At 41.1% G+C, this 72,089-nt stretch overlaps 1 pseudogene; it reads left to right on the forward strand.

The window, feature by feature from the left end:
• The first annotated feature begins 16,554 nt into the window (after positions 1-16,554).
• LOC133646279 (sodium- and chloride-dependent neutral and basic amino acid transporter B(0+)-like) lies at positions 16,555-38,891 on the forward strand (annotated as a pseudogene).
• The last annotated feature ends 33,198 nt before the right edge of the window (positions 38,892-72,089 follow it).

Genomic DNA, 72,089 nt, shown 5'->3' on the forward strand with positions numbered 1-72,089 from the left:
AGATCTTGCCCCAAGTGGAGGAGTTCAAGTACCTCAGAGTCTTGTTCACGAGTGAGGGAAGAGTGGATCCTGACATCGACAGGCGGATCGGTGCGGCGTCTTCAGTAATGCAGACGCTGTATCGATCCGTTTGTGGTGAAGAAGGAGCTGAGCCAGAAGGCAAAGCTCTCAATTTACCGGTCGATCTACGATCCTATCCTCACCTATGGTCATGAACTTTGGGTTATGACCGAAAGGACAAGATTACGGGTAACAGATGAGGTGGTTCGGGCGGGTGGCGGGGCTCTCCCTTAGAGATAGGGTGAGAATCTCTGTCATCCGGGAGGAGCTCAAAGTAAAGCCGCTGCTTCTACACATCGAGAGGAGCCAGATGAGGTGGTTCAGGCATCTGGTCAGGATGCCACCCGGACGCCTCCCTGGGGAAGTGTTTAGGGCATGTCCGACCGGTAGCAGGCCACGGGGAAGACATTGGACACATTGGGAAGACTATGTCTCCTGGCTGGCCTGGGAACGCCTCGGGATCTCCCAGGAGGAGCTGGACGAAGTGGCTGGGGAGAGGGAAGTCCGGGCTTCTATGCTTAGGCTGCTGCCCCCACGACCCAACCTCGGATAAGCAGAGGAAAATGGATGGATGGATGGATGAACTTGGAAGGGATCACCTTGTTCTACTGCCTGAGCGATGTGCTCGACATGAACTTTAAGTCACGACGTACGGTTCCTTGCCCCATGAAGGGTTCCCAGGTGGAAAAATTAGTAAACATTGTGGACTGTAGTCAGCATGCTTGTGGCATGTCTACCAGGCATGCATTGCTTGAGGCCATTTTCTGGGGGAGTGTCCTTGCAGAGGGTTGTGCACGCTCATCCAGATAAGGATGACAAAATAATAGAGCACCGTAGAGTTTATCTCAAGAACAACCAACCCAGAAGACCAACTGTGATGACAGGCCACATACCAGGAGAATTGCTTCTGCGTTCATTTGAAAGGAAACTCGATTTTTGGTCCCCAAACTGCACAATGTGACTCGAATCTCAAGGAGTAATGAGTAGCAGAACACACACACACACACACACACACACACACACACACACACACACACACACACACACACACACACACACATACTGGTTATCATTTGGAATGGGGACCAAGTTTTTCATCATCACATGTGGAGACAAGGGGAAAAATATATTAGTTTTAACTAAGGATGGATACCATGCAAAATTATAGTACTATTAATGCCAGGATAACACATGTTTCACTCTTCAAGAAAACTAATTTAAACTTTCATTTTTACTTTTTATTTTGAACAACATTGAACATAAATAACATATAAAAAAAACTGTTCTACTTCACCAGTCTTGCTGATTATCTCGTAATCTACTATTTTAGCTGCAATCTCCTTTTGTAGGCCGTAATGCGGTTGTACACATAAAACTTCGATGCTTGCCATTCCCGGTTTTGGAGAGCTTCCGGTTCGTCCCTCAAACATTTTAAACAGTCACTCTTTCCTGGTACAATACCAGAAGGTATGAATCGCTTCATGTGCTTTTCGATAGCCTTCACCTCTTTCTGTGTCCAGGGTCGCCTTTTCTGGGCAGCTTTACCTGCAAGTGACCATAGAAAATATTTCCAGTTCAATTTATCATCAATCATTATACCTAGAAATTTGGTTTCATTTACTCTTTCAATATCTTAAGCTTATAATTGAGTTCAAACCAAACACAATGATGGAAACAAATTATAGACAAAGGAAACAACAAAGAAGACAACATACCATTGGAAGAATGTCTCACTGCACGATGTCATGATGATGCATCCATGTCTTTTAAAAGTGGTGTCAGTCTCTTAGGTGGCGTGATGTGTTCATCATCAGGGGTTGGTAAGGCCACCTCTGTTGTGGTTTAAATGTAATAAACATTCAGTGTCATGTTTACCATAGGGCACCTTTAATAAACCATAAAAATTAGTATTAATTTACCATTGTCAGGACATGAATAGTGTCCTTCCTCTCTGGTGATATCTTCTTCTTCAGTTTGCACAACACATTATGTGGTACACATAACATGTTAAGCTTATAATTGAGTTCAAACCAAACAAACAACAAAGATGACAACTTACCATTTGGACCAATTGTGATTTAATCCAAGTTATTTCCATGGAACTCAGCTAATCGACCTTGCTCGAGTGCCATCAAAACTTTGCTGATTTTTGCCAGCTGCAATGTCATTTCCGGAAGTCTATAGAACTCACGATGGATTCTAATATCAAGGCCAAGAAAGTTGGCCAGCTGGTCCATCTCTGTGTCTGTCATGCTTAGCACAGTTGAAAGGGGGGCAGCATGTTTTCGTAGTTTCGTGGATGTACGTGACACAGGACACTTTGCATGACATGCTTTTGCATAGTCTCGTATGCAGTCAGGACCACGGAAATGTGTTATCGCTGTGGGTCTTGCAAACAGGTAAGTGTTGTCTTTGAGAACCCCACAAGTTTCCCTGTACTTAATGAGAAGTTCTAATGCACGCACCATTTTTGGAGTCAAGAGTATAGGAACAGGTCTGCTTCATTTTTCCCTGATGACAATGCTGACATACCACTTTTGTTCAACAGGTGCTGCCCAACATCTGTGATGACATGGTCATTTTTTATTATTTCTGTGATTGGATCAGGAATCATGACACTTATTACTCCCCACAGTTGTTTGGATACACTTGAAGGCACAGACCCAGTATATATGCAGATGGACTGGACACGGTTCTTTCCTGGTTTTCGGGTGACTGATGAAGGTTTGAGGCGGCAACTTCGCATGGGTCTCCACAGTACCTTTCTGGTAAACAATCCTTGGCAATGTGCACAGTGCATTAAATCATTTCCTTTAGCTTCTTTAGGTGGTCGTTTGAATGGCACTAGTTCACCCTTCCCTGACTCCATAATAGCAGCATTGTGAGCGTAGTTCCCTTTATTACGAATATTCTCCAGCTGTTTCCTTCTCTCAATGGAACTCGTTGGAAAGCTAAGAGCTGTGGCTACTTCCAATTTGTTTTTGTGTGCACTTTTTAGATGTCGTGCCAGCTTGGCATAAGGCCGGGTTAACTTATGAAGTGCAATTTTAAATTTCCCGCTAAACTTCCGGTTGAAAACGCCTTTGGATGATGAAGTATGCGCGTGACGTAGCCAGTGAAACAGAAGTATCGGTACCCCATTGAATCCAATACAAAATAGCTCTGTTTTCATCTCATAATTCCACAGTATTCTGGACATCTGTGTTGGTGAATCTTTTGCAATTTGTTTAATGAACAATGATGACTGCAAAGAAGAAAGTTGTAGGTGGGATCGATGTATTAGCGGCGGACTACAGCAACACAACCAGGAAGACTTTGACTCGGATAGCAGACGCGCTAGCCGATGCTAGCCACCGACCGCACGGATGATCGTGGTGAAGTCCTTCGTCCTTCCGTCGATCGTTGGAACGCAGGTGAGTACGGGTGTTAATGAGCAGATGATGGCTGAGTGGCGTAGGTGGAGCGCTAATGTTTTTATCATAGCTCTGTGAGGTCCCGTTATACTAAGTTAGCTTCAATAGCGTCGTTAGCAACAGCATTTTTAAGCTTCGCCAAGCTAGAAAGCATTAACCGTGTATTTACATGTTCATGGTTTAATAGTATTGTTGATTTTCTGTCTATCCTTCCAGTCAGGGGTTTATGTATTTTGTTTCTATCTGCATTTGAGCCCGATGCTATTACGTTAGCTCCCTAGCTAAGTTAGCTTCAATGGCGTCGTTAGCAACAGCATTGTTAACCTTCGCCAGGCTGGAAAGCATTAACCGTGTATTTACATGTCCATGGTTTAATAGTATTGTTGATCTTCTGTCTATCCTTCCAGTCAGGGATTAATTTATTTGGTTTCTATATGCAGTTAAGCACGATGCTATCACATTAGCTCCGTAGCTAAAGTGTTTCGTCGATGTATTGTCGTGGAGATAAAAGTCACTGTGAATGTCCATTTCGCGTTCTCGACTCTCATTTTCAAGAGGATATAGTATCCGAGGTGGTTTAAAATACAAATCCGTGATCCACAATAGAAAAAGGAGAGAGTGTGGAATCCAATGAGCCAGCTTGTACCTAAGTTACAGTCAGAGCGAAAAAAGATATGTCTTGCACTGCATTGTAGTCCGTCACTCTAACGTTCCTCATCCACAAATCTTTCATCCTCGCTCAAATTAATGGGGTAATCGTCGCTTTCTCGGTCCGAATCGCTCTAGCTGCATTGAAAACAATAGGAAAATATGAGGATGCGATCAACTGACTACGGGCAAGGCTTTTTTTTATCAGAGACCAAAAGTTGCGAACTTTATCGTCTTTGTTCTATACTAAATCCTTTCAGCAAAAATATGGCAATATCGCGAAATGATCAAGTATGACACATAGAATGGATCTGCTATCCCCGATTAAATTTAAAAAAATTAATTTCAGTAGGCCTTTAATCTCCAATGTCCTTCATAACTATACATATAACTTCTTAAAGGTCCTTATAGACAACCAATTAGCATTAAATTAGAGCTACTTTGACTATTAACCTGTCCAAATGCCAAAAAACAACAACACAAAGTGATTCACAAGCTTTTTTTTTAGCAAGGCTCATGTTCTTAATTAAATGCACCCTTTGGAAAAGGTTTGCTTCGCTGCTAATTTTTTGGCTTAACTCGGTCATAAACACATTAATCTTCTACAAATGATAGTCAATAACCTCCATTTATAAGAAACATGTTAAAACGACTTGTTTCCGTGTCTCGATGTCTGAAATGTAGAACACCTTCCTGTACTGCGCTCACGCTGCCTCTGTGTGGCGCGCCAGGTGTTAATTTTTAACGTAATCAATGAAGGACCAACCAGTGCAGTACCAGCTGCAGCCTGATTAAGGGGCTGTTGTGCCATACTTGCCAACCCTCCCGTTTTTAGCGGGAGAATCCCGGTATTCAGCGCCTCTCCCGACAACCTCCCGGCAGAGATTTTCTCCCGTCAAACTCCCGGTATTCAGCCGGAGCTGGAGGCCACGCCCCCTCCAGCTCAATGCGGAAATTACAGACATGGCGACGCCGTCGACGAGCAGATGAAGAAATACGCTTGCAAGTTCCAAAACGAATGGAAACAAGAATTTCAGTTCATCCAGGACAGTTTGAAGGGGAAGGTGTATGTTGCCTGTAAATATGTACAACAGACTTCTCCATTAAACACGGTGGCCGAAATGATATACTCATCATGAACGGAGAAGTTAAACAGGACAATACTGCCATCTAATGGATAGCCACCGGAACACTGAAATTCAAGTATTTCTTTTATGTAAATAAAAAATATATATATATATAGCTAGAATTCACTGAAAGTCAAGTATTTCATACATATATATATATGAAATATATATATATATATATATATATATATATATATATATATATATATTTATATATATATATATATATATATATATGAAATACTCGAGTTGGTGAATTCTATCTGTAAATAACCACGCCCCCAACCACGCCCCCCGGCCCCTACCCCCCACCTCCCGATATTGAAGGTCTCAAGGTTGGTAAGTATGTGTTGTGCACATGTATCACACTCAAACTAACCAGTAAACATGTTTTATGGAAAAAAAGAAAAAAAAAGCTTAACAAAATCACTTGGGCATCTTCAGAATGGATCTGACTATTATTTAAAAAGGTTTCCCTTTAGGGGACCTGTTTTTTTGTCCCCATAATGTCAAAAGTCCCCTAAAGTGACTTTGTAAACAGAGCGACGTCCCCAATAAGTAAGCATTGCCAGAACATACACACACACACACACACACACACACACACACACACACACACACACACACACACACACACACACACACACACACACACACAGGTATTTAGTGGGGGTCAGGTGGGTCCTTACGATTGGTGGAAGAACTTGCCTTCCTCTACCGAGCAGAGCTTTTAAACAAACCTGCCCGAGTATTTTCTACCAAGACGGACTGAAAAGATAAACTTTGGGGACATGAGGAAACACACCTGGAACAAAGTGAAGGATCTGATTGGGTCCAAGCCTGCTGTGGTTGACCAGGTATGACTTCACTCCCACCACACAGTAGATGTATTTATGTGGCAACTCTGCAATAAATGAGAGCTTATTTGTGTTCATGTAATACTGACAGGTGAGCTTTAAGAGCAGAGGTTTAATTTGAATGAAAACTGTCAATGAAAGTGAGATGCAAGACTTCATTCAGTCCATAATCAGTCTCCCGTTCTAATTTTGGTCGCATGAAGATATGGAAATGTGTACGATTTTTCCAATTCTGATTCCACTTTCGATTCTGTTCTTTGTTGATTCTCATTTGGATAAAAGAATAGCCAAAACCAGTTGATTATTATCAACTTTGTTTAGTTCAGAACAATTGAGAGAGTTGAGAGCACTACATTTCTCGGATGATACATAGTTGGATTCATAAATTTCAAAGGCCATATTGAATATTTAATGAATAAATGATCTAAATATGTCGGTCTACTCCCAAAATTGAGGCACTTTCTTCCTCTTAACACTCTCCTAATTCATATTGGACTATATTTGAACCACATATAAACTGTTGCAATATCGTATGGTGTGACACGTATCCCAGTTAACCTCAAAAACTGGAGATTCTTCAGAAGAAAGTCATACGGCAAACTTTAATGCTCCCTCAGACCCTCTTTTTTATGGATACAATCTCCTGAAATTTACTGAGTGCAACAGATTCCACAATGCTTGTATTAGGTAGTAGATGGATTCAATTCTAGACTCTGCCAGTGACCACTCCTTCTCATGGACGTAACACCAGAAGTAAACCTTAATTAAGAGGGAAAAATTGTCTAAAGTCTACAAGTTTTAGTATAGCCTGGAGAGGCCCGATGGTCTGGGATGAAATTGATAGCTTTATAAAAAAAAAATCACACTCTTTAAACATTTAAAAAGCGTTTTAAGCTAAATGTATTGCGACGTTTTGCTTAATATATTTAGCACACCCCTCATGGCTGAGGAATTCAAATTAGTCGCATCATTTTGATCTTGACCTCTGTATGTATCATGAGATCATCGCAGATCTTCAAGATGCAACTTTTAATCACATTTGAATAATAGGATATCAAGACTGATTTAATGGATTTAAAGATTCCTTCTCCATAAATGTCAACCTATTGGTAGGTTGAAATGAAATTGTAAATGTCATACCAGTTTGAAATGAATTGTATTGTACAGTATATTGAATATTATATGATGTATATTTTAACTGGGGGTCCCTATCCATAAACTGTGTATTTCTAGGGATGACCTTTTTGCAGAACAGACTCTGATATTAACAAAAGAAACAATAATGTAATATAAAATGTATTATTAAAAAAATAAGATTAAAAAAAACATGAGAATACAAACACAAGAATGAGGTCTTAAGAGAGCCAAAGCCCGGCTGGGGTATCAGAAAAAAATCATTAGTTTTAAAAATAACTTGAATGTTATGTCTGTCTATCTGTTGGCCCTCAAGAGGAGGCGACATGTCCAGGGTGTACCCCGTTTTCTGGCCGTGTGCAGCTGGGATTGGCTCCAGCACCCCTGCGACCCCGAGAGAGACAAGTGGATGAAAATGGATGGATAGACCACGAACCCTAACCCTTTTTAGGGGCTCTGTGATTGGCAGCCCCGTCAGCGTTCCTGTTCTGCCTCCCCTGACAATGTTTGTCTAATCTTGAACGGAATTGTGCTGAAAAGCTGAATTTCCCAGCGGGGTTTAATAAAGCAGCTATCTCTCATATATTAGTAAAATAGATATTCTACTGTAGTAATAAACAAAATACAACATAAACTAAGAGTAGTTTGTTAAAGTTCGATCCCTGTTTTTGACCGTAAAATAGTCGACGGAAAACAAAGATTGCCGACTTCCTGTTTGTTTTCAGAAATGGGTGCTTAAGACTTTTACGTGTGTCCTGTCACGACTGACGTCTCCTGCGGTTTTTGTGACGATACATTAATCTGGGCCAAAGGGGCTCAATTTTCCAACTTTAAACGGGGCGCCAGAGAGACAATTTTTTAAAGTTTGGGTTCAGGACCTTGAAAATATACGATCAGACCCCTATCAGACATTTTTACAAAGTTTGGTGACTTTTCGTGTATGCTCGGCCCTCAAAAATGCTGCCAAAGTGATAAAATAATAATAATAAACAATTAGCAATTTAAATAGGGCCCTACGGCACTTGTAATGACAATTACACAAAAAATGTTAAGTACTGTATTTTCCGGACCATAGGGCGCACCGGATTATAAAGCGCACTGCCGATGAATGGTCTATTGTTGATCTTTTTTCATACAAAATTCACCGGATTATAGGGCGCATTAAAGGAGTCATATTATTTTTATTTTTTTTTAAATGTAAAACACTTCCTTGTGGTCTACACAACATGTAATGGTGGTTCTTTGGTCAAAATGTTGCATGGATTATGTTTTACAGACCATCTTCAAGCCGCTTTCTGACAGTCGCTTTAGGATGCGCCGTTTTGTGGGTGGTCTTATTTATGTGGCTCACCTTCGACAGCGTCTTCTCCCCGTCATCTTTGTTGTAGCGGTGTAGCGTGCCAGGACGAGAGTGGAAGAAGTGTCAAAATATGGAGCTAACTGTTTTAATGACATTCAGACTTTACTTCAATCAATAACAGAGCAGCATCTCCTTATCCGGAAACAACAACAAGGCTGGAAATGTGTCCCGTGAAAAAACGCCCGACCGGAACTCTAATAACTAAAGTTTCTTGGGTAATTAATGTAAACTCACTACACCTGTATGTTTTAGCGCTTTCATGGCGAGTTTACTGACAAATATAAGTAACAACTTTACACTACTTTATATTAGAAATGGCAACAGCGGAGGATGAATGTCCCATAACAAGAAGATAGAGAAAAAGAAGAAGCTTATCGACTACGGTGTCGGCGCGGGACTACACAGGCGGACTCGCGCAAATTTTCTGGACTTATGCAGATCCCAAATACAGATCAGCAGGTACCAGAAGGTAAGACAAGTTGCTTTTGCATAATATTACAAAACAAAACGCCAGATAATATGTCTTACCTTATACACACACCATAATAATACTCCTATGTTGAAGCACAGTACAATCCATCAAGCGGTGCGGCTTCATAGCATACCAAAGTCCATCCATCCATCCATCCATCTTCTTCCGCTTATCCGAGGTCGGGTCGCGGGGGAAGCCCAGACTTCCCTCTCCCCAGCCACTTCGTCCAGCTCCTCCCGGGGGATCCCGAGGCGTTCCCAGGCCAGCCGGGAGACATAGTCTTCCCAACGTGTCCTGGGTCTTCCCCGTGGCCTCCTACCGGTCGGACGTGCCCTAAACACCTCCCTAGGGAGGCGTTCGGGTGGAATCCTGGCCAGATGCCCGAACCACCTCATCTGGTCCTACTAAAACATTTTGATAGATTTTTGAGCGCCGTGTGTAATGTTCTATATTTTCAATGGAACATTTAAAATGTTGGTGTTGTTTACTTGAGTCATATTGCAGTCTGCACGTATCTCTTTTGTGTGACTGCCATCTACTGGTCACACTTATCATTACACCATGTACCAAATAAAATAGCTTTGAGGTTGGTAAGCTCAACCAAAATAATTCCTTACATAAGGCACACTGTTGAGTTTTGAGGGAAAAAAATGATTTTAAGTGCGCCTCATAGTCCAGAAAATGCGGTACTCTTTTTAAATTTTTTCAAATAGAAATTAAAAGTGTTATTTAAAAAAAATTCAAATACATTATATACGCTGAGCACTCAAAAGTACAACTAGCTCAGTCAAATACAAATTCAAGTCAAGTACAACTGTACTCTGCAATTTTTCAACCATCAACTATGAAAATGAACCATTATTTTGCAGAACATCAAGCATATCTACTTTTTTAGGAAGCATACGTGATATTTCTGACTACCGTATTTCCCAGACTATAGAGCACACCGGTATATAAGGCGCACCCACTAAATGTTTAGAAGAAAATCATTTGTTTCCATATATTAGTCGCACCAGACTATAAGTTGCAGATGTATATGTCGTCACAGAAAGATTCTGTAAATGTTTATTTACATACCTTAATTGTTTTCAAACAGTGTCTGTAACACGGCAGTAAAACGACTGACCAAACAAAACAGAATTCATTGTCATGGACCCACTAGTTGCGCAAGCTAGCTTTCCAATTAGCTAAATATACTCAATAACTCAACGGTGACGTTTTGGTGAATTTACTGAGGATTTTGTGAAACTGAAACAATACAAACAAAATGCCATTGTAAGTTAATAATACTAACACAGACACTTGTAGACGTGTTAGCATATTATCTAATGCTAATGACGTTACAACTGCACGACAGACATCTCACATGGGACAGTTTAGTAAGTAAGAATTGTTTTAGTTATATTGTAAAACTTACAAACGTTGCCTGGAGTGATGAATGAAGAATCCATGCGAGTAGAAACGCTATGGACTTTGTGAGAGCCAACAACGATTACTTTGGGAGTAATTATGATCCAGGATCTTATATTTTCGAGCCCGAACACAAAGAGGATGAGCAATAAGTTTTAAAAGTCGATGCTAAATGGATGTAGCTTTATTGTGACACTATAGCATAAGCAGTCTTTCTAGGTGCTAAACATACAAACTAACCATAATAAAACAAACACTTACTGTAATATGTCCACTCTCGCTGGGATGCCGACCGACAGGACGCTCACGTAGTTCTGTTTGGATGAAGAATCGATCACAACCCTCATGAAGAAGGGTGTTATTTTTGTGTCTTTTTCGCCATCTCATGAAAGTGGACCAGCCTGTCGGTCCATGGCCACATTTGTATACTAGCAATTCAGTTCAGTTCTGTTTCAGTTTATTTGGAACAATGTCATGCACCACATATTTCCAGTTGTTTCAATACAGCACGTCCGAAAAGGAGTAGAAAGAAGCTGAGTTTATTTAATCCTACACCTTTTCATACCATAGCAATTTTATCCCATTTCCTTGTTTTCAGTAACAGAACAGTGAATTAATAAATAATATACCACAATAAGTAAACAAATATTAAATACATAAATAATCTTTATCTAAAAAAAAGGGGTTCAAGATATTCATCATAATTATTGTTCTGTGTACTTTGTGAACACTTGTAGTTTGAAGAGTCTCTTAAACTGAATCTTGTTGGTGCTTTGTTTGATTTATTTACTTAATCCATTCCATACTTTAATTCCACATATGCTAAAGGTTTTAAATGTTGTACGAGCATAAAAATGTTTTAAATTAGATTTTCCTCTAAGGTTATATTTCTCCTCTTTTGTTGAGAAGAATTGTTGTACATTCTTGGCTAGCAGGTTATAGTTTGCTTTGTACATCATTTTAGCTGTTTGCAAATGCACCAAATCGTGAAATTTCAATATTTGTGATTGAATAAATAAAGGGTTTGTATGCTAGTGAGATGCTAGCAGGTGAGAGATGCATGAATTATAATCTACAATTGACTTTTAGCAAGTTTGGGACCAAGAAGAAGCAGCCACCAGCTCAGTGTGTCAACAATAGCTAAGCCAGTAAGCTAGCATTAGCTCACTGCTATCAATGCGCCGCTAAAATAGTCTGTCTTCGTTAGCGCTTATAGTAACAATATCACTCATATTTGGTTCATTTTTAGGTCTCGACATGTAAATGAAGTATTGTTGGCAGTTTCTGGATGTTTTTAGAGAGTGTAATGAGAGGATCCTCCATCTGTTGACTCAATTGTTAGATATGTATTTACCATTTAGAATGCAATAAATAAAGCCAAGCATAGGTGTTCTTGTCTTACATAAGTATTTTGAATGATAAACATATGTTTGCGTATTACCAGTACGACTGATCTAATAATATGGTCAGAGTTCAGAGGCGTTTCTCAGAATCTACGGAAATTGCCAAAGATATTAGGAGCGGAATATTAAAAATGGCTGACTAAATTAATGACATTTTGTGACAATTAAGACGGTATTTTCACCTACTTTGCTGATTGTAAATATGGTTAATGGATACATTATAAGGTCTGTTTTACACTCTACTGCTACTTTAATTTATTGTGTTATATAAAAAAATACATTTATTTACAAACCTTTCTCTTCGAGCAGGAGCCTTTCTTATACCTTATTCCTTCTTTTGATTTCATACCTTTTGACAAGGCTTTTCATGTTAAATCGTAGGTAGGCTAGATAAAAGAGGCAATTCCTAAAGGAATTGCGTGTGAATGCTCCAATGCTGAAGTTGAAGTGAAATGCTGACAGAATGTAGTATGAATGTAAGAATAGTTGGAATGTTGGAATTGTTGGAATATTGAAAAGCTGACCCTGAACTGAAATGCTAATGGAATGTAGGATGAATGTAGAAATGGTTTAAATGTTGAAATTGTTTAAACCCTGAAATTGTTTGAATGTTGAAGTTAGAATTTCCAGGAAAACTGGAATTTGGCTTGGAACTTGGGAAAGTGTTAGTTTGAATGTCCAGGATGAGCGAAATGTGTTGAGGTTGCATTGGTTTGAATAGGTTGACAAATGTGGGAATTGTGCAACTTGGAAAAATGTCCCATTCATTTCAATGGAAACTTCCTGGAAATTTGGGAATTTTGGGAAAAGCTGTATTTTTTTAAAACGATTAGGAGCATGCATGTCCTGAATGAGCTGAACTGGTTGGTGTTGGAATTGTTTAAATCGGGCATGAAATGTTGAAGTATTAAATGGTATTAGGGAATTTCGGAAACATCTGGAATTTTGTTTAAATTTCCAGAATGGTGGAATGTGTTAAAGGTGGAATGTTTTGAATGGGTTGAAGAATGTGGGAATTATGGAAGTTTGAAAAATGACCAATTCATTTTGAATGGGGAAAATGCAAAAAAAAAAAAAAAAATTAAAATGATGGGCAATCCGGGAATTGTTTTAAAATTGTTGAAGTAGACCACACAATTCCTAAACATGCTCAATATTTTGAAGTTGGAACTATTTGAATCAGAAGAAAAATGTGGAAGTTGTGAAACTTAGAAGAATGTCCCATTGATTTCAATGGGAATTTCAGAAAAAACTGGGAAATTTTGGGAAAAGCGGGACTTTTTTTGAAAATGTTAAAAAACTTGAATGGTCTAAATGAGTTGAAATATAATATAATATATATACAGCCCTTTGAGACACTTGTGATTTAGGGCTATATAAATAAACATTGATTGATTGATTGATTGATTGAAATGGTTGGTGTTGAAATGTTTCAAATCGGTGGAGAAATGTTGAAGTAATATATTGAATTGAGAAATGGTATTACGGAATTCCCGGAAAATCTGGAATTTATCCAGTTCAAAAAACCCCTTTGTTTTTTTTTCCTGATTAAGAGGAATGTTTTGACGGTAAAACGGTTTAAATGCGTTGATAAATGTGGAAGGAGTAGTCGCCAGAAAAAAGGGTAGACATAGGGCTTTGGAAAAGCAGGAATTCTGGAAAATCCTGGAATTGTTTTTTTACTTGGAAAAAAAGAAGTTTGAATTTCCCAGATGGTGGAATATGTTGAAGGTGAAATGGTTTGAATAGGTTGGAAAATGTGGAAATGGTGGAAGTTTGAAAAATGGCCAATTCATTTTTAATGGGAAACATGTCCCGAAAAAACTGTAATTCTGGGAAATCTTGGGATTTTTGGACTTTGTCAATGGAAAACCCGCGATTCCCGAATAGGCTGAACAGTTTGAAGTTGGAACGGTTTGAATCGGGTGAAAAATGTGGAAAGTAGAACGTGCCAAAATCTGGAGAAGAAGAAGAATAATAAATAGATACATTTTGGTGTAGAAAACCAATTTGCAGCTGCTTGCTGCCGCTGGAGTGACGCGTGCAGGAGATGAGCGGGTGTGGGCTTGTCCCGAGGTGCACTCCACGGGGCTCATAGATTAATGTGCATTGGCATGCGCCCAGGCCGTGACAGTACCCCCCTCCTTACGGACAGATTCCAGATGTCTTATTAAGAAGAACACAAAGATCAAAAGTCAAGGGAGGTTTGAGGGGTGAACTTGGTGGGTCGCCGGCCCAAGTGTCCCCGAATCCACCGGGGACGAGTCTGGTGGCGGTGACGAGTAGCACACCGCTTCAGCCGGCGAGTCGGACGACCAAGAAACGGCCACCTTCTTGGCCATCGGGGAGGCGGACGCGAGTGGCACTAGAAACACAGCCCCCTACGAGACCCATGTCTCTGTCCTGGGCGCCGCTGCTGTTGGCGCAGAAAGCATCCATGCATTGGCCACAGAGGGCGCCGCGTGCAGGCGCCTGGCGGCCGCTCGAGCTCCATCCTTGTAGCAGGTGCTGGCTCGGGGACCAGCCTTGGAGCGGGTGCTGGCTCGGGAACCAGCCTTGGAGCAGGTGCTGGCTCGGGGACCAGCCCTGGAGCGAGTGCTGGCTCGGGGACCAGTCCTGGAGCTGGTGCTGGTAGTCTGCTTGGTGGATGCGGCCAGGCAAACCGAAAGACCGGTGGTAGTGGTCTTGCTGGCCGCAGCTGTGCAACCCCACCAGCACAGTCGTCCGTACTATCCCCCTCCGATAGCGGATGCCGGTCGCTTCCTGCCGACTGAGGAACAGTCACTAAGGGTGGGATGAGGGCGTCCAGGCGGTCGGTAAATTCTTCCACCCCTTTCTCAAAGTTAAACAGTCCCTTCAAAAGATCTTTGAGATGGATTAAAAAAAAATTCAAAAGCGGAGGGAAAAGCAAAAGACATTGTGAGTGGGGGCAAAGTCACTGGGGGCGGGGCTAGAGTCACTGGGGGCAGGGCTAAGGAAACTGTACCGCCTGGTCCCTAATTAATTGGCCAGAACGTACTGTAGTTTACCGGAGGGAGTAGACGGCACAGACAACAGGGGGCATAGTTTAGCTCAATGTTTTATTATATATATATATATATATATATATATATATATATATATATATATATATATATATATATATATATATATATATATATATATATATATATATATATATATATATATATATATATATATATATATATATATATATATATATATATACACACACATATATATATATATATATATATATATATATATATATATATATATATATATATATATATATATATATATATATATATATATATATATATATATACACTGTATATATATATATATATATATATATATATATATATATATATATATATATATATATATATATATATATATATATATAAAATAACAAAACAATAATCTTAGTAAACTAGAGAATGGAGTGTGACAAAAATCCAAGAGTGTGTATGTGTGTGACTATGTGTAGAAATTAACTGTTGAGTTTTACCGTAAATGTTGAGCGAGAGGCAAGTCCAAAGGGGGGAGGCCAGGCTCATAGAGCCGTCAAACAAGCAGGAAGTCGGGGCCTAAGCGGGGCGTAGAAGGTCTGTGTCCAAGCGGGAGGTTGAGATCCAAGAGGCAGTCAGGGAGGCAGAAGAAACAAAGAAAAAGACGAGACACATAGCTCGTCAACGCGGGAACGAAGGTCGGCAGTAGGATCGACAAGGAGGACACGAGACAATCAATACAACGGGGAAAAAAACACAAAGAGCAAGAGTGAGCATAGAGCATGACATGGCTTATTGTACGCGAAAAGAAGATTACATTCTGGCACGGAACGCAGGTCTGCACTGGCTTAAGAAGCCCAGGAAGCTCATCAATCACAGGTGCGCTGAGTGCAGATTGATTGCAGCTGCTTGCTGCTGCCGGAGTGACGCGTGCAGGAGATGAGCGGCCGTGGGCGTGTCCCGAGGTGCGCTCCGCGGGGCGCATTCGCATGACCCCGGGCCGTGACACAGACAGACTTTTGTGATTTTGGATAACATCGGACGAGGTGTCCAGAGTTCTGCCTACATCTTCCAATCATTTGTGGCAGCTTTGAGGTACCTTGAGCGGCTGCCAGTATCTTTTATTTTGTCGATACATAAGTCAAAGCTTACTACAATCAGCAGATGTCTTGTTACCATGATTCCAGGTCCAACATCTTCGACTGGAGGATCGCCAGGCACACGGCATTCTTTTTCTCCCAAGAGTCCGTCGTGTGTCCAGCATCAAATGTTCCTTCAAGACAGGCAGGTTCCCCTGAACCCGAGATCTTGTCAATGAGAGGCCGGTAGATCAATTCCATTGTTTAGATTTTGGAGAGCAGTGCAAAAAGAGGCAACAAGAAACTTAAACAAGACAGAATGAAACAAAGAGGCAAGCAGGGCAGACACAGAGAGGTGAGGGAGTGTGGCCGCCGTTGCCGAGAGCCAAAAGAGAAAGCAAAACAAACGGAATAAAAAAAAGTCAGAGGCAAAACAAATAGAAGGTAGCGTCACACAAATGTGAAACGTAGCACATGCTGTAATATCACAGTACGTTGGAATTCATGTTGCCTTCAATGGACCGCAGCTCCCCACTGAAAGTAGCACTCATGCACCCCAGACCATGATGCTACCACCATGCTTGAATGTAGGCAAGACACCATCTGATACTCTCGATACTTGCTTGTTTTGTATGTGTGTTGACTTCTTTTCACTGGATATTAAATCTATACAAGTGATTCTCAAACTGTGGTAGTGGTACGCAGGCTCCATCTAGTGGTACATCAAAGAATCACTAGATTTAAGTAGATTCAAACACAGTGTTACTGTTCAAACTGTGTGTAATGTTACAGTTGTCAAAATAATACATATACTTGTGAAATAAAACCTCTGCCTTGTTTTCAAAGAATACTAAGGTGGTACTTGGAGAGTTAAGTGTTTTCTGAACCACAGATCTATACTACTCAACAGTGCTGTACACTGACTCATCTAATGTATGCTTAAGTTGCATTTCTATAGTACAAAACCCAAAACCAGTAAAGTTGGCACGTTTTCTAAATTGTAAATAAAAACAAAAAACAATGATTTGCAAATCCTTTTCAACTTATAGTCAGTTGAATAGACTGCAAAGACAAGATACTTAATGTTCGAACTAAAAACTTAGCTATTTTTTGCATATGTTAGCTCATTTGGAATTTGATGCCTGCAACATGTTTCAAAAAAGCTGGCACAAGTGGCAAAAAAGACTGAGGAAGTTGAGGAATGCTCAAATACTTATGTGGAACATCCCACAGGTGAACAGGCTAATTGGGATCAGGTGGGTGCTATGATTGGGTATAAAAGCAGCTTCCATGAAATGCTCAGTCATTCACAAACAAGGATGGGGCGAGGGTCACAACTTTGTACAAATGCATGCGCAAATTGTCCAACAGTTTAAGAACAACATTTCTCAACCAGCTATTGCAAAGAATTTGGGGGATTTCACCATCTACGGTCCGTAATATCAATAAAAGGTTCAGAGAATCTGGAGAAATCACTGCACGTAAGCGTTAATACCTGTGACCTTGGATCCCTCAGGCGGTACTGCATCACAAAGCGACATCAGTGTGTAAAGGATATAACCACATGGGCTCAAGAACACTTCAGAAAACCACTGTCAGTAACTACAATTGGTCTCCACATCTGTAAGTGCAAGTTAAAACTCTACCGTGCAAAGCGAAAGCCATTTATCAACAACACCCAAAATCGCTGCTGGCTTCGCTGAGCCCGAGCTCATCTAAGATGGACTGATGCAAAGTGGAAAAGTGTTCTGTAGTCTGATGAGTCCACATTTCAAATAGTTTTTGGAAACTGTGGACGTCAAGGCCTCTGGACCAAAAAGGAAAAGAACCATCCGGATTGTTATAGGCACAAAGTTGAAAAGCCAGCATCTGTGATGGTATGGGGGTGTATTAGTGCCCAAGGCATGGGTAACTTACACATCTGTGAAGGCACCATTAATGCTAAAAGGTACATATAGGTTTTGGAGCAACATATGTTGCCATCCAAGCAACGTTATCCTGGACGCCCCTGCTTATTTCAGCAAGACAATGCCAAGCCACGTGTTACAACAGCGTGGCTTCATAGTAAAAGAGGAGACAACTTAAGCTGTACATCAAGCAAGTATGGGAAATAATTGGTCTCCTCAGTTCCCAAACATTTACTGAGTGTTGTTAAAAGGAAAGGCCATGTAACACAGTGGTAAAAATGCTCCTGTGACAACTTTTTTGCAATGTGTTGCTGCCATTAAATTCTAAGTTAATGATTATTTGCACCAAAAAAATGAAGTTTCTCAGTGTGAACATTAAATATCTTGTCTTTGCAGTCCATTCGATTGAATATAAGTTGAAAAGGATTTGCAAATCATTGTATTTTGTTTTTATTTACCATTTACACAACGTGCCAACTTCACTGGTTTTGGGTTTTGTATTATTCTGTAAGAATATACTGTCATTAAAAACAGTTGCTTATGTTGAGAGCTTCCGTGTTAAATAACGGTTGAAACAGTTCAAACTAAACAGAACAAACAGTGAAGCAGTAGACCATAAAAGACAATTTGAACTGAAGCTTATGCCCAAAGTCTGTTCTCTTCCCTCATAAATTATTCATAAACTTTCTAACTCGACTTCAAGGGAATTTTTGGGCTAGACAGGAAATTGTGGTTCAGTGAAAATGTGTCTTCAATTGTCTGCAGGTGTTGGCGTTGCCATGGTGCTGGTGACCCTGATGGTGTCCATCTACTACAATGTGATCATCGCCTACAGCCTCTACTACATGTTTACATCCTTCCAGTCTCCTCTGCCTTGGTCCACTTGCATGGAGTGGGCCGACAGCAACTGCAGCACCTCACCAAAAGGTGTTTTTTATTACTTGGATTCCGTTGTAAGAGTGCTGAAAAGTGCTGACTTATTTTCTCTATCTCTCCAGAGTATTGCAATGGACTTATAGTGACCAACTGGACTCAAGAAAACACAAAATAAGAGTTCCAGTGCAGAGTCCCAGTGAGCAGTACTGGGAGTAAGGGTGTCTCACTCGCATGTCTTCACACATTGGTCTACAGAATGTGGTTCTCAGGCTCTTTTGTTCCACAGTCATGTGACTCTACAGAGATCCGCTAGTATCGTTTGGCACTTGGCTCTCCGTTTGCTGCTCAGCTCTGTCCTCGTTGCTGCAGCGCTTGTCAAAGGCATCAGGAAAAGTATGTTGATAAATCTGCTGCAATTCGAAGCCTACAGAAGCCCAGGGCCCTAAAATACCGGTCACAGAGTTCATTGCAAAACATTTTTTGCAGCAAATTCCTAAAAAACAATAGAGTGCTCCGAGAGAAACTTGGACCAAAGTAAACACTTTGGCAGATCCTTGCTTTGACATTTGAAACTTGCTAGCAAACTGTGGAGGGGGGCGTGGCCTGCGGACCTGCAGTGAAGTGGGGTTTGCCAGGACCGGCTTCGAGATCAGCGACAGGTGCGTAGATGGCCCACCTTGGGCTGCTTATCTAATCACCTGTCGCTCTGTTAAAAGGCAGCAGCCGGGGAGGAGAGAGGTGGTGGAGTTTGAGCGAGAGCGAGAGACATAAACAGCCAGACAAGGACAATTGCTGAAAAGCACCTAAGAAACTGAAATATTGCAGTGTTCTAAACCCTGAAACGGAACTGTCATGTCAGTGCTTGGTGGTCCGAGGAACCCCGAGGGGAGAAACCACCACACAAACATACAACACCGGGGTCCAAACTTGTGAATTACATAACACCCTTCTAAATCCTCTCCTTTTTGACAGTGCCTTTTTTTGTGATTTATCTATCTCTGTTGTTGCTGTGGCTTGTTTACTTCAGATGCAGTCAGTAGTCATTTGTTCAACTTCTTCAGTTATACTAGTGGTGTTCCTCAAGGTTCTATTTTAGGTCCTCTCCCTTTAATTATTTGGGCTTTGAACTGGTGGCCCGCAAGTTCAGTTCAAACAAATTGTGACAGACTCACATTTTTCCATCTATCCATCCATCTTCTTCCGCTTATACAGAGGTCGGGTCGTGGGGGCAGCAGCCTAAGCAAAGAAGCCCAGACTTCTCTCTCCCCAGCTACTTCATACAGCTTCTCTTGCAGGATCCCGAGGCATTCCCAGGCCAGCTGGGAGACGTAGTCCCTCTTCGTGTTCTGGGTCTACCCCGTAACCTCCTACGGGTCGGACAAAAGCATTTTACATGCCACATTTGGCTGCACGTTAACCGGGACCGTATACGTAAACCGAAACAATACTTTGGAGAAAATTTTCATTGAAAATCAAAACGTACAAAAAGTGGGGCATTGGAAAAACTAATATAATTATGTGTTTATTGGTGGTTGGAGGGCATCCTGAACACATGATTGAACTACCTCATCTGGCTCCTCTCGATATGGAGGGGCAGGCACTTTACTCTGAGCCCCTCAACCTATCTCTAAGGGAGAGCCCCGCCATTTGACGGAGGAAACTCATTTGGCCCGCTTGTACCCGAGATCTTGTCCTTTCAGTCATAGCCCAAAGTTCATGACCATAAGTGAGGATAGGAACGTAGATCGACCGGTAAATCGAGAGCTTTGCCTTCCGCCAAAGCTCCTTTTTCACCACGACGGACCGATACAGGGTACGCATCACTGCAGACGCCAAACCGATCCACCTGTCAATCTCACAATCCACCCTTCCCTCACTCGTGAACAAGACTCTGAGGTACTTCAACTCACATTTTTACGGCAGATTTTAGAGTAGTGTCATTGAGATGATCTTTGATTCTTTTTTGGCAGAATGTCCTTAAAAACAGAGTGCGCCAGTAACTCGAAGAAAATAAATAGACCAAAATCAAATGTCTGCTGTAGAGGATGCTGGCTCTCTAAAATATAATAAATATGACTAAGAGTGAAGGGAGAAGTCCGGCACACTGGTCCTTTGATTTATGGAAATGTGGCCTCCAAACGAATTTACCGTATTTTCCGGACTATAAACCACTACTTTTTTCTCAAACTTCGAACCCTGTGGCTTATACAAAGATGCGGCTAATCTATGGATTTTTCTTCGCTAACAGATAGATTATGGAATAGATTAAGAAAATAAATTAAATCAGCCGTTTTACCGTTATTTGGAAACAATTAAGTTCAATCAATCAATCAATGTTTATTTATATAGCCCTAAATCACAAGTGTCTCAAAGGGCTGCACAAGCCACAACGACATCCTTGGTACAGAGCCCACATACGGGCAAGGAAAAACTCACCCCAGTGGGACGTCGATGTGAATGACTATGAGAAACCTTGGAGAGGACCGCATATGTGGGTATAATAAACGTTTACAAAGTCTTTGTAAATAACTCATTCCACAATGTATTTGTATATATCTGCAACTTGTAGTCCGGTGTGCTAGTATATAATAAAATCTTTTTTCTTCTCAAATTTAGTGGGTGCGGCTTATCAGAGGTGGGACCAAGTCATTGCTTTGCAAGTCACAAGTAAGTCTCAAGTCTTTGCCCTCAAGTCTCGAGTCAAGTCCCGAGTCAAGACAGGCAAGTCCCGAGTCAAGTCCAAAGTCAAGACTGGAAAGTCTCAAGTCAAGTCCCTGTCATGTCTGTGTTAATCATGTTTTTGTTTTGCTTGGGTTTTGGGCTCTTTTTAGTTCCTGGTTGCACTTCCTTGTTTGGTTTGGTTTCCATGGTCACCCATTAGTTTTCACCTGTCATGTCACGCACCTGTTCACCTGTCTTGTCACGCACCTGTTTTCACTGATCACGTCACTATTTAAATCTGTCTGTTTCTGTTGTTCGTCCTGGCGTCCTCGCACTTTTTGATCCCTTCACAGTTCTTTGCCAAGTAAGTTTTGTTCATTTATGCCACAGTTAGTGTTTTTGTTTTATTGTTCATAGTTTCTGCCTTTGTGCAAGTTTTGTGTTTCTACCCAAGTTTTGTATTTCCGCCCTCGTGCAAGTCTTTTGTTTTGTATAGCCAAGTTTTCTACCTCCACTGTGAGCGCCTTTTGTTTATTCCTTTTTTATTGTTAAATAAACATGTATTTAAATTCACGCCTCGCACGGGCCAATTTTCCTTTGCCTTCTGGGAGAACAAACCACGCCATAGACCCAGTTATGACAGTAGGACGCCAGCAGAAGAGTTTCTCCGCAAGAAAATTGGACGTTATTGACGAGGCTTCTTGGGAGGTGCTGCGCGCGATGGAGACTGAGACGCTGCGCTTTTCCTCAAGGGAGCGCAGGGGGATGATGTAGGGGAATGGAGGCAAGCTGGTGCCGATCGGCGCGTCGTTCCCGTCCCGGAAGCGTCGCCAAGGGCGAGGGAAGACTTCCGCGAGCCGGCAGGACACGCCGCTCCCACAAGTCCCTCCCCCTCCGGGCGGAAGCAAGCAGCAGCCAGCCCGGCTTCGCCCTGATGACATCACAGACCAGGATTTTTTTTTCAAGACTTTTTCTTTTGATCACTCACCTCCAGCAAAAGACTGTAAAAACATTATAAGACATTATCAGGACATGTTTTTACAAATTAGATCCTGTCAGTCACAGTCACCCAGTTTTCATGCCCCGCCCCCCAGGACTCAAGCCACGCCCAAGTCACACTTTTTTTTTTTCACCCACAAGATCCCAGGTACAAGAAGAAAGACTTTTTGGACAATTTAGAGGGGAGGATTTAGCCCCCCTTCTGACCTCCCTCCACCCACCCCAAAAGACGGTTCCAGACCGCGGGGAGCGCGTCTGGGATCCGCTCCTTGAGGGGGGGGCTAGGGCTGGGAAATGTTCAGGTGGGGTGGCTCAGCATCGTCACGCCAAGCCACAGCCTCCAGCTCGGCCACCACCACCTGTCTTTCGACCTGCCAAACCACAGCCACCAGCACGGCCACCACCACCAGTTTTTCGACCATTCCAAGATCCACCTGCTCCACGCCCAGCTCCACGCCAAGCCCCACCACGCCAAGCGCCACCAGTACCTGCTCCACGCCAAGCGCCACCAGTACCTGCTCCACGCCAAGCGCCGCCAGTACCTGCTCCATGCCAAGCGTCGCCAGTACCTGCTCCACGCCAAGCGCCGCCAGTACCTGCTCCACGCCAAGCGCCGCCAGTCGCAGCTTCACGACGCCAAGCGCCGCCAGTCGCAGCTTCACGACGCCAAGCGCCGCCAGTCGCAGCTTCACGACGCCAAGTGCCGCCAGTCGCAGCTTCACGACGCCCAGTGCCGCCAGGCGCAGCTTCACGACGCCCAGTGCCGCCAGTCGCAGCTTCACGACGCCCAGTGCCGCCAGTCGCAGCTTCACGACGCCCAGTGCCGCCAGTCGCAGCTCCAAGACGCCCAGTGCCGCCAGTCGCAGCTCCACGACGCCCAGTGCCGCCAGTCGCAGCTCCACGACGCCCAGTGCCGCCAGTCGCAGCTCCACGACGCCCAGTGCCGCCAGTCGCAGCTCCACGACAAAACCAAGCACCGCCACACCAAGACCAAGTCCAAGCACCGCCACGCCAAGACCAAGTCCAAGCACCGCCACGCCAAGACCAACCACGCCAAGTCCAAGACCAACCACGCCAAGTCCAAGACCAACCACGCCAAGTCCAAGACCAACCACGCCAAGTCCAAGACCAACCATGCCAACACCAAGACCAAGTCCAAGACCAACCATGCCAAGACCAAGACCCAGACCCTCGCCAAGACCAAGACCAAGACCCCCGCCAAGACCAAGACCAAGACCCCCGCCAAGACCAAGACCCCCGCCAAGACCAAGACCCTCGCCAAGACCAAGACCCTCGCCAAGACCAAGACCCACGCCAAGACCAAGACCCACGCCAAGACCAAGACCCTCGCCAAGACCAAGACCCGCCACGCCAAGCTTCGCCGCCTTACCCGCCACGCCAAGCTTCGCCGCCTTACCCGCCACGCCAAGCTTCGCCGCCTGACGCGCCACGCCAAGCTTCGCCGCCTGCCATGATGACGACGTGCCTGCCTCCTCGTCTGCCACGAAGGTGGCCACTGCCTGGTCGTCCGCCACGCCAAGTGCGCCCACCTCTTCGTCGGCCACGCATGTGGCCCTTCCCGGGTCGCCCACCTCGCCGGTGGTGGCGACGTTCCACTCGCCGCCGCCACATGACTATGCCTCGGTGGATTCGGGGCCACTTTGCCTGGCGACCCACCGCCATGTTCCCCTCCCGCCCCCCCATGACTCTTGTTCATTTTTTTGTGTTGGGACATCTGGTATCTGTCCGTAAGGGGGGGGCTCTGTCATGTAGGTGTTAATCATGTTTTTGTTTTGCTTGGGTATTGGGCTCTTTTTAGTTCCTGGTTGCACTTCCTTGTTTGGTTTGGTTTCCATGGTCACCCATTAGTTTTCACCTGTCATGTCACGCACCTGTTTTCACTGATCACGTCACTATTTAAATCTGTCTGTTTCTGTTGTTCGTCCTGGCGTCCTCACACTTTTTGATCCCTCCACTTCATGTCATGTCACAGTTCTTTGCCAAGTAAGTTTTGTTCATTTATGCCACAGTTAGTGTTTTTGTTTTATTGTTCATAGTTTCTGCCTTTGTGCAAGTTTTGTGTTTCTACCCAAGTTTTGTATTTCCGCCCTCGTGCAAGTCTTTTGTTTTGTATAGCCAAGTTTTCTACCTCCACTGTGAGCGCCTTTTGTTTATTCCTTTTTTATTGTTAAATAAACATGTATTTAAATTCACGCCTCGCACGGGCCAATTTTCCTTTGCCTTCTGGGAGAACAAACCACGCCATAGACCCAGTTATGACAGTCCCAAGTCCTGCATTTTGAATTTCGAGTCCTTTCAAGTCCTTTTAACCACAGACTAATATATTTACACAGATTGGGTATGCTTTTAAAACGCTGTATTTATTCATTAAAACAAGTGCATTTGAAATTGCAGGGAAAAAAATAGTGCTGACATTGCACTTCATAATAGCACTATTATCCAGTCATTTTAAACATTTAACTCATTCCTTTACAGAATAAACACATTTGAAAAAACAATTGCAACTGTACTTATTTGCACAAAAGTGTTAACATTGTATTTCCATGGCATATTGCATTGTAACTAGTTCCACAGTAGTTTATATCCTGTTCTTACCTTATCTCATTGATCTCATCTCATACTGTATGTGTGTTGATGTGTGCGTACATATGAAAAACATAACAAAAACATGAACAAAACAATGAACAGAGTTGTACTTTTTAGATGTCAGGGCCCTATGCAATATGTACACATATTCTTAAGATAGTATACATTTAACTGACCTTTATTTGACTATGTTTGTGTTTTTGTAGGTGGCTAAAATATGCGGTGCTGCTGATCGCCGTCTAACGTTACGTTACTGTGTGTGATACATTGACTAACGGAACGTTATGTATAGGTACCTCATGCAGCCCTGCTTAAAAAAAATCACTTGACAAAAAGTATGAATAAGGTAGCGAGCTGCAGTGGACGCAACATATTGCCGTGTTTGCAATGACGTTATAACCATAGACATCTTATAAGTAGACGCAGCATTGGCTGCTGTGACACGAGCAATTTGGCCGCCATCTTGAAGTGGTGATGAGGAGCCGGCGAGCAGCCTAAACTGACAGTTGACAGGTAGAAAACAAAGATGGTGTTCAGCGTTTTCCTGCTCAAATGAGCGGACTGTTGAAAATAGGAATCGGGTGATTACTTTTCACAAGTAAGATTTAACATTAATGTACTACTGGTTGTATTTTATGAAAATAATATTACCACAGAGTTGAGAAGGAGCAAAGATCTTTAATATTTGTATGTGAAAATCACAAAGAAATCTTCTGGGGGAAGATGACCCCCTTACAGGGGGTTTGGTTTACAAACTTTCAGCCCCACCTAAAACTAAATTCACCAGCCGCCACTGATTATGATGCATTCTCATTTTAGGCAAAATATAAGACAATACTTTCTTAACAGTATAATTGTAACCAGGAATAAGTCTTCAAGTAACAATATTCAAATACTAACATTGTTGGGTAAGACAGAATTTGGTTTTATTCTGAATCCAGTGAAACAGATTGGTGGTTTTAGCTGATATAAAGACTTCCAGGTGTTTATATATGTTTATGTTGAAGTATTTGATAGACGCTTTTATCCAAAGCGACATACACTACCGTTCAAAAGTTTGGGGTCACATTGAAATGTCCTTATTTTTGAGGGAAAAGCACTGTACTTTTCAATGAAGATAACTTTAAACTAGTCTTAACTTTAAAGAAACTCTATAAATTGCTAATGTGGTAAATGACTATTCTAGCTGCAAATGCCTGGTTTTTGGTGCAATATCTACATAGGTGTATAGAGGCCCATTTCTAGAAACTATCACTCCAGTGTTCTAATGGTACAATGTGTTTGCTCATTGGCTCAGAAGGCTAATTGATGATTAGAAAACCCTTGTGCAATCATGTTCACACATCTGAAAACAGTTTAGCTTGTTACAGAAGCTACAAAACTGACCTTCCTTTGAGCAGATTGAGTTTCTGGAGCATCACATTTGTGGGGTCAATTAAACGCTCAAAATGGCCAGAAAAAGAGAACTTTCATCTGAAACTCGACAGTCTATATTTGTTCTTAAAAATGAAGGCTATTCCATAAAATTGTTTGGGTGACCCCAAACTTTTGAACGGTAGTGTACATAAAAAATACATATAAAACAATGACTGTAAACATGATCATTTAAGGGAAGAATGTAATACAAAATATCAATACAAAGTGTCAAGACAGAATAAACTCTCTGCTGCTGCAGCAACAGAGATACAGTCTATAAGATATATAGATATCTAATGTATTCATACATTGTTTATGTAGGATATACGCATGTATATATAACCTAATCATATTGTTTCTTCAATTTAAAAATAGCTGACCGTTTTTTTCCCCTTTCTCTGGGATTATATTCCCAGTTTTGATCTCGGACGTCTGGTCACTTATAGCGTATAAGAATATTATATTACTGTTAAGCAAACTATGAATAATAAAACACGCCAAAACATGTGTCCTTTATCATAGCTACACGTATGACAAAAAAGCGTGTGAAAATCAGTGGTATTCAGTGAGGTAAGATGAATTAAATGCGCTGACAGTTCATTGCTCCTGCCAAATGAATTAGACTAGTGGAGCGGATCACCACTCCAAGATGGCGGCCCCGCGTCTCGTCTGCGCCTGTAGGCAGTAGCGCTCCATGCTGCGTACCCTTATAAGATGTCTATGGTTATAACGTTAGCAGTGAGTTTACAGCCTCACTGATTTAACTACACAGCAAATAAAAGTCACGTTACTTAGCCAATAAACATTAGCTTACATTCAAAACTTACCCTTCTTTGTGCATCTTCAAATGTCGAACGAAGTTGGAAGTTGTTACGTCTCCGTCTATAATATTCGAACTGCATGATTTGCATAGGGCTATTCGTTTTTTTGTTGACCGAGTCGTAGTTTTAATACCCGAACGAAATTAACTTTGGCATAATTGTTTCTCACTGCCGCATTGTTTGACAATTCTTCTTCATTGGTTGTCCTGCAATTTGATTGGATGAGAGCTGTGGGATGAAAACAGCGTAGATCTAATTTGATTGGCTGTTGTACTGAGAGCACACCAGCTGACAGGAACAACACGCTGATAGACACAGACGAAGAAAAGGAAAAATACGGAGCGGCGCGCTCCCAAATAACTTTTTAATCTTTGGGTTTTGGGGAAAGTAGCAAGTCATGTCAAGTCAAAAGGCTCAAGTCCAAGTGAAGTCACAAGTCATTGATGTTAAAGTCTAAGTCGAGTTGCAAGTCTCTTTACATTTTGTCAAGTCGAGTCCAAAGTCATCAAATTCATGACTCGAGTCTGACTCGAGTCCAAGTCATGTGACTCGAGTCCACACCTCTGCGGCTTATACACCAGTGCGGTTTATAGTCTGGAAAGTTGAATATCCCTGCAGAGCATCGAGGTTAACGTCAATGTTAAGAATAATAAGCTCCTACGTGCACATGGTATCGTTACAGCTTTTGTCCATTGCCCCTCCAGGTCGTGTATTTCACCGCCACGTTTCCATATGTGGTGCTTGTGGTCTTGCTGATCAGGGGGGGTGACGCTGGAGGGAGCCAGAGATGGGATGGAGCTCTACGTCAGGTCCCGATCCAACTTGACCAAGCTGACCGAGGCACATGTATGGACTTGATGAATTCAATGCCTATCCCGACTGAAGAACTGTCGGACTGATCATCACTCCGTGTTTTAGGTGTGGAAAGACGCTGCGACTCGGACCTTCTACTCTTTGTCAGTTGGCTGGGGAGGAGTCATGACTCTTGCCTCCTATAGCAAATTTCACAACAACGTGTTGAAGGATGCCTTTGTTGTGACGCTCACTAATGCAGGTAATGGCACAGTGAAGTTTTAACATGGCTGCAAACTACAAGTGCTTCAATCAGGGCAGCTCCTCGCCCCACGCTGATCACGTAGGGGGCTGATTTTGTGTGAATAAGCGCGTGTAAAATGTCAATTATTCAATGACAGGGTGCTTCATATGACATTTTACTGCAAACGTATTACTAGCTACTAGGGCTGTGAGTCTTTGGGCACCACATGATTCGATTCGATTCCTGGGGGTAACGAATCGATTCAGAATCATTCTCGATTCCAGACAATTCTCGATTCAAAATCAATACTTGTTTAATAACATCGGGTGCCAGTTCTATGAATAACTACAGTCCTCCATAGAGTGGATAAACAGTTCTGATACATTTCTATATTTATTAAAAGGAAACTGTTTTTTTTTTTTTTTATTCTACCCAAACATTTAATAAAGTCAAATACAAATAAGACAACAAGAGAAGTATCCAACATTTATTTTTTCTAAAATAAATATGTACAGCAGATATAGATCATCTACATAAAAAATATGATTTGCCTATGTATGTGTGTGTCTATATACAGTATATATATATATATATATATATATATATATATACAGTATATATATATATATATATATATATATATATATATATATATATATAATATATATATATATATATATATATATATATATATATTATATATATATATATATATATATATATATACAGTATGTATATATATATATATATATATATATATATATATATATATATATATATATATATATATATATATATATATATATATATATATACTGTATATATATATATATGTATATATATATATATATATATATATATATATATATATATATATATATACATACTGTATATATATATATATATATATATATATATATATATATATATATATATATATATATATATAGCTGAGGTTACTGTGGTTTATCATTTGGAAAGTGCTCAAGTGATAATCAAACACTCTAGAAGTCTAGAATGAAACAGTATAAAAGACAATTGACAGAGTGTGTACCTTCAGTGCTTAATGATGAGCAGAGGCAGAGTTAATCCTTAAGTGGTGGTGGTGGAAGGAAAGTGGCATCGGAGTCTGTGTCTCTCTTTACTAGCTTCGTCAAAGCATGTTGCTTTTGTAGGTGTTTCAGCAGATTTGAATTGCTGTTTTGGGCAGTAGATGGGATCTTTGATCCAAGACACAACTTACATTTAACTAAAATGTTATTTTCTTTGTGCTCGACAAAAGAAAAGTAGTGAGAATATCTACATATTCGACAAACTCGACGCAGCTCCGCCATAATCAGACACGCTCCCCATCCCCCCCTCCCCACACCCACACCCACACCCAGACACACACAGAGCGCGCGTCTCTCTTCTCCGGCTTGTGACACAAGAAGATTCAGAAGGACGACACTGCAGCGCTCCAATAAAACACACTCAGATCTTCTGTTTCTAGCCGATAACATGTGTTCTTTATCATAGCTACACGTATGACAAAAAAAACGCATGAAAATCAGTGATATTCAGTGAGGTAAGATTAATTAAATGCGCTGACAGTTCATTGTTCCTGTCAAATGAATTGCACTGAGTGAAGCGGATCACCACTCCAAGATGGAGGCCCTGCGTCTTGTCATGCGCCAGTAGGCAGTAGCGCTCGATGCTGCGTCTACTTATAAGATGTCTATGGTTATAACGTTAGCAGTGAGTTTACAGCCTCACTGATTTAACTACACAGCAAATAAAAGTCACGTCACTTAGCCAATAAACGTTATCTTACATTCAAAACTTACCCTTCTTTGTGCATCTTCAAATGTCGAACGAAGTTGGAAGTTGTTGCGTCTCCGTATGTAGCATTCGAACTGCATGTTTTGCATACGGCAATTCATTTTTTGTTGACCAAGTCGTACTTTTTATACCCGTACGGCATATTTTTTTCTCACTAGCGCGTCATTTGACAATTGTTCTTCGTTGGTTTTCCTGCAATTTGATTGGATTAGTGCTTTGGGACGAAAACAAAGTAGAACTAATTTGATTGGCTATTGTACTGAGAGCACACACGCTGACACACACAACACGCTGATAGACAGACAAGAACAAAATGAAAGATACGGAGCGCTTCTGAATAACTTTTTAATCTTTGGGTTTTGGGGAAAGTAGCAAGTCATGTCAAGTCAAAAGGCTCAAGTCCAAGTGAAGTCACAAGTCATTGATGTTAAAGTCTAAGTCGAGTTGCAAGTCTCTTTACATTTTGTCAAGTCGAGTCTAAAGTCATCTATTAGCTGCCATAAAAGACAGAGACAGAAAATACTCTGAATACCAAAAATGTAAAACAGAAGTAGATAAACAACCCAATAATATCAACCTCAAATTACTCCTTTCAACTCTCAAAAAGCAATGCAATAAATTAAGAAATAAGTCAACCAACCTGACTAAATCCTTAAAAAAAAATTACATTAACGACAAAATAGAGGAAAACACAAATAAGCCACGTGAGCTCTGGAAAATTCTCAACAACCAGCTTCCTGGTTGCAGCCAGAAACTTAAAACCAGACTCACCAACATCAGCATCAAGGAGGGTGACTCCCTCATTACAGACAAAATGGAGGTAGCTAGCAGACTTAACATTTTTTTCACCAGTATAGCCGCAACTCTTGTCAACAAGCTGTCCCACCACTCTGGTCGCTTTGGTGTAGAACACATTAAAGCCTTCTACAGAAAGCTAGGAGTATCCAACGATGATTTCAAATTAGAAATGGTCACAGCTGATGAGGTGTTTAAAAAATTGAGCGCGCTCCACCCTAACAAGGCCACCGGCCTTGATAATATTCCCTCCAGATTCCTCAGGGACTCTGCCTCCATCATTGCCCCGATCATCACGCACATAATAAACCTATCAATTACACAAGGCCAAGTACCAAAAGATTTTAAGATAGCAAGAGTAACTCCCCTCTTTAAAAAAGGAAGCAAATTGGAACCTGGCAACTACCGACCTGTTTCTATTCTCAGTTCCGTTTCGAAAGTAATGGAGAAAATAGTTTATGAACAGGTCGATAGTTACCTTGCCACTAATAAACTCATGTACAAATTCCAATCCGGCTTCAGAACTAACCACTCCACTGACACATGCCTTCTCTATCTGACCGACCACATCAAACATGAGGTGGACGCGGGCAAATACTGCGGCATGGTCATGCTGGACCTTCAGAAGGCCTTTGACACCGTTAACCACGCTATACTGTTGGATAAGCTCAGAGCAATCGGATTTAACAAAACCTCATGGAGCTGGATGCATTCTTACTTGGAGGGGAGGGAGCAGGTGGTAGAGGTGAACGGCACCGTGTTCCCCCCCCCCCCCCCCCCCCCCCCCCCCTCTCGGTGAGCTGTGGAGTCCCCCAAGGCAGTATATTGGGACCTTTACTGTTCCTAATATACATAAATGACATGACATCGGCATGCGACTGTGAATTGTTTTTGTTTGCGGATGACTCTGCCCTGCTGGTATCCGGCAAGGACAAGTCACAGGTGGAGAAAATCCTCAGTGCTGAGCTCGGTAGAACTTGCACCTGGCTCGCTGACAACAAGCTATCCATACACTTGGGTAAAACGGAATCCATCCTGTTTGGGTCCCACATCAACCTTAAGAAAGTCAACGACTTCACCATAAAAGTGGGTGACATTGTTATCGCCAGGAAAGATGAGGTCACCTACCTAGGTTCCATTCTAGAGGCTAACCTTTCCTGTGATAAAATGGCAACCAAGGTAATCAGAAAGGTTAACCAACGAGCGATATTTCTCTACAGAATCTCCTCTCTGGTAAACAAAAGCACCTTGAGGATTCTGGCGGGAACTCTCGTTCAACCCTTTTTCGATTACGCATGCACCTCCTGGTACCCTAGCACCTCCAAAACCCTCAAATCTAAACTCCAAACATCTCAGAACAAGCTAGTCAGGTTACTTCTAGACCTCCACCCCAGATCCCACCTCACTCCTACCCACTTCTCTAAAGTGGGCTGGCTCAAGGTGGAGGACAGAGTTAAACAACTTGCACTGAGCCTAGTCTATAAAATCCACTACAGCTCCCTGATACCGAAGTACATGTCAAACTACTTCCTTAACGTAAATGACCGCCATAACCACAACACCAGGGGGAGCTCCACTAACCACGTTAAACCCAGATTCCGAACTAACAAAGGTCTTAACTCATTCCTTTCTATGCCACATCAATGTGGAATGCGCTCCCAACAGGTATAAAAGAAAGGGCATCTGTATCCTCCTTCTAAACCGCAATAAAAGTTCACCTCCAGGCAGCTACAACCCTAAACTAACACCCTCCCCGGATTGCTAATAATCAAATGTAAACAATCCAATGCAGATACTTTTTCTTATGCCTTCTGATCTCTCTCTCTCTCTCTCTCTCTCTCTCTCTCTCTCTCTCTCTCTCTCTCTCTCTCTCTCTCTCTCTCTCTCTCTCTCTCTCTCTCTCTCTATGTCCACTACTTGCTGTCCATATCCTACCCCCCCCCCCCCTCCACACCCCTGATTGTAAATAATGTAAATAATTCAATGTGATTATCTTGTGTGATGACTGTATTATGATGATAGTATATATCAGGGGTGGGCAATTAATTTTTACCGGGGGCCGCATGAGCAACCCGAGCACTGCTGGAGGGCCACACCGACAATATTTCAATTAAATTTTGCTCAAATTATTTTTGATATACCGTAAGATAGATAATAATAATATTTTCATTTAACCTAACTTATCTTTATACAAAAGCAGATGGCTTTTGATGGTTTTATTTTTAACACTTTCTTACACAACAGTTCCTGATGTATATTACAATACAAAAATTTCAATTTCTGTCACTTCATCCTGCATCCTCTTTGTTGTGAACGTAGCACGCCTGTAAGGTGATTGGCGAAGAAGGAAGAAGCGTTGCTGTTGCGGAAATGAGGAGTGAGGATTGGTTTTCCTTTTGGAAAGAACGAGATAAGTTGAGCTATGTTAGTATAGCATGCTCAATAAAAGTTTAAAAAGAGCGTCAGACTTGGTGTGCACTTGTGGACGCTACAATTGATGTCACAAGTGGGATGAAATGCCTCCCAGTTCGCCTTGCCATCAAACCTGGGAGTCTTCATTGAGGCCGGAATTCCCCCGTGGCAAGCAGCGTGGCTGCACCTGTAAACGCTCTCTCTCTCTCTCTCTCTGTCTCTCTCACTCTTTGCGGCGAGCTCCTCACGTGGCACGTACCTCCCGATGACGTAGCACACAAACAGTGCAGTATGAGCAAAGTTTTACTTCTGCCACCAATTGTAGCGTCCAGAAGAAGTGCACACGAAGTCTGACGCTCTTTTGAAACTTTTATTGAGCAACCTATACTAACACAGCTCAACATATCTCGTTCCTTCCACACGCACGTCTCCTCACTTCTCATTTATGCAACTCAAGAAGACAACATCTACTTCAGCAGGTCGTTACACTATATTCTTTAAAGACAGCAACGTGTGTACCACAAATAAGCACACGGCTTTACCTTTACTTGGCAGTCCATGTCTTTTTTAAAACACGCCATTCGTCATCAACTTTTCTCTTTTTAGCGTCTCGGGGATAACCGGGCATCACTTGTCGCTGTGAGCCTTCCCTCACAGGACATACGCACATATAACACTTTTCAAAATAAAAGCAGCACAGTTGTATTGCACGCACGACAAAGATGTTTTTTTTTTATTTATTTTGTATTTGTGATTGCCGCTGCGCGCACGAGCATACGTCCGCACGGAAGTAATACAAATAACGCTTTTCAAAACAAAAGCAGCACCGTTGTATTGCACACTCGAAATAGATACTTTTTTAAATTGATTTTGTAATTTATAATTGGCCTCACGCGGGCCGGACAGGGACGTACAAAGGGCCGGATGCGGCCCGCGGGCCGCAGAATGCCCAGGTCTGGTATACATGATAGTATATATCTGTATCATGAATCAATTTAAGTGGACCCCGACTTAAACAAGTTGAAAAACTTATTCGGGTGTTACCATTTAGTGGTCAATTTTACGGAATATGTACTTCACTGTGCAACCTACTAATAAAAGTCTCAATCAATCAATCAATCAATCAAATTCATGACTCGAGTCTGACTCGAGTCCAAGTCATGTGACTCGAGTCCACACCTCTGCATTATACACACTGCAAGTATATATGTAATGTAGTAACAGACACCTTCATAACAATATGTAATATGTACAATATACACACTGCAAGTGTATATATATATATATATATATATATATATATATATATATATATATATATATATATATATATATATATATATATATATATATATATATATATATATATATAATGTAGTAACAGAAATGACCCAATATGTTACTGCATATGTCAGCATTGATTGATTGAAACTTTTATTAGTAGATTGCACAGTACAGTACAGTACATATTCCGCATATTGCACAGTACAGTACATATTCCGTACAATTGACCACTAAATGGTAACACCTGAATACGTTTTTCAACTTGTTTAAGTTGGGGTCCAAGTTAATCAATTCATGGTAGCAGACTAATTAGGAGCCTTTGTTTACTTACACCTACTTTGTTAAAATTCTTCTTTGATAGCATTAAGAAACACATTTAATACATCATAAGCTTTTCTGTCAAAATTAAGCCAATAATGAAATGTTTTGTTTTCCACTTTATTTTAGAAAGTATCAAAATAAATTTTGGTACAGATACCAAAATACCGGTATCGGTGCAACCCTAGTTTGCACGTGTTATTTAGCATGTGCTATTTCGATCTCTGTAGATCAGCCTCTAAGAGTTTAAGCAAATATTATTTGAACCTCTGGTGAGCTACTGGAGACCAGAGCAATGCAGTCCCAGAACTTTGTCTTAAAGGTTTGATATCTTCTTGGAATTAGAGGTGGTCACAACCTGCCTGATTGACTCCTTCCCTGAAACCTTCACCTCCAAACAAGCCACACTCACCATGGCCACCAGTGGGCTTCTCTACCTGCTGGGTCTACCTTGTCTCACTCGGGTAAGTTCTGAAAAGGTTTGCTCCTCTTGTGTGTCAACGCATCTAATCATTGTGTGTTTACGTGTGTGTTTACATGTGTGTTTACGTGTGTGTTTACATGTGTGTTTACATGTGTGTGTGTGTGATAGGCAGGAATATACTAGGTGACTCTCATCGACCAGTTTGTTGCCAGTTGGGTTCTGCTCATCTTGGCTCTCTTGGAGATCATGGGTGTGGTCTACATTTATGGTAAATAACACACTGGAAGATGTCTGCCAATGAAAGTGAGTCGTGTCTTTAAATCTTTGTTTTTTCCCAAAAGTGGAAACCGTTTCATGATAGATGCAGAGATGATGCTTGGCCACAGGAGTTCCAGCTACTGGTTTTGGTGGAGAGCGTGCTGGTTCTTCATTAGTCCCTGTGTCATACTGGTATGATATTATTTAACTGGAGACATCAATATGAAGTGGAAGAAGGTCCCACAAGGGAAAAACTTCATTAAGGTGGAAAAAAATGTAATTGCACGTACTATTAGTGGGCATGTTGTGAGTGATTTACCAAGACTGTTAGCCTGATTTATTAAGATCCTAATACCACGCGCTAAACAGAGTGTGCAATCTATAAAACAGTGTGTACCATTAGTGGGCGTGTTGCATGCGATCTACTAAAATTGTGTGTGCAATTGTTAAGTGGTGCAAACCGCCGTATTGAAATGAGGATTTTGCGTGTACTATACGTGGCATCACCATGGACACACTCATTTACGGGCCAAATTGGGTTACCAAAACACTAAAACATATTAGGTTATTTTGGTAACCAAAAATTCCGTTACCAAAATACCAAAACATATTAGGTTATTTTGATAGCCAAATTGGGTTACCAAAACACCAAAACATATTGGGTTATTATGGTAACCAAAATTGGATTACCAAAATACCAAAACATATTGGGTTATTTTGGTATCCCAAAATTGGGTTACCAAAACACCAAAACATATTGAGTTATTTTGTTTACCCAAAACTGGTAACCAAAACACTAAAACATTAGGTTATTTTGGTAACCCAAAATTATTTTACCAAAATACTAAAAAATATTAGGGTATTTTGGTAACCCAAAATTGGGTTAGCAAAACATATTGGGTATTTTTGATAACCAAAATTGGGTTACCAAAACATATTGGGTTATTATGGTAAACAAAATGGGGTTACTAAAACACCAAACATATTGGGTTATTTTGGTAAACCAAAATTGGTTTACCAAAACTCCAAAACATATTGGGTTATTTTGATAACCAAAATTGGGTTACCAAAACACCAAAATATATTGGGTTGTTATGGTAACCAAAATTTGGTTACCAAAACACCAAAAAAATATTGGGTTATTTTGGTAATCCAAAATTGGGTTACCAAAACACCAAAACATAGTGGGTTATTTTGGTAACCCAAAATTGGGTTACCAATACAACCCAATATTTTAGAGGAGGAAAAACTGCCTGGCTTGGGGAGGGTGTCCAAATAATAAACATTTAAATCTCATAATAAAAGGCCCGTCTTTATTCGACTTGTGTCGAGTACGGGCTTTGTTCATTTCCAAATGCCACTTTGTCGATATCCCTCCGCTGGAGTCGTAACCAACAATGTTTCTTGGCACAGGTGATCCTGATCTGGTCTCTGCTGACCTTCACGCCCCCCACTTATGGCACAGTCCACTACCCGGTTTGGGCTCTCGCTCTGGGATGGTGCATGGTCGCGTTCATCCTGGAAGCTGATAAAAGTGCAGGGGAATGCAGCGGAGGTGTGTGTGTGTGTGTGTGTGTGTGTGTGTGTGTGTGTGTGTGTGTGTGTGTGTGTGTGTGTGTGTGTGTGTGGTGCGTGCGTGCGTGCGTGCATGCGTGCGTGCGTGTGTGTGTGTGTGTGTGTGTGTGTGTGTGTGTGTGTGTGTGTGTGTGTGTGTTTGTGTCTGTGTTGAGTAAATGTGATCTCATTGTTATTAATGCTGTTTCTGTGTATCATGAGAAGAGAGGCTTGCCGTTGTTGTTATGCGCCTCCAATAGGTTATATACGGTAGTGCCGGTTCATCCACGCTATCGTCACGTGATCTCTTCCGGTTCACTGCGCGCCAGGAAATGACGTGACACACACAGAAAAGTTTGATGGAGTTGTGTTCTATTTTCCACAGTTACCGATGTTTTGTTTCCCGGTGCTGTGAGGCATTGTACTGAACCATTCTTAAAATAAACCATCATCTTTCATATATATACAACTGGAGTATTCATTGAAGATGAGTGAGAAGGAAGAAACCCAACAGGTTATGGCCCAGACGTGCAACGGGAGGAAGATGGCAGCGCCTGATCTTCGATGGAGACGAGGACAACTACGAACTTTGGGAAGTAAAATTTGTTGGTCACATGAGACTTGAACGTTTAAAGGACACAATACTTTCCTCTGGTGAGGTGGACCCAGAAAAGAATGCAGAATGGCTTTGCAGAGCTAATCCAGTTCCTAGACGACAAAAGTCTGTCGTTGGTGATGAGAGACGCTGCTGACGATGGTCGCAAAGCACTACAAATTTTACGGCGCCATTATGCCAGTGATGGTAAGCCAAGAATTATTTCCCTGTACAACGAATTGTGTTCCCTAAAGAAAGACTCAGAAGAAACTATTACAGACTACTTCATTAGAGCCGAAAAGATAGTGACTGCTTTAATAAATACAAAGCAAGTAATAAGCGATGAGTTGAGCATTGCTATGGTTCTGCGGGGCCTACCGGAACCATACAACCATTCGTCATTGACATGACACAGAGCAACAATGAAGTGACTTGTGTGGAGTTCAAGAGCAAACTACGAAGCTACGAAGAGACAGAGAAATTTGAACACAAACCAAAATCAGACAACGTAATGCAAGTGGACATAGCGTCAGCAACCTGTTATGGATGTGGGAATCGTGGACATTTCTCGAAAAATTGTCCCCACAAAACAACACCAAAGTGGTGCAAACTACCACCGAAGCACAACACATACAGACGCGACGTGCAGAAGGAAAACCAAGCCTGACTCTGCTAAACAAACTATGGAGAAAGAAGAAGATTCAAAGGAAATTGGCACCTCCTTTGTGTTCCAAGCCAGTCATTTGGTGCTTCCAGACGGCATCAAACAAAATGGACTGATGGTGGACTGTGGGGCGACGTCACACATAATCACTGAGAAGAGCAAATTCACACGATTTGATGAGACTTTTAACCCAAACAAACACTACATGGAGTTGGCCGATGGAACAAGGAAGAACAACGTGGCGCTGAAGAGAGGCGATGCAGTGGTTCTTCTACGCAACACAGAGGGGAGAAGTGTCCCCGTCACACTGAAGAACGCCTTGTTCATCCCAACCTACCCACAAGACTTCATGTCGGTAAAAGCAGCCACGACTAATGGAGCTCAAGTGATCTTCGGAGAAGGACAAAACCGGCTCATCACAAAAGAAGGAAACACCTTCAAGGTAGAAGTACACGAGAGACTGTAATACCTCAAAACGGTAAACCATCAAAAACCGTATGATGATTCTGTGCATGACATGATGTCAAAAGACAAAGTGAATCTATGTTGTGATGTGAAAACATGGCACGAGATCTTGGGGCACTGCAATATGAATGATGTGTTGAAGCTTCAAAATGTTGTGACAGGCATGACAGTTACAGGAGATGCAAAAATAGAATGTAACATTTGTACACAAGGAAAATTCACTAACACTAGGAACAAATTACCTGATGTCAAAGCTAGTGCACCCCTAGAGCTGGTGCACACTGACCTGGCCGGTCCCATTGACCCCATTGGATTAGATGGGCATACATATTCAGTCTCATTTACTGATGATTATTCAGGGGCAGTATTTGTTTACTTCTTGAAAAATAAGAGTGAAACTACCCTTGCGACAGAGAAGTTAATTGCAGACGTTTCCCCATATGGCAACATAAAATGTATGCACTCAGATAATGGAACTGAGTTCACTGGAAACGTTTTTCAAACACTTTTGAGAGAGAAAGGTATCAGACATGAAACCTCATCACCTTATTCTCCTCATCAAAACGGTACAGCTGAAAGACAGTGGCGAACACTGTTTGAAATGGCAAGGTGTATGCTACTAGAAAAAGAGTAACCAAAAACATTATGGCCTTATGCTGTTCAAAGTGCCGCCCACATTCGGAACAGATGTTACAATGACAGAACAAAGAACACACCATATTTCATGCTAACTGGAAAGAAGCCCAAGATTTCAAAAATGTGGGTGTTTGGCTCGGAGTGTTACGCATACACTCACAGTCACAAGAAACTTGAACCAAGGTGTGAGAAAGGAGTATTTGTGGGCTATAGTAAAAATAGTCCAGCATACTTGGTCTACGATCCACAGTCAAGAAAGGTGTCAAAACACAGACTGGTAAAATTCACCAAAAAGAACACTGCAGAAAAAGAGACACAAACAAATGCGTATGACTTGGAAATCCCAGATTGCGAAAGCAATTAAACCAAACTACCTGACACTGTGTCAGAAAAATCAGTGAGCATCGAAAATCAAACTGTAGATCAAAATGATGTTGATAACCAAACACAAACTCTGGAAGTAGAGGAGGATGTGGTGTTAGATGATGCCACAACTAACACAGAGACTAGAACAGAACAAAGAGGTCGTTACCCAAAGAGAGAGAGAATTGTTCCTCCAAAATACTTAGAGGAATATGTAACAAACATTGATGATATCAATGAAAGCCATGACGTTATTGATCACTGTTGCAGGGCAGTGTGTGGAGTCCCACAGACGTATGAAGACACCCTGATGTCATCAGAGGCAGCCAGCTGGGAAAAAGCCATGAAAGACGAGTTGGCATCTCTCAAAGAAAATGACACATTTGAACTAACAACATTACCAAAAGGGAAAAATACAGTAGGCGGAAAGTGGGTTTATGCCCTCAAAGAAAACACAGAGAAAGGACAGCTTTTCAAAGCTAGATATGTTGCCAAAGGATACAGTCAAACTGAAGGTATAGATTATCAAGAAACATTTGCACCAACCGCAGACATTACTTCTGTGCGTGCATTGATGCAAATAGCTGTCCAAAATGACCTCACCATCCACCAGATGGATGTGAAAACGGCATATTTACATGCCCCCATTGATGAAGAGATATACCTAGAACAACCAGAAGGTTTTCAGAAAACATCGGACACAGGTGAAAATCTAGTATTTAGGTTGAAGAAATCAATCTATGGCCTAAAACAATCAGGAAAAAATTGGTAAAAACTTCTAAATGACCATTTAGAGCAAAACAATTTCAAAAGAAACCTATCTGATCATTGTGTCTACCGAAAACAAACAGAAAATGAAACAGTCATTGTTATCATCTGGGTGGACGACCTGATCATTGCTGCAAGTAGCAAAGAAGCACTTGAGCAATTCAAAGACACAATGAAAGCCAAATTCAACATGAAAGACCTGGGTAAGATATCTTTTTTCCTGGGTATTCATTTTGAACAGAAACAGAATGAAGTCAAAATGGATCAAAAGATGTACATACAAAAGATGCTTGAAAGATTTGGCATGTCAGAATGCAAACCTAGAAGCACTCCTTCTGAACAGAAAGTAGAACTGAGCACTACAAATGAAAATGAGTTTGACACTACCGAGGTGGTAAACCCCAAAGAATACCGTGAAATCATTGGTAGTTTGATCTATGCCATGACCTGCACCAGACCAGATATCAGCTGGATTGTTGGTAGGTTATCACAAACATTGGCAAAGCCAACAGCACAGGATCTAGTTGCTGCCAAACATGTGCTAAGGTATCTCAAGGGTACACATGACTTTGAACTAAGTTTCAAGAAAAGTGAGGAAGGCCTCAACCTGATTGCATTTAGCGATTCAGACTGGGCATCATCAGTGGAAGACCGACGCAGCACTAGTGGATATTGTTTCGGTCTAACAAAACAAGGTCCAGCTATATCCTGGAAATCAAAGAAACAACCAACAGTTGCATTGTCAACTTGTGAAGCTGAATATATTGGCTTATCCACCACTACACGAGAAAGTATTTATATCACCCAACTGTTGAGTGGCATGGACAAATGTTTGTATGATTGTACAACAATTCATGGAGACAATCAAGGGGCTCTTTTGTTGAGCAAAAATCCAGTTAATAGACAGAGGTCCAAACATATTGATGTTAAATATCATTTCATTCGTGAGGCACTCACTGAAGGGAAAATTTCATTAGTCTGCTGTCCTACAGAAGACATGGTTGCAGACATCTTAACAAAACCTACTACAAGAGCCAAGATTGAAAAATTCAAATTATTCTTTTTTGGAAACTAATGTGTTTCACTGTTTCATGGTCATGAGATCAAGGGGGGGTGTTGAGTAAATGTGATCTCATTGTTATTAATGCTGTTTCTGTGTATCATGAGAAGAGAGGCTTGCCGTTGTTGTTATGCGCCTCCAATGGGTTATATACGGTAGTGCCGGTTCATCCACGCTATCGTCACATGATCTCTTCCGGTTCACTGCGCGCCAGGAAATGACGTGACACACACAGAAAAGTTCGATGGAGTTGTGTTCTATTTTCCACAGTTACCGATGTTTTGTTTCCCGGTGCTGTGAGGCATTGTACTGAACCATCCTTAAAATAAACCATCATCTTTCATATATATACAACTGGAGTATTCATTGAAGATGAGTGAAGAAGGAAGAAACCCAACAGTCTGCCTTCCTTCTACAAATCCTGATATCTCACATTTTGCAGCGTGTGAAGTCACTGTGCTCTCCCTCGGAAAAATGGCATCCTTATCTGGACGTGCATCGTGGTGAGCAGTACTCAGAAATAGACTGTGGCCAGGGGAAGCATCACAGCAAGCAGACCACAACAGAACCACATGTAAATGTCATCTCCAGCTCATGGTTGTGATGTTTAAACATGACAATTGTTCTCAATAAGTCATATTTTTAACACTGCGGAAGAAACAAGTCTGTTTTCTAGGAACATACTTGGCCAAAAAAGCTGATTCTGATATGAAGACAAGACTGGAGGTGGGACTTCAAGAACTGTCGGTAAGATCTGCTGCCATCTTGTGGCAGACTTATAAACAGCACTCTCTGACCTCATCCATCCATGTAGCAGCTTGTTAGGGTTTGCTTGGGAAATTCATTTCCTAATTCCTTATAGTCTATCAGGATGGCCCAATGGCAAACATTCATTCATTTCATAATTTAGAGCAACACAACACGTCACAACTGCTTTAAGGAAGGAGACAAGGGATTCAGTAGGTGTGGATTTATTATGTCCACATCTCTTACTGATCTGTCTCTACCCACTAAAAAATTATGTTGGTTTTTTTTTGTTTTTTTTACTCAAATACTGGGATCGAAACCATGGCTGAAACCGGAAATAAAAGCAGAAGTATGTGTAGGTTCTTCCTGTAGGTGTCATAAATCATTATGAAGTTTTGATTACAAAAAACGTGCAAATTACCAATTTATTTTGTAGAATTAACCCAGCATTGCAGTTAAAATAACCCAACATTTGGGTTGAATGTACATAACCCATCTTTCTGGGTTAAATAAGAAACCCATCGTGCTGGGTTAGATCAACCCAGCGTTGGTTTGGTCCAATAGCTACCCAGCAGCCAGGTAAAAAACTACCCAATTTTGGGTAGTTTTCAACCCAGTATTTTTAGAGTGTAGTTTAACTGTGGCTGAAACCGGAAATGAAAGCAGAAGTAGGTGTAGGTTCTTCCTGTAGGTGTCATAAATCATTATGACGTTTGGACTACAAAAAAACATGAAAACAACCAATTTATTTTGGAGAATTAACCCAGCATTGGAGTTAAAATGACCCAGCATTTGGGTTGAATGCTCACAACCCATCTTTTTGCGTTAAATAAGAAACCCATCTTGCTGGGTTAAATTAATCCAGTGTTGGTTTGGTGCAATAGTTACCCAGCAGCTGGGTAAAAAACTACCCAATTTTGGGTAGTTTTCAACCCAGCATTTTTTAGAGTGTAGTTTAACTGTGGCCGAAACCGGAAATAAAAGCAGAAGTAGGTGTAGACTCTTCCTGTAGGTGTCATAAATCGTTATGACTGTTGGACTACAAAAAAACATGAAAATAACCCATTTATTTTGTAGAATTAACCCAGTATTGCAGTTAAAATTACCCAGCATTTGGGTTGAATGTACATAACCCATCTTTCTGGGTTAAACAAGAAACCCATCTTGCTGGGTTAAATCAATCCAGCATTGGTTTGGTCCAATAGCTACCCAGCAACTGGGTAAAAAACTACCCAATTTTGGGTAGTTTTCAACCCAGCATTTTTTAGAGTGTAGTTTAACTGTGGCCGAAACCAGAAATAAAAGCAGACGTAGGTGTGGGTTCTTCTTGTAGGTGTCATAAATCATTATGACGTTTTGATTACAAATAACATGCAAATAACCAATTTTTTTTGTAGAATTAACCCAGCATTGCAGTTAAAATAACCCAGCATTTGGGTTGAATGTACATAACCCATCTTTCTGGGTTAAATAAGAAACCCATCATGGTGGGTTAAATCAACCCAGAGTTGGTTTGGTCCAATAGCTACCTAGCAGCTGGGTAGAAAACTACCCAATTTTGGGTAGTTTTCAACCCAGTATTTTTTAGAGTGTAGTTTAACCCCTAAATTAAAGGAAAGTCTGCTATTTCTGCCCTAAATACATGTTTCCACTTTATTAAGAACTTTAAGTGGAAAAAATAATTGATGTTTAACTAGGTCCTGCTTCCATACACTCATTCAATATTTACCAATGCAATATTTGACTAAGCTTAAGGGCCAATGTTTCGAAGCCAGCCACAGCTACCGTATCAATTCAAATTGCCTTTTTTCCTGTGTGGTCTTGAATGTATTGCTGTCACAGCAGATGTTAGTCAACAAATGCAATAAGCCCAAATGAACACTATTGGTAATTACTTACAATTGTTAATACAAGAGCAGCTCTATAACCAAAATTATTTCACCAATGTTAAAACTGTAATCATTGGTATGCTTATTGTTTTACAACAAATGGGAAAGTAGTATTGTATACTATTGTTTCTTGTTTAGGAAGTGAAATCATATGTACTGACTTACTCCTGAACACATTTGTCCTTATTAAGGCCATACAATAGATGACATTTTTATGTGTGAAAACAATCCAATAACGATCCTTATTTAAGACAAGAACACACATTGTGTTTAATGCAATGTAACTCGTAAATAAATGCTAGCAAAAGTCAGTCAACAATGGAATAGATTCCTTTTGTCCTCAAAATTCTACACACAATAACCTATAATAACAACTTATTCCTTAACACATTTGTCTTTATTAAGGCCATACAATATATGACATTTTTATGTGTGAAAAGCCTTTTATCAAATTAATAACAATAGCATTTGATCAACTACTTGTATTTATTTTTGAGTATATGTTTTATTACAGTAATAAATGAACATGTGTCGAAGGGAAAATAATTGTTTTTGGAATTGTACCATCATTCACAATCCTAATTTAAGATAATAACATATGTTTTTTTTAATGCAGTCTAACCAGTAAATAAACGCGAGTAAAAGTCAGCCAACAATGGAATAGAATAATTTAGTCCTCAAAATTCTACAAACAGTACCCTATAATGACAACTTATTCCTTAACACATTAGTCTTTATTAAGGCCATAAAAAAGATGACATTTTCATGTGTGAAAAGCGTTTTACCAAATTAATAAAAACGGCATTTTTTGTTTTAAGCAAGGTTTTAGAAAGCTTGTGTTTCTTTTTGAGTATAAGTTGTATCACAGTTAATAAATTAACATTTTTCAAAGGGGAACTACACTTTTTTGGAATTGTACTATCATTCACAATCCTTATTTAAGACAAGAACACACATTATTTTTGAATGCGATGTAACTCGTGAATAGACGCTAGCAAAAATCAGCCAACAAATTAATTTAGTCCTCAAAATTCTACATACTATACCTTATAATGACAAGTTAATACTGAACACATTTGTCTTAATTAAGGCCATACTAAATATGACATTTTTATATGTGAAAATTGTTTTATCAAATGAATAACAATAGCATTTTTTGTTTTGAACAAGTTTTTAGAAAGGTTGATCAACTACTTGTATTTTTTTTTTTGAGTATATGTTTTATTACAGTTAATAAATTTACATCTGTCAAAGGGGAACTACACTTTTTTGGAATTGTACTATCATTCACAATCCTTATTTAAGACAAGAACACATATGTTTCTCTTTTTTATGCATTCTAACTTGTAAATAGACACTAGCAAATGTCAGCCAACAATGGAATCAATTCATTTTGTCCTCAAAATTTTACATGCAATACCCTATAATGACAACTTGAAACAGTTTTTTATTATTATTATTTTTGAAAATAATAAAAAAACAACAACTAAGAATTCACATGTACATAAGTATTCACAGCCTCTGCCGTGCAGCTCGAAAGTGAGCGAAAATGTAAAAGTGACTCAAAATGATGATTGAGAACCATATATTTTTTAGGCTGAATATAAGGAGGATGAGAGTTTTAGAAGCCGAGTGATAAGAAGATCCAGAAAGTAGCAGTATTGCTAAGTGCTAAACAACAAATTTAAACTACAAACATAATAAAACATCTCTTACTGTACAATGTCTGCTCTCACTGGGATGCCGACTGATGGGATGTTTGTATCTTCCCGTTTAGATGAATAATATTTGGGGGAAAAAAAGCGTATTTTCGTGTCTTTCTTGCCATCTCCGGCACAAGCTAGTTAGCGCTCAGTGATTCCGGCACCGCTAAAAGTAGTTCCTCTGCATTAGCGCTGAAAATAACAATATCGCTAATACTTGTATAATATTTAGGACACTACACGTAAATGGAGTATTGTCGGCGCTTTTCGGGCACAATAGATTTCGCCTTTTAGCTACTTTGTTAGCCACCTGGGTACTTTGCCATGCATTACAAATTAGAATGCGTAAGAAAAACAAAAAAAACATGTGTTCTTGTGCTACGCAAGGATTGCGAATGATAGGCAAAAAAAAGTTCTCCTAAGATGCTAATACTACACGCTAAACAGTGTGCAATTTATAAAACATTGTGTACTATTAGAGGGTGTGTTGTGGGTGATTTACCAAGACTGTTGGCCTGATTTACAATCAATCAATCAATCAATGTTTATTTTTATAGCCCTAAATCACTAGTGTCTCAAAGGGCTGCACAAGCCACAACAACATCCACGGTACAGAGCCCACGTAAGGGCAAGGAAAACTCACCCCAGTGGGACGTCGATGTAAATGACTATGAGAAACCTTGGAGAGGACCGCATATGTGGGTAACCGGGGAGACCGAAAGCGATGGATGTCGAGTGGGTCTGACATAATATTGTGAAAGTCCAGTCCATAGTGGATCTAACATATTAGTGAAAGTCCAGTCCATAGTGGATCTAACACAATAGTGAGAGTCCAGTCCATAGTGGGGCCAGCAGGAAACCATCCCCAACCAATGCACAGGCGAGCGGTCCACCCCGGGTCCCGACTCTGGACAGCCAGTACTTCATCTATGGCCACCGGACCTGTGTCCCCCCACCTCCACAAGCGAGAGGGGGGCAGAAGAGAAAAGAAAGGAAACGGCAGATCAACTGGTCTAGAAAGGGGGTCTATTTAAAGGCTAGAGTATACAAATGAGTTTTAAGATGGGACTTAAATGCTTCTACTGAGGTAGCATCGCTAACTGTTACCGGGAGGGCATTCCATAGTACTGGAGCCCGAATAGAAAACGCTCTATAGCCCGCAGACTTTTTTTGGGCTCTGGGAATCACCAATAAGCCGGAGTTCTTTGAACGCAGATTTCTTGCCGGGACATATGGTACAATACAATCAGCAAGATAGGACGGAGCTAGACCATGTAGTATTTTATACGTAAGTAGTAAAACCTTAAAGTCACATCTTAAGTGCACAGGAAGCCAGTGCAGGTGAGCCAGTATAGGCGTAATATGATCAAACTTTCTTGTTCTTGTCAAAAGTCTAGCAGCCGCATTTTGTACCAACTGTAATCTTTTAATGCTAGACATAGGGAGACCCGAAAATAATACGTTACAATAATCTAGACGAGACGTAACGAACGCATGAATAATGATCTCAGCGTCGCTAGTGGACAAAATGGAACACATTTTAGCGATATCACGGAGATGAAAGAAGGCCGTTTTAGTTACACTCTTAATGTGTGACTCAAACGAGAGAGTTGGGTCGAAGATAATACCCAGATTCTTTACCGAGTCGCCTTGTGGATTTGTTTGGTTGTCAAATGTTAAGATGGTATTATTAAATAAATGTCGCTGTCTAGCAGGACCGATAATCAGCATTTCCGTTTTCTTAGCGTTGAGTTGCAAAAAGTTAGCGGACATCCATTGTTTAATTTCATTAAGACACGCCTCCAGCTGACTACAATCCGACATGTTGGTCAGCTTTAGGGGCATGTAGAGTTGGGTGTCATCAGCATAACAGTGAAAGCTAACACCGTATTTGCGTATGATGTTGCCTAGCAGCAGCATGTAGATACTAAAGAGTGCAGGGCCAAGAACCGAACCCTGAAGAACTCCGCACGTTACCTTAAAGGCCTAATGAAACCCACTACTACCGACCACGCAGTCTGATAGTTTATATATCAATGATGAAATCTTAACATTGCAACACATGCCAATACGGCCGGGTTAACTTATAAAGTGCAATTTTAAATTTCCCGCGGAACTTACGGTTGAAAACGTCTATGTATGATGACGTATGCGTGTGACGCCAATCGTTGAAACGGAAGTATTCGGACACCATTGTATCCAATACAAAAAGCTCGGTTTTCATCGCAAAATTCCACAGTATTCTGTACATCTGTGTTAGTGAATCTTTTACAATTTGTTTAATGAACAATGAAGACTGCAAAGAAGAAAGCTGTAGGTGGGATCGGTGTATAAGCGGCTGTCTGCAGCAACACAACCAGGAGGACTTTGACTTGGATAGCAGACGCGCTATCCGACGCTAGCCGCCAACCGCATTGATGATCGGGTGCAGTCCTTCGTCGCTCCGTCGATCGCTGGAACGCAGGTGAGCACGGGTGTTGATGAGCAGATGAGGGCTGGCTGGCGTAGGTGGATAGCTAATGTTTTTAGCATAGCTCTGTGAGGTCCCGTAGCTAAGTTAGCTTCAATGGTGTCGTTAGCAACAGCATTGTTAAGCTTCGCCAGGCTGGAAAGCATTAACCGTGTAGTTACAGGTCCATGGTTTAATAGTATTGTTGATCTTCTGTCTATCCTTCCAGTCAGGGGTTTATTTCTTTTGTTTCTATCTGCAGTTAAGCCCGATACTATCCCGTTAGCTCCGTAGCTAAAGTGCTTCGCCGATGTATTGTCGTGGAGATAAAAGTCAACGTGAATGTCCATTTCGCGTTCTCGACTCTCATTTTCAAGAGGATATAGTATCCGAGGAAGTTTAAACTACAAATCCATGATCCACAATAGAAAAAAGAGAAAGTGTGGAATCCAATGAGCCAGCTTGTACCTAAGTTACGGTCAGAGCGAAAAAAGATGCGTCCTGCACTGCACTCTAGTCCTTCACTCTCACGTTCCTCATCCACGAATCTTTCATCCTGGCTCAAATTAATGGGGTAATCGTCGCTTTCTCGGTCCAAATCGCTCTCGCTGCTGGTGTAAACAATGGGGAAATGTGAGGAGCCTTTCAACCTGTGACGTCACGCTACTTCCGGTACAGGCAAGGCTTTTTTTATCAGCGACCAAAAGTTGCGAACTTTATCGTCGATGTTCTCTACTAAATTCTTTCAGCAAAAATATGGCAATATCGCAAATTGATCAAGTATGACACATAGAATGGATCTGCTATCCCCGTTTAAATAAAACAATTTCATTTCACTAGGCCTTTAACATAGTCCGATGTCACATTGTTATGGGAGACGCACTGCATCCTGTCAGTAAGATAAGAGTTAAACCAAGACAAGGCTAAGTCTGACATACCAATACGTGTTTTGATACGCTCTAATAAAATATTATGATCGACGGTATCGAAAGCAGCGCTAAGATCAAGAAGCAGCAACATAGATGACGCATCAGAATCCATCGTTAGCAATAAATCATAAGTAATTTTTGCGAGGGCTGTCTCCGTAGAGTGATTTGCCCTGAAACCGGATTGAAAAGGTTCACAGAGATTGTTATACACTAAGTGTTCATTTAGCTGCTGTGCAACAATTTTTTCGAGGATTTTTGAAAAAAAGGGAAGGTGGGACAGCGGTCAGAAGTTTACCATGAGGTCAGGATCGACGTTAGGTCTTTTGAGCAGAGGACGAATAACCGCTTTTTTGAATGCTGGGGAACAGTGCCAGAGGAAAGTGATATGTTTATAATATTTAGCACTGATGGACCTAATATTACAAACAGTTCCTTGATAAGTTTCCCAGGAAGGGGGTCAAATAAACATGTTGTTTGTTTTATCCCACTTACACGCCGTAATAATTCCTCTAATGTTATTTCATCAAAAAGAGAGAGACTATATTGGAGGGCAGTATCCGTCGTACATACAGTCGTATCTGTGTTAATAGAACCCAGTGTTAGCTGGGATGCGTTGTCTTTAATCTCCTTTCTAATGACTTACATTTTCTTATTAAAGAAATTCATAAAGTCATCTGCCGAGTGGGTGTAGCTGCTGTGAGGAGTCCCTTGTTGGGTTAGCGATGCTACTTTACTAAACAAAAATGTAGGATAGTTTTTGTTGAGGCGGATGAGATTTGAGTAATATTTAGCTTTAGCTAAGTTAAGCATGCGTTTATAAGTTATTAAACTATCACTCCATGCTTGATGGAAAACCTCAAGTTTAGTCGCGCGCCATTTGCGTTCCAGCTTTCTACATGATCATTTATGAGCTCTAGTTTCTTCTGTAAACCATGGGGTGCGCCTTTTAGGGGCGCTTTTTAGCTTTAGCCGTGCTATACTATCAATGGTTTCGCGCAGGGCGTCATCAAAGTTGTTAGTGAGGTTATCAATAGAGCCCACATAATTTGGGAATGGTGCCATTACCGAAGGCAGTAGGTCAGCAAGAGTCATCGTTGTGGCAGCATTCATGTTGCGGCTGCTATAGCAGTTATTATTATTATTAGCTTGTTGACAATGAGTCAGAACTTAGAATTTTATAAGGTAATGATCGGACATTACTTTAGTACACGGAAGTATCATAACTTTGGAGGTGGTGACACCCCTGACAACCACTAGATCTATCGTATTACCGTTGCGATGCGTGGGTTCATTTATTATTTGTGTAAGACCACAGCTATCAATTATATTCTGGAGCGCCACGCACGGAGGGTCCGATGGGGTATTCATATGGATATTAAAGTTCCCCATTATGATTATATTGTAGGCATGTGTCACTAGATCAGCAAAGAACTCTGAGAATTCACTGATAAAGTCTGAATAGGGCCCTGGGGGGCAGTAGATAACAGCCAGGTCGAGAGGCAGCGGTGTGACAGACCTCATGGTAAGCACCTCAAACGATTAATATTTATTATTTAGGTTAGGGGTAAGGTTAAAGTTTTCATTGTATATTAGTGCGTCAGGTGCTCTGGCTCCAGGAATACACTTAATTGTGGCTGGTTTGCTAAGCTTTATGTTTCGGGTGATGGAGTCCCCTATGACTAAGGTGTGGTGCCCGGTAGACTGGGGTGTAGGACTAGCTAAAGGCATACTTGCCAACCTTGAGACCTCCGAATTCGGGAGATTGGGGGTGTGGGGGGTGGGGGGATGGGGCGGGGCCGGGGGGCGGGGTTAAGGTGGAGGAGTATATTTATAGCTAGAATTCACTGAAATTAAAGTACTTCTTATATATATATATATATATATATAAATGCAACACGGACACTCCGGACGAAAATGTGAAGGTAGGATAGGATTTAATCTTTGCATAACATTACACATACCAAAAAGACAGAAACAAACAAAAGAAAAGTGTGCCGAATGCACGGGAAGCTAAGGCAACAACTTAGCACAGAGTCTAGAACAGGAATACATAAACGTGACTGTTGCTTACCGCAAACAAGAAGCCAGGATGAGTGATCAGAAAGGTAGGTTTAAATAGTGTCTCTTGATTAGACACAGGTGTGTCCCAAACAACAGCGGCAGGTGAAAATCATAAGTAACCATAGTGACAAAACAAACAAGGAAGTGCAACCAGGAACTAAAGAAGTCCAAAACTAACAGAACATAACTAAACTAAACATGATACGGACCACAGATCATGACACCAAGACTGTTGGCCTGATTTACTAAGATCCTAATACCACATGCTAAACAGCATGTACAATTTATAAAACAGTGTGTATTAATAGTGGGCGTGTTGTGGGTGATTTACCAAGACTGTTGGCCTGATTTACTAAGATCCTGACACCACGCGCTAAACAGCGTGTACAATTTATAAAACAGTGTGTACTATTAGTGGGCGTGTTGTAGGTGATTTACCAAGACTGTTGGCTTGATTTACTACTGATTTACTAAGATCCTGATACCACACTTTAAACAGAGTGTGCAATCTATAAAACAGTGTGTACTATTAGTGGGCGTGTTGTGGGTGATTTACCAAGACTGTGGGCCTGATTTACTACTGATTTACTAAGATCTTGATACCACACTTTAAACAGTGTGTGCAATCTATAAAACAGTGTGTACTATTAGTGGGCGTGTTGTGGGTGATTTACTAGGACTGTTCGCCTCATTTACCAAGATCCTAATACCATGTACTAAACAGAGTGTGCAATCTATAAAACAGTGTGTACTATTAGTGGGCATGTTGTGGGTCATTTACCAAGACTGTTGGCCTGATTTACTAAGATCCTGATACCACGCGCTAAACAGAGTGTGCAATCTATAAAACAGTGTGTACTATTAGTGGGCGCGTTGTGGGTGATTTATCAAGACTTATGGCCTGATTTACTAAGATCCTAATACCACGCGCTAAACAGAGCGTGCAATCTATAAAACAGTGTGTACTATTAGTGGGCGTGTTGTGGGTGATTTACCAAGACCGTTGGCCTGATTTACTAAGAACCTAATACCAGGCGCCAAAACGAGTGTGCAATCTATAAAACAATGTGTACTATTAGTGGGCGTGTTGTGGGTGATTTACCAGGACTGTTTGCCTCATTTACCAAGATCCTAATACCATATACTAAACAGAGTGTGCAATCTATAAAACAGTGTGTACTATTAGTGGGCGTGTTGTGGGTGATTTACCAAGACTGTTGACCTGATTTACTAAGATCCTAATACCATGCGCTAAAAAGAGTGTGCAATCTATAAAACAGTGTATACTATTAGTGGGCGTGTTCTGGGTGATTTACCAAGACTGTGGGCCTGATTACTAAGATCCTAATACCAAATGCTGAACAGTATGTACAATTTATAAAACAGTGTATACTATTAGTGGGCGTGTTCTGGGTGATTTACCAAGACTGTGGGCCTGATTACTAAGATCCTAATACCACATGCTAAACAGCATGTACAATTTATAAAACAGTGTGTATTAATAGTGGGCGTGTTGTGGGTGATTTACCAAGACTGTTGGCCTGATTTACTAAGATCCTAATACCACATGCTAAACAGCATGTACAATTTATAAAACAGTGTGTATTAATAGTGGGCGTGTTGTGGGTGATTTACCAAGACTGTTGGCCTGATTTACTAAGATCCTGATACCACGCGCTAAACAGCGTGTACAATTTATAAAACAGTGTGTACTATTAGTGGGCGTGTTGTAGGTGATTTACCAAGACTGTTGGCTTGATTTACTACTGATTTACTAAGATCCTGATACCACACTTTAAACAGAGTGTGCAATCTATAAAACAGTGTGTACTATTAGTGGGCGTGTTGTGGGTGATTTACCAAGACTGTGGGCCTGATTTACTACTGATTTACTAAGATCTTGATACCACACTTTAAACAGTGTGTGCAATCTATAAAACAGTGTGTACTATTAGTGGGCGTGTGGTGGGTGATTTACTAGGACTGTTCGCCTCATTTACCAAGATCCTAATACCATGTACTAAACAGAGTGTGCAATCTATAAAACAGTGTGTACTATTAGTGGGCATGTTGTGGGTCATTTACCAAGACTGTTGGCCTGATTTACTAAGATCCTGATACCACGCGCTAAACAGAGTGTGCAATCTATAAAACAGTGTGTACTATTAGTGGGCGTGTTGTGGGTGATTTATCAAGACTTATGGCCTGATTTACTAAGATCCTAATACCACGCGCTAAACAGAGCGTGCTATCTATAAAACAGTGTGTACTATTAGTGGGCGTGTTGTGGGTGATTTACCAAGACCGTTGGCCTGATTTACTAAGAACCTAATACCAGGCGCCAAAAAGAGTGTGCAATCTATAAAACAATGTGTACTATTAGTGGGCGTGTTGTGGGTGATTTACCAGGACTGTTTGCCTCATTTACCAAGATCTTAATACCATGTACTAAACAGAGTGTGCAATCTATAAAACAGTGTGTACTATTAGTGGGCGTGTTGTGGGTGATTTACCAAGACTGTTGACCTGATTTACTAAGATCCTAATACCATGCGCTAAAAAGAGTGTGCAATCTATAAAACAGTGTATACTATTAGTGGGCGTGTTCTGGGTGATTTACCAAGACTGTGGGCCTGATTACTAAGATCCTAATACCAAATGCTGAACAGTATGTACAATTTATAAAACAGTGTGTATTAATAGTGGGCGTGTCGTGGGTGATTTACCAAGACTGTTGGCCTGATTTAATAAGATCCTGATACCACACGCTAAACAGCATATACAATTTATAAAACAGTGTTTAATATTAGTGGCCGTGTTTTGGGTGATTTACCAAGACTGTGGGCCTGATTTACTAAAATCCTAATACCACACGCTAAACAGAGTGTACAATTGAGTATTGTTGGCGCTTTATACATAGTATTGTTAGATTTCGCCTTTTAGCTACACTGTTAGCCACCTGGTACTTTGCCGTGCATTACACTGTCGCCAACAACATTAGTAGGCTATTTAATACATTACTTTACAATACAGGATTTTATGAATGCAAACCTTAATCTCGAATGAGCGGCTGTGTATCTTATTATTCATTGCCATAAAAAAATTAAGGACTTGGCTAACAACCAATAAGGTAAATGTAGAACTTGGAGGATGAAAAGTCTTCTACAAAGTCCCACACCTAAAGTTGACATTACAGACTTGCTAACCAAAAACAACTTCAGCCTCGGGCCCAGCAGGTGGATGTTTGATCAGAATAAATACACAATGCCTTGGGGAGAAGACTAGACAGGTCTGGTGCTGAAGAAACGAGCCAGCCAGAATATTTCCATGGCAAAAGTGTGCAGAGGACAACCTAAGAATGTGGCGCAGGCTGGATGATTTAAATCTGAAAATATGATTTCTTGGCTGGCAGTGGTTATTTTGGATTAGTTTCAACGTCCAGAAACATGTGGAAATATTGCTTCCAAACTCCCAAAGATGCTCCCATTCTTGATGATCAGGTAAGACTGGATACAACATTTTTACAGCTTCACGAAAATGTATGTAATAGGGGATTATTTATAATGGTATCAATATAAATACATGTGAAACAAATGAACAGAAAGTAAATCATGTTAAAAACTAAATAAGGCAGAGAAAATTTTAGAAATGCCTTATTTTTTCGGACCATATGGCGCACCGGATTCTAAGGCGCATTAAAGGGGTCATGTTATGATTTTTGTTTCCACATGTAAAATACTTCCTTGTGGTCCAACATGGAATGATGCTTCTTTGGTCTAAATCAGGGGTGTCTAAACTACGGCCTGCAAGGCATTATGGGTTTCATGAGGAATCGCGCCCGCAGGGAGATTGCAATCATTTTAAAAGTCCGGCACCTTCCACAGTCAGGGTGCAAAAAAAAAATTTAAAAATCCAACCAACACAAAATGTCAACAGACATGGTCACTGAACTATGTGGAGATTATAAAACATCCATTCACCATAAAAAAAATGAAAAACACTCACCACTTTTATCCATGTTGGCACATTTGACATGACATGACACACAGCTGTTTGATCTCTCTGATTGATTACAAAACTTTAAGGAAGTTATCACTTAAGTAAAGAAGGTAGGAGTCAAACTTTCACATACTCTTAATATCCAATTATATTATTTATATATACAGTACAGGCCAAAAGTTTGCACACACCTTCTCCTCATTCAATGTGCTTTCTTTATTGTCATGACTATTTACATTGTAGATTGTCACTGAAGGCATCATAACTATGAATGAACGCATGGGGAGTTATGTACTTAACAAAAAAAAAATTGAAATAACTGAAAACATGTTGTATATTCTGGTTTCTTCAAAAAAGCCACTCTTTGCTCTGATTACTGCTTTGCACACTCTTGGCATTCTCTCAATGAGCTTCAAGACGTAGTCACCTGAAGTGGTTTTCACTTCACAGGTGTCATAGTTTTGATGGCTTCAGTGACAATCTACAATGTAAATAGTCATGAAAATAAAGAAAACACATTGAAATAAGAAGGTGTGTCCAACCTTTTGGCCTGTACTGTATATATATTAAGCTAATATGCACACACATCTCTTTACATGCAGTCGGCTCTCGACCACATTTTTTTAGTCCAATGAAGCCCTAATTTAAAAAATGTGGACCCCCTTGGTCAAAATGTTGCGTAGATGATGTTTTACAGATCATCTTCAAGCCGCTTTCTGACAGTCACTTCAGGATGCACCCTTTTGTGGGCGTGTCCTATTTACGTGCCTCCACTTTGATCGTGTCTTCTCCCCGTCATCTTTGTTGTACCTGTAGTTTTTAGCGCTTCCATAGTGAGGCTACTTACAAATATAAGTTAGAACTGTACGCTACTTTGTATTAGAAATGGAAACAGCTGATGATGATTGCACCACAACAAGAAGATACAGAAAAATAAGGCGCTAATTGACTACAATGGGAGACGCTAGCACATTTTCAACACTTATGCAGATCCCAAATACACATCAGCAGGTACCAATAGGTAGGAAAAGTTGGTTTTGCATAAAATTGCTAAACAAAACGCCACATAATATGTCTCCTAATAGGTACCATTTTAGAGTCCTTATATACACACCATAATAATACATAATAATAAAGTTGAGCACTGTACGTCTGACTATGGTAGCCGTAATGCTCCGACAATCTATCAAGCGGTGTGGCTTCGTAGCTTACCAAAGTCGTACTGAAACATTTTGACAGATTTATGAGCGCTGTGTGTAATCTTCCATATTCTCAATGAAACATCAACGTTTTGGTGTTGCTCGCGTCATTCATTGAACAGGTGTCAACCTGCAGTCCACATGTACCGCTTGTGTTACTGCCATCTACTGGTCACATTTATCATTGCACCTTGTACCACGACCAGAATAAGCACAACCAGAATTAATCCGTACATTAGGCGCACCGGGTTATAAGGCGCACTGTCCATTTTTTTAGAAAATGAAAGGAATTTTAAGTGCGAAAAATACAGTAATTCATGAAACGCCGACACACAGTTTCATGAATTAACTAAATAAAATATTAAATCATTGAAATGATGAAATCAACAATTAAATTATTTAAATAATGTGTTAAATTATTAAACATTTAAATGAATCAATGACACATTTAATAACACATTTATGTATTTTTCAATTCCACTTATAATAAATTAATGGCACATTTAGGTCATTATTAAATATGTATTTAATTTTGCCTCATTTGACCCATAAGTGTGATGAAGCAATAAGTAATAGGCATATTGTTGTATAAATATGAATTAATTAATTATGTTTATTTGGTGCTTGTTCACAATTGTCCCAAAGTTCTTTACACTGGGAAACACACACATTCAACAATGGTGGTGGTCAGCTGCGTTTATACCGGTGGCACCAGGAGCAAGGTGGGTGCTGTGTCTTGCCCATCAATCAATCAATCAAAGTTTACTTATATAGCCCTAAATCACGAGTGTCTCAAAGTGCTGCACAAACCACAACGACATCCTCGGCTCAGATCCCACATCAGGGCAAGAAAAAAAACTCAACCCAATGAGATGACAATGAGAAACCTTGGGGGGGACCGCCGATGTGGGGACCCCACCCCCTGGGAGACCGGTGCAATGGACGTCGAGTGGATCTAGCATAATATTGTGTGAGTCTAGTCCATGGTGGATCTAACATAATACTGAGAGTCCAGTCCATAGTGGATCTAACATAATATTGTGAGAGTCTAGTCCATAGTGGATCTAACATAATAGTGAGAGTCCAGTCCATAGTGGATCTAGCATTATATTGTGAGAGTCCAGTCCATAATGGATCTAACATAATAGTGAGAGTCCAGTCCATAATGGATTCTAACATAATATTGTGAGAGTGTAGTCCATAGTGGATCTAACATAATATTGTGAGAGTCCAGTCCATAGTGGATCTAACATAATATTGTGAGAATCTAGTCCACAGTGGATCTAACATAATAGTGTGAGAGTCCAGTCCATGGTGGGGCCAGCAGGAGATCATCTTGAGTGGAGACAGGTCAGCAGCACAGAGACGTCCCCAACTGATGCACAGATGAGTAGTCCACCCTGAGTCCCAACTATGGACAGCTAGCGCCTCATATGTGGTCACCGAATCTGTGCTCCCCCCCCCCCTCTCCAGAGCAGAAAAGAAACGGCAGATCAACTGGTCTAAAAGGGGGGTCTATTTAAAGGCCTACTGAAACCCACTACTACCGACCACGCAGTCTGATAGTTTTATATATAAATGATGAAATCTTAACATTGCAACACATGCCAATACGGCCGGGTTAACTTATAAAGTGCAATTTTAAATTTCCCGGGGAACTTCCGGTTGAAAACGTCTATGTATGATGACGTTTGCGCGTGACGTCAATGGTTGAAACGGAAGTATTCGGACACATTGTACCACAATACAAACAGCTCTGTTTTCAACGCAAAATTCCACAGTATTCTGGACATCTGTGTTGGTGAATCTTTTGCAATTTGTTTAATGAACAATGGAGACTGCAAAGAAGAAAGCTGAAGGTGGGATCGGTGTATTGGCGGCTGGCTGCAGCAACACAACCAGGAGGACTTTGAGTCGGATAGCAGACGCTAGCCGCCGACCGCATCGATGATCGGGTGAAGTCCTTCGTCGCGCCGTCGATCGCTGGAACGCAGGTGAGCACGGGTGTTGATGAGCAGATGAGGGCTGGCGTAGGTGGAGTGCTAATGTTTTTATCATAGCTCTGACCAGGTCCCGTAGCTAAGTTAGCTTCAATGACGTCGTTAGCAACAGCATTGCTAGGCTTCGACAGGCGGCACAGCATTAACCGTGTAGTTACATGTCCAGTGTTTGGTTCGGTGTCTCCTGATAGTAGTATTGTTGATCTTCTGTCTATCCTTCCAGTCAGGGGTTTATTTCTTTTGTTTCTATCTGCATTTAAGCACGATGCTATCACATTAGCTCCATAGCTAAAGTGCTTCACCGATGTATTGTCGTGGAGATAAAAGTCACTGTGAATGTCCATTTCGCGTTCTCGACTCTCATTTTCAAGAGGATATAGTATCCGAAGTGGTTTAAAATACAAATCCGTGATCCACAATAGAAAAAGGAGAAAGTGTGGAATCCAATGAGCCCTTTTACCTAAGTTACGGTCAGAGCGAAAAAAGATGCGTCCTGCACTGCACTCTAGTCCTTCACTCTCACGTTCCTCATCCACGAATCTTTCATCCTGGCTCAAATTAATGGGGTAATCGTCGCTTTCTCGGTCCGAATCGCTCTCGCTGCTGGTGTAAACAATGGGGAAATGCGAGGAGCCTTTCAACCTGTGACGTCACGCTACTTCCGTTACAGGCAAGGCTTTTTTTATCAGCGACCAAAAGTTGCGAACTTTATCGTCGATGTTCTCTATTAAATCCTTTTAGCAAAAATATGGCAATATCGCGAAATGATCAAGTATGACACATAGAATGGATCTGCTATCCCCGTTTAAATTTAAAAAATTCATTTCAGTAGGCCTTTAAAGGCTAAAGTATACAAATGAGTTTTAAGATGAGACTTAAATGCTTCTACTGAGGTAGCATGTCTAACTGTTACCGGGACGGCATTCCAGAGTACTGGAGCCCGAATAGAAAATGCTCTATAGCCCGCAGACTTTTTTTGGGCTCTGGGAATCACTAATAAGCCGGAGTTCTTTGAACGCAGATTTCTTGCCTGGGACATATGGTACAATACAATCAGCAAGATAGGATGGAGCTAGACCGTGTAGTATTGTATATGTAAGTAGTAAAACCTTAAAGTTACATCTTGCTCAAGGACACAACGGCAGCAACTAGAATGGTGAATGCTGGAATCGAACCAGGAACCCTTGCAATTAAATCTGAGCACTATTATCTTTATAAATGCAGAATATTTGAAATCGTTTTTGTATTGGAGGTGAAAATATTATTGGGTCTGATTTAGTGTACAACATGGCAAATGTTTTGTATTGGAAATGTGAATTTAGTAAAATAAAAGCTGTATTCATGACAAAAATCATATTTATTTTAGTTAAGTATACGCTTAGCTAACAGTAATTATAGTTGCATCGATCTGAGCTAAGGATGCAAACGACTAAAATGCTGTCACGCATATAAGGGAAGTGGATTGCTCGCACCTGCACAGATTGGAGTAGCGGCAGCCAATCCATAGGGCGCTAAAAGTCACCTGACATGTATCCTTTTTAAGCAGAGCCGTGGGTGACATGCGACATCTAGTGGAAAAATTGAGAACCGCAGCTTATTTCATTAAAAAAAAATAAAAAAATTGCAGCTCATTTTTATACTTAGCAAACTCTTCTTACAGGCTGCAGGTTGGATCAAACCCTTATTCACACTTGCCAACCCTCCCCATTTTTCCAGGGCCACAATTCTCACGAATGTATCCCGATTTCCACCCGGACAAGAATATCAGTGGGCGCCGTTTCCGCCCGGACAATAATAACGGTTACACCTCAAAGTGAAGCGCGGCAAATCAGAACAGAAAAATAAGAAGCGACGTCATGGTCGCAAGCTGCGTGTCCATTACCCCGAGAAATGCGAAAAACCGAAATATCACAATAAGAAACTGGTAATTGAAACACTCAAGAAAAAACTCAAATAATGCTCGAATATTTTTGCGCTCTTGTGAGGTGTTTTTGAGACGTTTCACCTACAAGTGAAATAAATCTGTTTGGGACTTGTGAAAGCACTCGATGACTATGGCACTTCTGTTGTTTCATCTGACAATATTTATGACAAATGTGTGCTTTGTCTTAAAGATGTGCTATTTGTATTAGAAAAAAATTGGAAAGGAATTTTACATTTGGTAAAGGTAAGGTTCTCAATATCCAAACTGTTTTTTGTGCCTTTAAAAAAAGCGTAACAACTTTACTTTAAAACGCTATCTACCTCTTACAACCAAAAAGCTGTGAGAACTATAATGCTATGCTCCAAATGTAAAATATTTAGAGAACTTGTGTGAGCCTATAAAGTTAAAGTACCAATGGTTGTCACACTCACACTAAGTGTGGCGAAATTATTCTCTGTGTTTGACCCATCACCCTTGATAACCCCCTGGGAGGTGAGGCGAGCAGTGAGCAGCAGCGGTGGCTGCGCCCGGAAATAATTTTTGGTGATTTAACGCCCAATTCCAACATTTGATGCTGAGTGTCAAGCAGGGAGGCAATGGATCCCGTTTTTATAGCCGTTGGTATGACTCGGACAGGGTTTGAACTCACGACCAACCGATCTCAGGGCGGACACTCGAACCACAAGGCCACTGAACTATATACATTACTGTGTTTTCCGGACCATAGGGCGCACTGCCGATGAGCGGGTCTATTCAGGTCTATTTTCATACAAAAGGCGCACCGGATTATAAGGCGCATTAAAGGAGTCATATTATTATGATTTTTGTCTAAATGTAAAAGACTTCCTTGTGATCTACATAACATGTGATGGTGGTTCTTTGGTCAAAATGTTGCATAGGTGATGTTTTACAGATCATCTTCAAGCCGCTTTCTGACAGTCGCTTCCATTTTGGGCCGTCTTATTTATGTGCCTCCACTTCGACAGCGTCTTCTCCCCGTCATCTTTGTTGTATCGGTGTAGCGTACAAGGACCGGTGTGGAAGAAGTCTCAAAAGATGGAGCTAACCGTTTTAATGACATTCAGACTTTACTTCAATCAATAACGAAGCAGCATCTCCTAATCAGGAAACAACAACAACGCCGGAAATGTGTCCCGTGAAAAACCGTATGAATGGAACGCTCTAATAATTAAAGTTCCTTGGGTGAATTATGTAAACTCACTACACCGGTATGTTTTAGCGCTTTCATGGCGAGTTTACTGACAGATAGAAGTAAGAACTTTACACTACTTTATATTAGAAATGGCAACAGTGGTGGATGAATGTCCCATAACAAGAAGATAGAGACAAAGAAGAAGCTTATCGACTACAAAGGCTGATGCGTGCAAATTTTCAGGACTTATGCAGATCTCAAATACAGATCAGTAGGTACCAGAAGGTAAGAAAAGTTGCTTTTTTATTTTATTTATTTATTTTTATTTGTTATTTTTAATTTAATTTGTATTTTTATTTTATTTTTTTAATTATTATTATTATTTTTGTGTAATCTTATTATTTATTTCTGTGTGGCGTCGCACGGGTCTCGCTTCCTGTTGGGTGGGGTCCGTGCCCGGGTGGCCCGACCTTGCGCTGTGGGGTCTCTGTTGGCGACTTGATGTGGTGGCGGCGCGGTGCCCGTGTCTGGTCTGGATGCTGTGTCTTGGTTGTTTGGACGGTGGTGTGTTTGTGCGGGTTTGGGTTGGGGTGGTGGGGTCTTTTGGTGGGGGGGGGGGGGGGGGGGGGGGGTTGGTGTCTCTTGTTTGCGTGTTGGCGTTTGGGCTTGCTGGCGGGCTGGCGCTGACTAGTCTCCGTGATCCTGTTGGCGTGTGGTTGCCGGTCGCGTTTTTTTCTGATCGCTTTGATTTCATTGGGTGGTGCTGGCTGTCTGGGGGTGTTGTGGCTGCTGTTTCTGCTGCCATTTGTTTGTGGTGTGGGCGCCCGTGGCTGCTGGGTCTGGTGCAGGGGGGTGGCTGATGTTGTGACTGGTGGCAGCGCGCGCGCGTGGTGGTTGTCGGGGCTGACAAACTGTGTATATGTAGGTATGTATGTATATATATGTGTATGTGTATGTATGTGTATGTGTACATGTGTATGTGTATGTTTATGTATATAGATATGTATGTATATTTCTGGGGGTACGTTCTGGGCCTGCCTGTCGGGTGGGGGTCGGCGCCTCAGGCTACTGCATCCGGACTGCGTGTCTGGAGCTCCTGGGTCCCGCCGTCCATCCCTTCCGGGTGCCCGTCTTGGTTGGGGCCTGCTGGGTCTGGTCCCTGCGTGTACTGTGGTAGTTTGGTGCTGCAGGGTATTCCGAGGTGCTGCGAGTCGGCCAGTTGTTGGGGTAGCGACCTTGTGTGTCAGCATGTCTGTGATCTTCTTTTAATTCTTTTTTTTTTTTTTAAATATATTTAATTATTTATTTATTCTTATTTTTTAATGTATTTTATTAATATTATTATTATTATTATTTATTTATTTTCCCCTACCTCAGGGGGGGACTCGGCGGGGCGGTTGCTGGTTGTTCCATCTCCATCGTTGGGGTCCCTGCGGGTGGGGTGGGTGGTTCCCGTGGCCCCGTGCTGGGTGGTCCTGTGGCGGCCGGCTTGGGTGGGGGTGGCCGTGGGCTGGCTTCGCCGGGCTCTCCGGGGTTGGGGGGGTGGCTCGTGGGGGCCCGGTTGCCGGTGGGGCGGGGGCGGTCTTCCCGTCCGGTTGCGGGGGGTTCTCCGGGCCCCTCAGGCGGGGCATCCCGCCTTTCTGTCCGTGTGGGGTCTCTGGTCTCTCGCTGGCTTGGGGTCTGGCTGCCCCCTGCTTTTCTCGTGCCTTGTCCTCTGCCGGGTGCGTCTGTCTGCGGCCTGCTGCTGGCCCTTGTGGGCGGCGCGGTGGGCCAGGCTCTGGGGTTCCTGTCGTTGTCCGGCTTGGCTGCGTGGGGGCGGTGGTCCCTGGTTCCCTGGGCACCACACCTACTGTTTATGGGATGGGCTCTCGGGGAGGCTAGGGCCGTACTCTGGCTCCCGCACACACTGGGAATCAAATGTATTGTACATGCAAATTCACATATACTCACATACATACATACACACATACATAGGTACCTATGCTCCCACATACATATACAAATACAGTACATATTTACACACTCAAAGTTCGTACATCCACACGCACACTCATTATACAAACATACTGTATACACATACTGTACATATACATTCACTGTAAAAACATACATATACACATACTGTACATATACACTCACTGTACAAACACACACATACGCATACTGTACATATACATTCACTGTACAAACACACACATACATATACTGTGCATACACATTCACTGTACAAACACACATATACACATACTGTACATATACATTCACTGTACAAACACATACTGTATACACATACTGTACATATACATTCACTGTACAAACCCACATACACATTCTATACATATACATTCACTGTACAAACACACATATACACATACATTCACTGTACAAGCACACATATACACATACTGTACATATACAAGTACATATGCACACATGCTCATGCACATAATCACGTTTCATCAAACATATATTAACGTTGTTGCCCTAGGGTAAACTGGGTATAACACATGGCACACTGACAAAGCTTAACCTATTGTTACCATAACAATCTACAAGGTTAATGTAGGTTGCTTCTCTTTCTTCCCCTCCATTTTTCTGCATTATTTTGTATCTCAAGTTATCATTACGTATTTGTATTGTTGCATTTGAACAATTGTATTGTTGATAATAAAGGTAAAGTGTTGGTATTGTTTATTATCAATAGCACTATTTATATTGGTATTCATATTGCTCCATTTTTAGTGTAATAATGCTCATTATCATTTCTGTATTATTTTTTATTTTCGCTAACTGCTTATTTGCTATTACTTTTACCATCATATTTTTACATGACGTATTTGCTGATGTTGCTCTGTTGTTGTTGTTGTTGTGTTTGCTGTTGTTGTTTTTGTCTCTCTGTCTAATCCCCTTCTTGTCCCCACAAATCCCCCCTCTGTCTTCCTTTTTTTCTCTTTCTATCCCCTCCTGCTCCGGCCCGGCTGCACCAAATGATAATATAAATACATTTAATAAAGTCAAAATACAAATAAGGCAACAAGAGAAGTATCCTACACTTCTCTTTTGTAAAGTAAATCTGAACAGCCGATATGGGCATCTACATCAACTATATGATTTGCCTGAGAAGCTGGGCAGGACATACAAAAAAAGAAAAAAAAAAAAGAAAAGAAAAGTTGCTTTTGCATAATATTTCGAAACAAAACGCCAGATAATATGTCTTACCTTATACACATCATAATAATACTCCTATGTTGAAGCACAGTACAATCCATCAAGCGGTGCGGCTTCATAGCTTACCAAAGTCGTACTTAAACATTTTGTTAGATTTTTGAGCGCCGTGTGTAATGTTCTATATTTTCAATGTCCATCCATCCATCTTCTTCCGCTTGTCCGAGGTCGGGTCGCGGGGGCAGCAGCCTAAGTAGGGAAGCCCAGACTTTCCTCTCCCCAGCCACTTCGTCCAGCTCTTCCCGGGGGATCCCGAGGCGTTCCCAGGCCAGCCGGGAGACATAGTCTTCCCAACGTGTCCTGGGTCTTCCTCGTGGCCTCCTACCGGTTGGCCGTGCCCTAAACACCTCCCTAGGAAGGCGTTCGGGTGGCATCCTGACCAGATGCCCGAACCACCTCATCTGGCTCCTCTCGATGTGGAGGAGCAGCAGCTTTACTTTGAGCTCCCCCCGGATGGCAGAGCTTCTCACCCTATCTCTAAGGGAGAGCCCCGCCACCCGGCGGAGGAAACTCATTCCGGCCTTTTGTACCCGTGATCTTGTCCTTTCGGTCATATTTTCAATGTAACATATAAAATGTTGGTGTTGTTTACTTGAGTCATATTGCAGTCTACATGTATCTCTTATGTATGACTGCCATCTACTGGTCACACACACTCATACTTGCCAACCTTGAGACCTCCGATTCCGAGGGGTGGGGGGTCGGGTGGGGCATGGTGGGGCGGGGGCGTAGTTAAGAGGGGAGGAGTATATTTACAGCGAGAATTCACCAACTCGAGTATTTCATATATATATATATATATATATATATATATATATATATATATATATATATATATATATATATATATATATATATATATATATGTATATATATATATGTATATATATATATATATATATATATATATATATATATATATATATATATATATATATATATATATATATACATATATATATATATATATATATATATATATATATATATATATATATATATATATATATATATATATATATATATACATATATATATATATTTATTTTATTTATTTTATTAAACATATAAATAAAAGAAATACTTGAATTTCAGTGATCCGGAGGCTATCCAGTAGATGGCAGTATTGTCCTGTTTAAGAGTGTCACAACATTGCTGTTTACGGCAGACAAACTGCTTTACGGTAGACGAAAACGTGACTGCTGTTGTTGTATGTTGTTACCGCGCTGGGAGGACGTTAATGAAACTGCCTAACAATAAACCCACATAAGAAACCAAAAACTCGCCCTCGATCATTCTACAGTTATAACGTGATTGGGCAGGCACGCTGTTTATATCGTGGGAAAGCGGACGTGAAAACAGACTGTCGCCGCTGTCCCCACCCAGGTCCGCATGGAGCTGGAGGGGGCGTGGCCTCCAGCTCCGGCTGAATTCCGGGAGATTTTCGGGAGAAAATTTCTTCCGGGAGGTTTTCGGGAGAGGCGCTGAATTCCGGGAGTCTCCCGGAAAATCCGGGAGGGTTGGCAAGTATTCATACACTTCTCATTTCACCATGTACCAAATAAAATAGCTTTGAGGTCGGTAAGTGTGGTGGATTGTCCGAAGCTTAAGCAGGCAACAAAAGTAGTTTAGTACAACAAATTTATTTACCCATTATCAGAAGTGCAGGTTGAATTGAGTTGTCCGTGCAAGCAGACACAAGGTACTCCGGAGCACACAAGACACACACAAGCCAAAATCACTTTTGAGTCCCGGTCTTCTGCCATTTTTTATATGTCTCTTGTGCGTCACTGTTTTTATCTCATGCGTCATGATTGTTTTTGCAACATCCTTGGACTCCCCAATCATACCCAAACAACCAAAACATTCTGTAGACAGGTTGGCACGACTTAATATTCACTTTTGTCCCACACCTGGGGACACAGAATAGAAGAGGAATTAAATGAGCATACATTCTTGACAGACATGAAATATAGGTCAAAAGGTCAGAAATTCTACGACATACCCTCCTTCCAGGGTCCTAAGACCTTGGACCAAAACAATTTCTGACGTAGACCACTAACTTAAATCTCTACCACAGATAGAGGCAAAAACCTCAATGTTTTTATACGAGGCAAAAATTCCGTCTATGACCCTCCTTCAGAGCGATTGCTGTTACCAGCCTGCAGTAAAACCATCTCACAGAACACAATTAGTGGCCTACCCTTTGATTTAGTAAAGGAATAACAAATACTTTGATCATGAACATAATTAGATGAATGTATATAGACTTATGACTGTAAGACATTTGCAAAAATATTTTTTCCGGCATTTGCAATGAATGTAGTTACCAATATTGTTAATTACCAATTGATTTTGAACACACAACTAAATTTCGTATGAGTCCATGTTCGATTAGTGTTCGTATAGATGGCTAGGTGGTGCCTCAGGCTGGTGGCCTGCCGACACCTCGTTGGGCTTTTGGCTGCCTTGGTGAAGGAAGAGATCCACTCAAACAGTCTGTCTCTGTCTCTTCTTGGGGTGTGGTTCAGTCCATTGGGCAGACTGTGCAATGGCATGTGCGCGCTGGCCGCTTTGGGGAAAATTGAGGTATAATTGGGGCTTTGGTGAAGGCTGGGGCAGAGTATGGGGCGTTTGGGCTTTGGTCCAGGCCCTCAGCTTGCTTCAAGGCCTCCTCGCTGCTTCGGCACTCCCGACACCTCCTTCCACAGCTGCTGGAGTCCCGACGGACACATATTGGCTGGCAACCTTAGTCGTTCTCGTCATCGCTGGCAAGGTGTTGTCTCTCCTCTCGGTTCCTTCCAGTCAGGTATCGGGTGTTGGTCCTGGATTGGCTTTGACCGTGCCCCTCTCAGCGAGTGCAAGGGAATCTGGAGTGGCTGCTTTCATCCTCAAATCTGCACAGAGGAACTGGCACACAAATTCTACATTTTGCAAACATACCATTTTGGTCTCATGGTCTTTCCGCCTTCCTAGGAATCTGCTGGTCCTGTGAAGTGCTGATCTGTATGCAGTTCATTGGGTGAAAAATTCAAAGGCCGTAAAAACAGTTTTATTCAGGGACATTCGAATGATCATTAACGCTAATGGCAATCATGTCAATCAAATTCATTTTGGTCTGTGCGCAGATTTTAGCCAATTTGTTTTGATTTTCTGGTTCCTCCTTTCAACCTTACCTTGTGACTGAAGATGATAACCTGTTTTCTTAAAATGGGTGCCGTTGTTTGACCTAATCTTTTTGGGGAAAACCGGATTGATCATATCGATTAAATAAAACCTCAACACCCTCAAACTTGACCCTATCCAAACTCACCTCCCCCCTCTGTCCCTGAAAAAGGGACAGTGTTAGTCGTAGTAATAGTAATAGTAGTAGTAGTAGTAGTAGTAGTAGTAGTTTCAGAAACATCCAAGAAAAAGAAAAGGCAGCTGATAGTCAAGTGCAGCAAGAACAGAGGCGGAGGACAGGTCATGTTTGAGGTCACTGTTCGCTTTTGCAATAGTACTTTGATATTTTACAACACCTAGTGAATTATTGTGGCCACAATAATTCACTAAATAGTTGTATTTAATTTAGTCTGTCTATGATGGGACAATGCACAGAAACATTAAGTTCAGAAACAGATATGTTCTGTACCAGATTATATCTAAATAGCTACTTTCCATCTGCAGTCCCTGGCTACCTAAATTAAAGGGATCCAAAAATCAAGCAATAAAATTATGACACTAATTAATCATAATAAATATATACATTCATAATAATCAATAATTAATCAAAAAATAATCATACTGTAGCATGTAATCAAATTAAGAAAAGTCATAAAATGCCCCTTCATGGACACATTCTTAATATACAATACAACCACACCTTATTTACAACATCACACAAAGACAATACATGCTCTTGTTCACATCTGTCATCATTCGTAAAAACAACCAAGATTTTAACAGCCATACCTCACAATTTACAACAAAAATGCTCTCATGGATAAATATACTACACATTAAGTTGATGTGTCAACATAATGCCCCTCTTAGCGACAGAGTGAGCAGCTTTGATTGCTCCAAAGCCACTTTTTAACTTCAAATGTTCTATTCCTTTTGTTATAACGGGGAGAAGGCTAATTGGTCTGTACTTGTTCTGGTCTTCTTTATTTCCTGCTTTATGGATTTAATTATAATAGCAGTTTCTCGACGTGGTAGGGAAAGTGTTTTCCGTTATTGATTTATTTATCAATTGTTGTTATATGAGCAATAATACAATCCTTATACGTTTTTAGGAAGATAGTGTCCAACCCGTATATATATCTCTAGATCGTGAGTCTGATAATGCAGCGAAGATTTTGTTGAACTTTGTTTCATTTGTTAATTCTAAAATTAGTCCATCCTGAATAAATGACAATTATTTGCACTGATTTTGAGGGACTTTTTATTCAGGGTTTGTACAGACTTGATGAAATGTCCCATAAAATTATTACTTATGTCCAGACTGTCTGTGATAGTAGCGCCATTGATATTTAATGTTATAGTGTTGTTTCTTGTTTGCTCTCTTCCCGTAAGTTTGTACATGGTTTTCCATAACTTTCTAATGCTCCCTTTTGCAGCTTTGATTAATTCTAAGTGAAAGTCAGCCTTAGACTTCCGCATAAACATTGTAACTTTGTTCCTCAAAACTTTTAAAATCATACAATTTGTATTTAGACCTGTTATAATTGCTCTTATGAGAGCTGAGTCCTGATGTCTTATTAGAATCCAAATTGTTTTATTAATCCAAGGTATTTTTATTTTAGCACTCTTCTTTCTGGTTTTGTATTCGTGTATTTACAGATGATCTCTTTGATTTTTGTCATCCAACTGTAATTCTAGTAGGGCTGCTTATCATTTGTATCATGTAGAAGCCGTTTATAATATCCTTAAGTTTCTTTCTACGCGTCTTATTTAACCAGTCCAGATTAACGTCCCCCATGACGTTACTTCTTTCATACTATGCTGTTTGAGGATGTCTGAAAATGAATCAAGAAAAATGTCTTTAGCTGTGGTCGGTCGGTATACTACAATTACCTTGAAATACATTTCTGAGGAAAATGTGATTTAAATTTTAACATACTCAAATTGATCTACTTTTAATGTTTTCCCTTTCATAAATCATAATTCCTCCCCCCTTTGTCACTCGATCTGTCTTTTCTGTAATCTTGTCCCCCGGGACATTAATTAGAACCAAAGTTTTTGCAGGTTTTAACCATGTCTCTGATAGGCAAAGGTACCCCAGATTAGAGTCTGACAGTAACTACTGGATTTGTTCAGTATGTTTCCTGTTGTAGAAAGTTTTAATGATGCGGACACGTTTGTTACTGAATACTTTCTACAGACTTCTGTCCGTCTGCGACTTTGTGTATGTAATAAGCAACTGTAATATTTGATATGCTTAAATTTGTTATTTTAGCTCAGCTGTTGTGTAGCTGCTAGCTCCTTGTAGCCTACAGCAGGAGTGTCCAAATTGCAGCCCATAGCTATGTTTTTACCAGACAACCGAAATAATTGAAAATGTGGTATTTGCGTATCGGTCCAATCAGCGGCAGCTACGCCCTGTTTTAATCATTCGACCTAAATCTTTGGTTTCGTAGGCAGGACAGAGGACAAGGGAACAATGTGGGACAGCAATTGTCCATCTTATACCATGCTAATTGTTGTACGGATAGTTCACATGAGCGGCCATACCTTGAGTCCCACCATATATAAGAGTCAAAGGGCTCCTATTATGAGTCGTCTAATTGGTGATCATACACTTTGGCGGTTTGGGTGGCAGAGCACATGGACGCACCTCAGTCAGCCAGTGCTAGGACAGTTGGAGCAGTCCCCGTCCTCCATTCGTTCCTGGGAGGCGTCCCCAGTAGTTGTCAGCTGATGTCGTGCTGTCAGGCAACATCAGGAAGTTCCTTCTGTGCGGTATTGGATTGTCAGGGCACAGTTCGTAAAGCAGGTCATTACAAGGTGTGTGCAGGTTGACCACAAAGGAATGCTTCAAAGATTGTGTGGCACCATTGTCAATCCTGACATTGTCCGTTGACACTTATGTCCAGCATGGGTCTGTTTGTATATCCTGCTGTTCGTCCTGCTGTGGGCGTCCTCTGTCACACCTGTATTTTTTGTGAGCATGTTCTGGCTACAACTTTGGAGCTTGTCTTGTTCAGAGAAGTTGGCAGTCCCCCGGCTGTATAACAGTTTCCACCCTCGCTTGACCTAGCACAACCGCGACTACCACCCAAGTCCGTCTGTATGGTTTTACGTTTTGTTGAGGTTTTTTCCCTCCAGAATTTGGAAATCAAAACATGTACACCCATCGTTTTCATATCCTCTCGGTTAGTTCAATTTTGCATATCACGTTTTAAAATGACAGTCTTAACTATCCCATTAAATGTTAATCAATAACCCTAATTCAAAGATTATACGTACTACTTCATGTGTATTTAAGTACCCTTTTAATTCACTTAAAGATTATCTATAAGTTAATTTAAACTATCATTTGTCTATCAGTAGGTTCGAGCAAGCTGTCATGCTTGCACTCTGACCTCCCGCTGTGCGTGATATTCTCCAAACCAAAATAATGTTTTTATTCCCGTTTCTCCTTATCTTTCAGCTAAATCTTTTAATCGTTTAACTTTTAACGTCCGCACTGTTTTTATTTTTATTGTCTGCATTTTAATTTTTATTTTATTTTCTTTCATTTCACTTTGTTGTCTGTGAAGCACTTTGAGTCTGCCCTTTGCATGAAAAGCGCCACACAAACAAAGCTGCCCCGCCTTGCCTTGCCTTTCTTCGTCTGGTTATCCAACCTAGTCACAACAAACACACAAGGCCATGCTCTAAACGCCAGGCCTAATCACACTTCTCCTCTTTTTAACACTTTATATATCGGCTCTTATTCTAATTATTAATGTAGGCTGTTATTTGTAATTATTATTCAACACTATTCACAGCAAACAGTTGTAAAGTTATAGTTATTCGCATTATACTCTCAAAATATATAGCTAACTGAAAGCTGTTGAGATTTGGTTTGCCTCCTTCATCTCAGTGGCCTAGTGGTTAGAGTGTCCGCC

Source organism: Entelurus aequoreus, linkage group LG01, assembly GCF_033978785.1.
Source record: "Entelurus aequoreus isolate RoL-2023_Sb linkage group LG01, RoL_Eaeq_v1.1, whole genome shotgun sequence".
NCBI classification, from domain to species: domain Eukaryota; kingdom Metazoa; phylum Chordata; class Actinopteri; order Syngnathiformes; family Syngnathidae; genus Entelurus; species Entelurus aequoreus.